General features: G+C 34.5%; 2 protein-coding genes and 1 long non-coding RNA gene across 3 annotated transcripts; 1 reads left to right on the top strand and 2 right to left on the bottom strand.

The window, feature by feature from the left end:
• The first annotated feature begins 6,400 nt into the window (after nucleotides 1-6,400).
• LOC147076731 (uncharacterized) lies at nucleotides 6,401-7,704 on the top strand. The gene is made up of 3 exons (XR_015069827.1): nucleotides 6,401-6,522; nucleotides 7,124-7,265; nucleotides 7,488-7,704. It is a non-coding gene; the product is annotated as an uncharacterized LOC147076731 (long non-coding RNA).
• A 6,819-nt stretch (nucleotides 7,705-14,523) lies between these two features.
• On the bottom strand, nucleotides 14,524-27,847 carry LOC147076730 (uncharacterized). The gene is made up of 4 exons (XM_085940458.1): nucleotides 27,627-27,847; nucleotides 20,958-21,110; nucleotides 19,713-19,805; nucleotides 14,524-16,562 (listed from the first exon to the last, which is right to left on the bottom strand). The coding sequence occupies exons 2-4, from the start codon at nucleotides 21,077-21,079 to the stop codon at nucleotides 16,454-16,456; spliced, it is 324 nt and encodes a 107-aa protein (XP_085796584.1). The 5' UTR covers nucleotides 21,080-21,110; nucleotides 27,627-27,847; the 3' UTR covers nucleotides 14,524-16,453.
• An 8,624-nt stretch (nucleotides 27,848-36,471) lies between these two features.
• LOC147076729 (uncharacterized) lies at nucleotides 36,472-47,834 on the bottom strand. The gene is made up of 3 exons (XM_085940917.1): nucleotides 47,695-47,834; nucleotides 37,520-37,668; nucleotides 36,472-36,574 (listed from the first exon to the last, which is right to left on the bottom strand). Exons 1-3 carry the CDS (start codon nucleotides 47,827-47,829, stop codon nucleotides 36,472-36,474), a joined length of 387 nt encoding a protein of 128 aa, XP_085797043.1. The 5' UTR covers nucleotides 47,830-47,834.
• Nucleotides 47,835-72,089: the final 24,255 nt, after the last annotated feature.

The raw sequence follows: 72,089 nt of genomic DNA, 5'->3' as shown, positions 1-72,089 counted from the left end.
TGTGTCATTTTCATAAATGAAACATGCCGCTGGCAGAAGGTGGGCTTTTCCATAAACAATCATGCTCCACCGTTCTAATAAAATCCACTGAAGAAACACAGAAAGAATGAAAACCCATTTCTTACACTGAACTTTGCGTCATTTGTTTGTTTCTGGGTTACCTACGTTAGATTGTGTTATGATTCTCAATTCGCAGTTGGCAATGGATAAATGTCGGCCCCCGCCATTGTCTCGCATGGTTCTATTAGTGATAGCTCGAATTGAATCGTGTTTATCATTTACATCACTATTATAATTATTCTAAAATATCTGGAGTACAGTTTTTACATTTTTTCAATGTAATGTGATCTTGCTACGCTTAATAAATAAAATGAATTGTTTTTACTGTACAATCTTAATAGAACATAATAAATAAAGCTCGCTTCCCGATAACGTCAAACTGAATAAAAATCCATCCCAATGAAAAAACCATGACTCCATCCAAACTAACAACTACATAAACTATGACATAAGACGCCAAGCGACCTGCAATGCTAGCGAGGCAGCTGGCTGTCACTATTTGGCTCTGCTACCTATAGATATTTGTTTATTTTCTTTAATAATTGTTTTAATTAATGGTAAGTTGTTAAAAATGATAATATTTATTTGCTTTTCATAGTTATTTTTCGCGATACGCAGTACAATTTACCTACCTAATAATTACCCTAGGTATAGGTAGGTAAATCGTTTTACAGTGGCACCATGGGTACGGCAAATGCGGCTTGCAATTCTAGCGGTATTGTTTGCTAGCATTGAAACAGGCATTGTCGCAAGCAATTCAATACACGCGCGAATCGCCTATGGTGCCACTGTAGAATGATTTACCTATACCTAATAATAATTACATGAATGACAGAAAATGCTAACCTCAAAAATGCAACTGCTACGGTCGCCATTGTCTTCCTTTGTGCAAGTATTAACGTCCTGGGTGTTTGTATTTTCATATTTTTCAATGGGTAGATCATACCAATGATCAGTGCTTATATCAGTTTCGCTTTCATCGAGCTCTTGTTTGACATCCATTTTGTGAAAAAATGTCCGAGATACCCGATCGAGATTTGCTTTGCCCACCAGTGTTGCTATCTTTTCAAAGTGTAATTATAGAATTATAGTACAGACACCAAAATTATAATATTTTTGGGGAAAATGGCACCTGGCACACCCCAAACATGAAAATTATCAGAATGATTTTGAACATTGAAATTGAAAGGCAATAATAATAATAATAAGGGCTTAGATAAATAAAAACACGGCAATAAAATGATTTGTTATTATTCTCCAGCAACCTTTTTAGAAAAATTTCATAGATTTTAATTTCTAATTTAAAAATTTCGAAACACTGTCGGGTTTTTTAGAAACCCAATTCCTAATGGAACTGTCAAACTGAACTGAAAAATTCTCGGTGTCCACCCGAATTCCGGAGTGGTGTAGGTCGTGGCTGGGGAGGGCTGACAGGGCTCTAGCTTGGGTGCCCGGGCTGTGGAGGGTGTGATAAAGACACATCATAAATAAGCTTAGGTCTATTATACTTCATGACATAAACATTTTAATTTATATAATTAATTGTCCAATATATTTTCTGATTATTATGTGTCGATACTCGACAGCTCCAGTAGATGCTTAAAGTAGATGTATTGAAAATGGCCAATACACCGAGTGCAATAGACAAAAGACCGATAAACGAGAAATTATGCTGTGCTGTGTTAAGTAGGTTTGTGTATAAGTTAAATGCAATAATACTTTTTATGTGCATTTTCAATTAATATTTTGGAACCTCAATAAAAAAAACAAAAATCGATGATAAACATTCGGCGAAAAGAACGACTTATTTATAAGAACGATATTATTTGAGTATTGTTTTAGCATACTAAGCGCACATGTCCAGCATGGTCGCTGTTAGTCACTTCCAATCTGCCAGTCGCTGATGACACGCTCAACAGTTACCGCCACCAACGCCTCCAATTTAATAAAAACTAGGAGAAACTGTAAAAATATACCGCCGTGTATTGTGAAAATAATAAAGTGTAAACATAATTATAATACGAAGAAGAAAAAGGGCCTATGGGACTAATTTATATTCTTCTCCTTGGGCCCTTCCCCAATATTAAATCCTGAGTGCGCCACTGACCAGCGTCGTACATAAAGTAAAAAAGATTGTATGGGCACGTATTATAAGTATTGTAAAGAAGACGAATTACAATTTGTATTTTTTAAACATATTTTGAGGAGGCCAATTACAAATCTTGCTGCACTGGACACCTGGGCGTGCGTGTTTATACATATCCGATTGAAAATACACAAGCAAAATATTAAGATTTGCAGGATCTCTTGCCATAAATATCCCCTTGCCAATCATTTTTGCATCGACTTGCCGCATCAAATTACTTTTACAAAAAGATGCGGTAGAAATAGCTGCAGAGGACTGGTAGGAATAATATACGCACTCTGCGACCCATCATTCCAAAATCAACAAAATGCTGAAATTAATTATCCAGACCTTCACGATGACATAGACGATAAAATGGAAATAACTGACACCCGTATAATTAATGATGGCACCAGTGAATGAAAAAAATTCATAAAACTTTATCTACCTACCTATTTATAGATATGTATGGTGTACATCATGGAAATACATAATAATAATGGAGTAAATAATATTGTAATAAGTATAAATAATAATGTGAAAGTAAAACAGTTTTATGTATTTATGAAAAGATAACAAATACAAATTCAATTAAAATAAAAAAATAACCTATTATGTTTACAATAAAATAATACAATATAAAATAATTAAAGTGCCTAGGTAGGTAGGTACCTAAGTAATTAAAGCATTATTCTGAATAATAATATACCCGAAGTAATACCTAAGCAACATGTTACTGATAGCTGATACTAATAAATAAAATTAATTTGTAAATGAGAACATATTATTATCAAACTCATTCGTATCAAACTCGTATATGTATTCATCTACACGCTGTTCTCCAAGTTCCCTGTGGTGATGAAACGGCATTTTTTATATTTAAATTTTACAATATCTTACATATTATAGGTACCTTACAAGAGGTTGCACCGTCAAATCTCTTTGGAATGATGCTTTGGCTGACATAGGTGCCAATAAGTGGTAGGTACTGTTTCGTCCTCGGACTTCAAGTAATATATCTGGAGTACCTTTTGAGGGTGTACGATGGCCTGAACACGCCCTTGGCCTCGTAGTCAAATAAAGGCAAGAAAAAGGCACCAAGTTACGCTCTTGGTCGTCCAACAGGGTGTTTTGTTTTTCAGATTAAGTCCCACGATCCATGTCTTTGAGACTGAGGACATGGTTCGTGGAAGATCAGGTACAAGTAAAGTGTGCGAGATGGTGAGTGATATTAGGCCTTTGCCATTTAACTCATATTACTACGTCAGTTGTTAAAATATCATGTATAAAACTATGTAGTAAAATGTCTAGTTGAAAACGTATGAAAATAGTAATACCATGTGTAAAGAATGAACGAGAAAGATAACAGGTTGTACCAGAGGAATGAAAGAGTTGTTAAAAAATAATTATAACTTACTTATAAATGCTAAAATAACATGTTATGAAATTGTCGATAGTATGAGAAGAACACTTGCGGTTCCCCCCGTACCGACTAATCTGTAAAATTCAAAATGTATTATAAATCTGTAAAAATAATCATGAATGCGTGTATTGCCTCGCGACAATGACATTATTAATGGACGACGCACTCAATACAGTAGCTAGCAAGTAAATTCGCGCATTCGCATGCATAGGTAGACGTCACGCAATTTCCATTATGCGATATCACGCATCGGGAATTTATAGCAATATGACCTTTATTGTAATGGCGTTAGAGCAGTGTTTCTAATGTCAATGTTCATTTGAGCGAAGCCGTTCGAACCGAACCATTCGGCAGATCCAACAAAAAGCATCAGGAATTTATAGCAATATCACCTTTATTGTAATGGCGTTAGAACAGATTATGCCATTCGGCAGACCCGACAATAAAGTGAGTGTCATTTTCTTTTCCAGATGATTCGTCCATATTAATGTCATTGCCTCGCGATAATTCAACCGCGAGATAATGAATGCATAAAATGAAAAAAATAACGTCAGTAAATTCCAATGTAAAAATCATAATGTACTGGGCATACATTCCAGCTCAGCTGTGCCCATAGACTAATATACTTTTATAGATTCGCCACTCAAGGATACCAACTGGTTAAAGTTGTCTCTCTCTAAAGTAATATTCTGTCTCTCTCTAACAACTTGGTGTGGATGGCGGGCTTTTTTTTTTTAAATAATCTGTTGCATTGTAATATGGTAATAAAAAGTCAAAAAATTGATATAAGTATTATTTTTATTGCAGAAATATAAATGTACAACAAAAAATAATATTACATAGCATGATAAATTAATAATATTCCAGACATGGTATTTACTATCACATATTACATTATCACAAAACCATGAAAAATATAAATTTTATCAAATACAATGAAATTGTGAATTACATTAGGATTTTACATATTTCAATTAATTCAAAAAACTGATTATTGTCCTCTGATCAACAGCATTTAATGATCATAATTCAATTAGGATTTAGTCGTCAGAATCCCAATTTTAACAGTTGAATAATGATTATACAGACATATAATAATTATACAGCTGGTTGGAAATTATACAATTAATTTGGTATGTACTTAAGTATTATTAATTGCATGTTATCGTCATGAAAAGATTATATTTTAAATTCTCAGAATTAATGATTTTGTATAAGCAGAGATAAATTACTATTTTTCATTAGTTTGTTTGATTAAAACCTCAATAACTGAAAAAAACCGATTATTGAAAATGCCATGTTTAATTTATATTGCATTTAAGGGTTTATTGGCTTAAAAAAATAGCTGTATTATTTTAAATAGAAATTATAAATTAAATCATCATTTAATTACAAGATTCGTTTGTCACTCACTACGTAAATTCGATATTTTGACATTAATATGCAATGATTCGAACTGAAAAAAGCTGTAATTATTTTAAACATTTTTATTGATTAATTTGTTAATTTAGATATCAGAAAATGAGAAATTAATCAATTTTATTAAAAATTTGCATGTATGAAATTCTTAAAGGGAAACGTAAAACTTGTGTTATTCTCACTGCTATATTATTTTATGCAAATCCACATATAAATAACAGAATTCTTTACGATTATCGATTACGATCGACATTACGATTTGTTTTAACTATCTCAACTGTAAAAGCTCGACCATTTTACTCGTCTGTTAGTCAGTAGCGAAGCATAGACAAATCGGATGATTTATTGTCCTCAGACTTTAGCATAAATTAAGAAAAAGACAATTCAAAATAAATTACTGTAAATTGGTTACATATCTTTTTAGATAAATATTAGTTCTTTGCTGTACAATGTTTGTAAATAAAATGTTTCATGTTTCAAATGTTTGTTGTAAAATAGGTAAAGTTGTTATCGAAAAATAGCTAGAAAAGTTTATTAATCGGTAAATATATATTCAAAAGTAATGAGAAAAATAAAATAAAAAATTAAGAAGTATCATGGAGTTCTATATACCAAAAATACGTGTCAAATTCGGTACATTTCTATCGGGTGGTAAGAATGAATGACATAAGATTTATTATCAAAATTACGATAAAAATGTACGTAAATCTATTACCCAGGGAAACGCTAAGCGAAAATTGGAATTTATTATATCCTTAAATCTTTTTTTTCAAATTTAAAAAACATCGATTTAGAGGTTAGAAAGCACGCAATTAAAATCGAAAAATCTCGGCTTAGACGCAATTTATCGCGAATAACGCTTTGCGTTTCTATTAAAAATATTATTTATTAATTTTTACGACAGTTATTTAAATTTAATCTTGTATTTTTGTATATTAACGAATCGATAGAAATCGAAACCATAATAATTGCTCAAATTGGCAACATGTTGACAACACTAAGCCGACGCTTGGCTGTATGGTGCTGCCGTTGTGGAATTATTTGGAAACAAAATATCTCCATACAAAACACACATACCATAACATGACGTTGAAAATGAAACTCACACATAGACAAGACAAAATAACATTTCTCTGCATTTTGACAAAAATCAATTTATCAGTTTGAAGCGAAATTGCCATATGAATAAAAATAACTTAATAATTGAAATTACAATATTAACTTAATTTACGTAGAAACCTGCCTATATTCAAAATTTGAAACTGCGAATTATTTGCAATTAGTATTTGCTTAAATTACAACTGTTTTTTATCATTATTTATGATAAAAATAATCAACAAAATAAGCAAATCTCGCATTTTAACAAATGGTAGCATTCGTGCTCTCGATCGAAGATCGAATATCGGGTTTATGACAATTCTTCTTTATTTGGCCATTATTAGGTATATTGTTTGAAAACAGGAAGGAATCGACTCATCAGTAACATTTTTGTCAAGTAAGTAAACTTTTCAGTGTATAATAAATAATATTATTATCGTACATCAAAATAACAAACTATGTCACGCAGTTTTGATTGTCAAACAAACATTCAAAAATTATTGAAAAGAGTTACATATACCTACTGTATTTTCAATCACCATCATGCATTTATCATCAATATATATTATTTTAGGCGTAGACTCATCGTTTTCGTAGAATTATAAATACTTTACGTTAGTTTGAGGTTATGTTTATGACAAATGTCATCGAGCCCATCTTGTACGTTTTGTAAATTATCTAATAGATAGTGAATTTCTTTCATTCGCATAATATGATTGTAGAACCGAATTTAATAAAATAAAATTTTAATTCCATTCAAAATTACTGAAACTTGTCTCGAAAATGTATCTCATAATCATCATTATAATTATTCACAATGCTTATACAATGTAACCAATGATTGATTATAATCAAATATTTTATGTGCTTTCAAATACGTGTCCGTGTTTTTAATACAACATAATCGTAAATTGAAAACGTTATCTACAGTGATAAACTGATAAGTTTGACACGAGTATATGAATGTAATTAGGTTATGTTTTTTTGTTTACATATAGATAAATCTTTTAATACTGATGAACTCGACGAAATATTGGACGACAGACTGCGAAGTCGGCGACGGTTACGAGTCCGACAACAGCGACGACATTTACAACCTTCGACATCACAATCCAGGGTTCTTCCCTGGCTCACAAAATGGTAGGTTTACCTACAATTTTCTTAATAATATATTTATTGGTTTTATATACCATCCGGTCATACACTAGATTCATTTTCATTACATGCTTTGGCATAAAAACAAGAATTCATTACATCTTGTACACATGATGTACCGATTGTCTCGAATGAGGAGTTGACATATTATTGCCCATCATGAGGAAATATGGATAATGTAATAATATTTTTTTCCTATTGTTTCAGTATGCCGAATGCTGGTCCGGAATTGGAGGAAGATTTGTTGGTGAGAGGGCATGTTGCTGACAATGTCCTCAGCTCCTTTTTCGAATACTTCAACCTCACTCTCTTCGAAAAAATAGCTGAGCAGACAAATTTATATTCAGCACAAAAAAGGGACTTGTGGTCGGTGAATACGAATTCGAAATTCGTATTCACCGGCATCAAAATTATGATGGGTACATTAAGGTTTCTGCAGACTCGAATGTACTGGTGTTATGATCTAAGCATTCCAATCATTAATCAAGCAATGCCCAGAGACGGGTACTTCGAACTGCGGAATCACTTTCATTTTGCAGATAACACTGCTGACCGCACGGGCTGCACAGATAAACTTTGGAAGATTAGTCCCTTTTTAAGTGAGGTTCTAAAAAAATGCCATACTTTGCCCAGACCTGCTCATAACTCCATCGATGAGCAAATGATGCCGTTCACTGGCCGCTGTAGACACAGGCAATTTGTGCTTAACAAGCCAAATCCTGTAGGCCTTAAAAATTTTGTTCTCGCGGCCAGAGATGGATTAGTGATAGATTTTCACATATATGTAGGGAAGGGAACGGTGTCAGATGGAGATATGAAGCAGTTCGGTCTGGGCGCAAGTGTGGTCAAGTTACTCTGCCGGACTCTCCCCAATCCTCCTGCATTGTCTATACTGATCGTTTTTTCACTAGTTTGAAGCTCGCCGATTCGTTACTTCACGACAAAATGTTCTTAACTGGAACTGTCAGAAGTAATAGAATTGGCGATGTGATTAAGAAATTAAAAAAACGATAAGGCAATGCAGAGGGGAGATTGGGATGAGAAGGTTCGGTAGGATGACAAAGTCTGTGTAGTCAAGTGGAAAGAAAATAAATCCGTGTTATTATTTTCCACTGCGGTCGGCAGTACTCCTGTTGGTACCTGCATGCAATGGTCGAAGGAAGTAAAGAGGAAGATCAGTGCCACTCAGCTGGCCATTGTAAAGCACTACAATATGTCGATGGGTGGCATTGATCTTTGCGATCGGATAATTGCTTATGACAGGACTGCGATGAAGACATGCAAATGGCCTGTGAGGGTTTTTAACCACTTTGTGGACTTGGCGGTGGTAAACTGTTGGCTAATGTATATGCGGAATTGTAAACTAGAAAATGTACCCCAAAAGGATATTATGGGACTGTTGTCGTACTGAATCAGATTAGCGAAAGCTATTATTCGGTATGAAGATCGGGTAGCCAACATTTTAACACTGCCAGCACGAGGTCGGCCAAGAAACATGTCGACATCGCAGGTAGACACAGAGCCACCAGCTCGCAGGAGAACGGTTGTCCCCCAACCGATCGCTGAGGTATGTTTGGACAGCGTTGGCCACCATTCAGCATCCGTGTGCAGATACCCTGGATGCAAGTCCCGCACCAGGTATATTTGCATAAAATGCAATATATACGTGTGCACAAAATTTTGCTTTGAGCTGTATCACACAGTATAGGATGCAGCTCAAAGCAATTTTAAAGTACATATTTAGGGTTTTATTTCATAATTTTAACTAATTTTAAGTGTAAATATATTTAATTATCCTATTTATAATGTTTTTGTATTATTTTTATTGTGTAATGTTCTATTAAAATTGACCACTCCTATGAACAAGTTGTTTTCTTTACCTTCCCTAAGTTTATAGAGTAGGTAATATTCATTTGCAGTGTGACCTGGTATGTGCATATAGTATATTTTACTTTATAAAATAAAAATAAAAAAATTGTCAATAGACTAATACTTCTCTTCCATATTTTCATTCCTTTGGCCCTATATTGGCCTTTTGTATTCTAAATTTCTATTCAAAATGAAAAAAGAAGTTGGCAAGTATAAATTGATTTCAAACTTTTCTTTTAAATCATAAAAATGTCAATACGATATAATAAAATATTGTACTTATTTAAAAAAAATTATAATTATTTGAATAGGTATATATTGATACCGAGAGGAATGGGTGAGAGGCACTCACATGTATGCTGGCAGCGTTCTTCACGAGTATCACCTTGATTGAGGGTTGTGTGGACATCAGGACATATAATTCAAGATAAAACACGTCTTTGATTTGACAATTTCCCTGCGCAGGGACGTTTAATTACATTAACTTTCCAGACATTGGTTGGGTTACATTATTAATTACACTTAAAGGAGTCTTAGATTTAGCTATGGCACAGTCACTATGTGGGAGCACTATGTGGGAGCACGTGTTTGAACACATTGGCCAAACGGGCGCGAAAACGTTTTGTCGGGGACGCGACGCGTGGTTTTGAGGTGGTTATAGGGATTATTAATAACACAATAACGGGGAAAGAGATTCACTAACTTATCATATTGAGACAAGCGTGGCCAGGCCACGCCGAGCACGTGGTCCTGGACACCTACCACTCTCCCGGGAGAATTTGTACTGCCCGCAATTATCTACGACGGATCTATCGGTGATGAGACAAGAGGGAGGGGCAAAGGGATGAAACGAAAATTACGGTAAATTTTTGTTTGTCTCTCGGCAAGTTACCATTTCCTAGTAGCTGGGCTTAGGTATTCGCCCTTTTTGCCCGTGGATACCCGAGATTCGCATCGTCGTTTTGAAAGATAATGTTTGTGAGGTAGGGCTGTGCAACCTTTTAGTTGGGGAGGTGTTTTGATATTAATGTTAAATGCCTGGTGCGGTATTCGAGACTGAGTATTTGGTAATAATATTTATAATAATATTATAGTAGAATATATTCTTATAATATGTAAATGAATTTTTGTCTAGCGATTTTTTTCATCTGGCAATTTAATAATACTTGCAACTTATTATGGTAACTTACTGCCATCTGGTTAGAATTGACCAAAGTTTTTAGTAACAGATTTTTAGAAATTCATGGTAGATGCCTTTAAATATAAAAAGATGGCGTAAAAGTCACATTATATGTGTTATTTAGGCCAAAGACATCGTCCAAAGTCAATCACTACGTAAACATCTAGAGCGGGTTTAGCAATTGATATATTATTATGTATATTTATTTATCCAATCTTCAGAGGTTATTTTATAACCCAACACAAACGTATTTGCTTTAAAATATCAGAGAAAGTATTCTGCCTTGGGGGTGAGTTGATCAACACAAGGGACACCAAGACGCGCTAAGATGCAGCCATATGTTTTATCTGAAACATCATAAAACAATGTATTATTTACTTATAATTATTACAGTATATGTTTTATTTTTCAGTTTTGTATAGTTAGTCATGGTAACGGCCCATTACTTATAATCAGATCAGTATAAAATGGCTGTAAAGCCTGAAGTCACATAAAAAATTGTTACCCATTTAATTAATTTAAAACAAGAGCTATGAGGTTTTTGAGAACACCAAATGTAATGTGTATAGGTACATATAATTTAATTCTTATTCTTGCAAGTCGGTTCCAGTCAATTTAGCACCTTGTGAACCTACCAATTGATGTAGGTAAGTATTGATATTTTTTAGTTGTGTAGTTGTGTGGATAGGATCGATTTGTGTCAATCAGCACTAGTAATTATGTACTTCAAGGCAACTAAAAACTTAAAAATTACTCACGCTTCTCTTTCTGAACAGCAGAAGTGCTAGACGTCTCCAACTGAAGCTCTTGCTGCATAGTTAGGGTTCCTGGCGATTCTGCACGTTCAGCTGAAATCGTGCAATATTCACCATCGTTAGTAATCGTTGAAGAACAGTTTACCATACCTAACAAATCGAGGAGAATTGAAATAAAGTTTGTGTCCACAGATTCATTATAACTTGTGTATACTTGTGTAATGGTTTCTGAATTAGTACAACCATCTTCTTCTTCTTCTTCATTATATCTTCTTTTATTCGTATGGTCCCTATATCATTCATCCGATTGCGATGAAACTTTCGTCAGTGGTTGTGCCAACACCCGCAAAGGTTTATGAATTTGTACAAACATCTTCTTCGTCTTCTTCATTATATCTTCTTTTATTCGTATGGTTCCTATACCATTCATCCGATTGCGATGAAACCTTCGTCAGTTGTTGTGGTAACACCCGCAAAGGTTTCTGAATTAGTACGACCATCTTCTTCTTCTATTAATTGTATGAGTTCCTATTCCATTCATCCGATTGCAATAAAACTTTCTTCAGTATTTGTGCCAACACCCGCGAAGGTTTCTGAATTAGTACAATCGTCTTCTTCTTCTTCTATTCGTGTGTGTTCCTATACCATTCATCCGATTGCAATGAAATTTTGATCAAGTGTTGTGCTCACGCCCGCAAAGGTTTCTAAATTGAGACAACCATTTCTTCTTCTTTTTCATCTATTCTATCTTCTTCTATTCATATGCGTTCTTATACCATTCATCTGATTGCGATGAAATTTTTGTAAGTTGTGCGCACACCTGCGAAGGTTTCTAAATTAGTATTATATAAAATACAAAGTTTGTTCCATCCAATTTTGGTTTGTTACTGCATATTAATAACATTAATAACGTTTGCATATTTTGGATTCGATTTTAATTTAGTGTTCTTTTGTTTGACCTTTACTCCTATTAGAATTATTTTCATATTGATATATTGTATTACACAGATATTTTAATATTAAAAAAATAATTACCTCTTACTATTTTTTAAATATCTAAGATAAATATAACCACGAAGCGACCCTGTGCGAAGCCGGGTACTTCAGCTAGTACAGAATAAAATAAAGTGGTACAATAAATTTTTTCCGAGTTTTATTTACTGTATGAAACTTCTCCAAAAACTAACATGAACATTAAACAAATAATATGACCAATTAATTACGACAAAACAATTAATGATACCCACCTTCAAAAAGAACACACCAACTGAGCTAGACCTGAAGTGTGGTGATTTATCAGTACCTACTTGCGTTTTGCTGTACCTAAACGAAAATAGTACCTAGTGCCAGATATTATTTATTATTCTGACGATTGCGTTCTTCAGAATCAGAATAAACCAACTGCCAGCATGTATGTACCTACTTATCTAATTACCTACTATTGGGAACTTGAACGTACCGACTATTACCCACGAATACTTGGTTGTAGTTCATACACAAAACGAGGTTGATTCTATGCATTCCACAATAAACTAAGCAATTGATAAAAAAGGTTTGAATAGGTAAAATCATACTTTTCATTGAGGTAAATATGGTTAGAGTACCTATACACTTTTCTGTGGTTGGTTGGTTTTAGTAACCTATCTAAACGTTATTTTGTCTTATTTGCTGCTGTTAAAATCTTTGCATTGGTAATGTTATCAGCCCAGGATATGTTCATGGTAGGTACCCCGTTACAGATTGCCTTCACTCTTCTTATTTAAAAACCAAAGCTTTGACTCCGCAGACTAGAACGTAGCGTACTGTTGAAACCCCGAATGGCCCCCACTTGGGGATGTCTCTGTGAATCTGGAGAGGCCCGAATCGATACCAAATCGACAAATAGTAAGGGTTGATTACGAAAATAAATAATAAAACTGACAATAGTATTGTAATATGTAATTTAACAAGAATGGCAACACACCATTTTTGCGCATTGCTTTCTGCGACGGATCTTGGCGCACATGCACAGAAGAGGGAAGAAGGATTTTGATAGTAAAATAAAAAACACGTTTATTCGAGATCCACATATAAAAGAAATTGTAACTGTGAAAAAATGTAACCATTAGATGATATTAAACGTAAATACATCTCGCCATTTCCAACACAATTCCGGTGTGTTATTTGTCCACCTCCAAGTCCCGAATCCAGACGAAAAACCACAAAGAATAAAAGTGACAGCGTGCTTTTTAATTTATAAAATGGAGGGAGATGACAGTACCAACCAATAATTTATTATGATGAATGTATTCATTTATTATTTTTGATCTTTTCAATGTTGGCATATACAATAATTCTAGATGATTAGGCAGGTCTCTGGAATATTGATAATAAATCCTCCTACATACTGCTATAACATTATTACCTACCCAATGTGCAGGGTGCATAAAATAGTGCAATATGTCACGATGAATATATTAGGTACAGCAGCCAATAATACAACACATCTTCATTATTACTGCACTCAAGTAAGCACATAATCACAAAGATAATAAAATACCGCCAATGTTGGGTATATAATAAAAAATGGTATGGAAACTGAGCGATCTTAATATTTGTGGTTAACCAACTTAACCACAATTCATGCGCTAGGAAAATAATTAAAAATGTTTGTTATAAAAGTTGAAATAGCTGCCATTCTTATGTGTAAATTAAGGAATCCAATCCCGAGCAAAAAATGAGATCTTTTGACTATCCCGGAATTGGCATCTTTTTCTATACCTTACTATCGACTGGAAAACTTGCCGGTATTGATAGGGTTAACCCTATTAGTCGATAGTAGTAGTATCTACTAACAAACGATGCAGAAGAGTGGTTTGAATCTTTGCTTACTTGACTGCATCAAAAGTTTTTCGAAAAAGTCAATAGGTAGCTGAAAATATTAGATTAATTATGGCCCGGAAAAAAACCGGAAATTTCCGGTAATAAAAGGAATAAACATTATACACGGCAATTTCCGGGTCCGGTATGATAATATTAAATTTGTATAAGTATGCTTATTTAATATATAAGTGGTTCACAAACCAAGTGAACCAAATCCATTCTGGATATTGTATCTGGTATTTCTAATTCTGTGAGAGTATGACTGTAATTTTGAAATATTATGTTGAGTACATTTAAGTTATTCTGTATGAGTAATCAACCATACCCTTTAGAATTAGAAATACTCAAATAATAATATGTTTCGACATCGTTTACTCAAAACTTACCAGAATGGACTTGGTTCACCTGGCTTGCGAACCTTTCATATAGTATTGATAAAATCGGTAAAAAAAATGTCTAGCGTAGTTTATACTATCAGATAATATAAGAAATTATTAATATTGTGTTCATTCAATCGTAGAAATACATAAACATAATGGAGAAAATGTTTGTGCGATATAAATAATAAAGTTAAAGTATGTACTTAAAACACTTTTATTTATTTATTTAAGAAAAGAAATCCATCAAAAATACAACTTTGATTAAAATTAAAATAACATAATATCATTATGTTGACGATAAATACAATACATCACTACTTATAATAAAATTCACAAACATTCCAATATTCTGACAAATGCTATTCATTTGTGGAAGTGTTTGTTTTTAAATTCAATGAGAAAATTAAAATATAGTTCATTCATAAATTTTGGCAATGAAACAAGTGCGTGCCCGCACATCCCGAGCCCTGGCGGTTAGACGCTGCTCGGATTCCAGGACGTCAGTGGCAGATTTTTTATTTTTCTAACGTTACGATTACGTATGGCAGCAAAAAATATTATTTATTATCCGTGAGCATCCGGCGATTCCACCTGTGAAATGTGCAGGTACATACACGTCATCAACATAATGATTTTGTAGACATACCGACTGATTGTGATTCATAAAAAAATCAATCCCGAAAGTTTCAGAATAATGTTAACTAATCCCGGAATTTATAGGTATCAAAAATTGTCCGGGATCCCGTGATTGGATTCCCTAGTGTCAATACGCTTAGACGCTATGGCACAAATACTAATTATTTGTCACATAAATACCAGTGGCCAATACTACCAACATAATGTTTGACAGACTGCATAAGTGGTACGTCTTCATAAACGACATAACATAAGTATAAAATAATGGATAATAAGTTAGCAAGCATCTATACGAACATACGTTATATTAAGAAGGTTATACACTAGTATGTGCTTTTTTATGTACTTTAAGACTACTTAGTTGCGAGAATACATGCGAACACACATTGCATTTATAAGGTTTTTCACCAGTATGTGTCATTTTATGTATTTTAATATAACTTGATGTCGAGCTTCTATATGAACATACATTGCATTTATAAGGTTTTTCACCAGAATGTGTCATTTTATGTGTTTTAAGATGACAACTTTGCGAGCAGCTATATGAACATACATTGCATTTATAAGGTTTTTTACCAGTATGAGTAATTTTATGTGTTTTAAGACTACTAGATGTCGAACATCTATATGAACATACATTGCATTGATAAAGTTTTTCACCAGAATGTGTCGTCTTATGTATTTTAAGACTACTAGATGTCGAGCATCTATATGAACAAACATTGCATTTATTAGGCTTTTCACCAGTATGTGTCATTTTATGTGTTTTAAGATTACTAGATGTCAAGCAACTATATGAACATACATTACATTTATAAGATCTTTCACTATTATGTGTCTTTTTATGTGTTTTAAGACCACTAGATGTCGAGCATCTATATGAACATACAATGCATTCATAAGGTTTTTCACCAGTATGTGTCATTTTATGTGTTTTAAGATAACCACTTTGCGAGCAGCTATATGAACATACGTTGCATTTATAAGGTTTTTCACCAGTATGTGTCATTTTATGTGATTTAAGATGACCACTTTGCGAGCAGCTATATGAACATACATTGCATTTATAAGGTTTTTTACCAGTATGTGTCATTTTATGTGTTTTAAGATACCCGCTTTGCGAGCAGCTATATGAACATACGTTGCATTTATAAGGTTTTTCACCAGTATGTGTCATTTTATGTTTTTTAAAACTATCAGATGTTGTACATCTATATGAACATACATTGCATTCGTAAGGTTTTTTACCAGTATTTGTATTTTTATGTGCATTGTTATTACTATGTTCTGATAATACATTGCTTTGATTTTGATCTGCAATCACGTTCATGTGAAAAATTGTGTGAGTTTTTAGAGCACTTCTGCATCCTAAAATTGCGTTACAAATGGAGCAAATAAAATTGCGTGAGAAATGGATTACTCTTCTCAGAATAATTCGAACTTCCTTTAGAGCATCTCGTTCTAAGATTTCTTTTTTAACGTTTTTCTCATCTATCGTGACTTTTGAATACTGTATCGTTTTATCCTGGATTCCATCATCTGAAGATTGTTGATTCTCACCTGTATCGTGATGCCTCGTGAAAAATCCCTTGGTAGACACCTAGAAAAATCATGATAATGGATATCTTTATTTTTTGCTTTTTAGCACTTTAAGACATTGCTAAATAACGAAATGACAGTAAAATGACGTTCAGAAATGATAATAATACCTATCTAGGTATTAAATACACAACAAATAAATATTCTTATAGAATGATCCACAAGTGGGTTAAAACAATACACTTAGCTATATGCAACATTCTAAAACAAATGCAAAAAGCAGCCAATTGACACGGCCACGAAATGCACGCCATCAGCCGACATTTCTTGCGACGATTTTGTGACGTCACAACTATTCAGTCCGATCGTAAATGTCGATTTTTGTATGAAATTACGCGGCCTACCTCTAGACGAAGCTATAATGAACATGTAATAAGTCCCGTGGTTCAATCTGAGCGATTTATAGCCACTCTATGGATGATTTCTTTCAGATAGACCAAACGCTCTTGTAAGTAAAATGTGAGTTAACTAAAATGTCTAGAATTAAGGTTAAAAATAAATATTAATATGTAAACAACTTATTCGATATCATTAGCTAAATGTTGTAAACTAAAGCTAATTTATAACTGTAATTTTATTCGCATTATGTCGCAAATGTTAAATTAGAATTTTTTTCACGTAATAAATACGCACGTATATAGTAAATACTTATATAGTAAATAGATAGAAAGATAATTAGAAGATTATCTACATTACATATTAATTTTTGCAAAAATAAATATACGCACAAGAATTCATGAGTAGGTGGGATTATAATATGTAATAAGCTCTGATTATTTCGTAAGAAAATAAAATCATTACGTGTTCGATCTATTTGGGCAATGCAATGACATTTGTATAGCATTCGATTGATTGAATGCGGACATTCCGAACCAATGGGCGACAGTATAAAATTAAACATAAATGTCATCATTTAACTGGACTATGATTCGCCAGAAATGTTGATATAAATTTTTTAATTAGTAGGAAAGTATAATCCGCAAAAGAAGGTCGTGTCGGTTCCTCTGCCGAGAAAAAGTTAAAATATTCACTCGGGAAGAAAGCCGAGATTTAACTGCGTAAATAGTGTGCAATTAATGCATTTATTCGTTTCTGTGAGAAAGCCTTTGTCACGAATTGAGTTCGAGAGGCATTTAAAGTATAAAGATATCGTAAAGGCCGATTATTCCGTGTTCGGTGCAAATAATTGCATCATCTTACAATGACATCATTCATCATCAGCCGCGTATGACAACCAGTTTACAGTACCCTTACGAGGATTTAAGTACTAAAATGAATAACCCTCAATCTAGAGGACGTTGACTCTCACCTCATGAAATTGTGTGACGTGTGTAATTAAAAAAATAAATATTACAATAAATACGAAAAGTTATATACAATAAAATTAAGTAACTAAAATAAGTTTATAAGTATAAATAAATATTGTTGATTTGTTAGTAAATAAAATACAGTGCTGAGATATTTGATAAAAATTAATTGAAATAAATTTATTTACGAAGAAATAATTTAATAAATAATTAAAACAATACTTGTGGAAATTTAATTCTTTTTTAATAATCCCACGATCTATTTCCCGGGAAAATAATTCAGTATAGAAACTGGGTGACAGCGGAACAGCTGTTCTTGACATTTCGTGCACGTGGGTGCGAAAAAAAAAATGAAATGAAGATTATTTAAGTAATTAAAGAATCCAGACGTCATCCTAGTACTAGGATGCGATTCTTTTGAATGATTAACTTAATATTATTGTTGTGAAGTGTTCAATAATGTCGAAAAGAACTTTAGCTGACTACCCCCTCCGACTTAAGGCTGAGCTAGCTTAAGCAAAGGTTCTCAACCTGTTCTGAGGGCAGGGCCGGTTGATGGTATGACGTTTTTGTGGTAATACCAGGACCGGGGTAACGTCTCTATGATACAATGTAATTGTGGTAAAATTCTTGGTACCTAAAACTTTGTAGTAAATTATTAAAGTTCTGAATGGAAGACTCCATATTAGGTAAAGTAATTGACTGATGTGATTATGAGAGGTTTACTTTGGTGCTTTGTTTATTTCGAATGTTTCTTGATAAAATTATTTATGATCACCAGTGAAGCAGTCTGCACCATTTTCGAAAACAATTATATCGTTATTTTCATATTGTTACTAACTATATTGTTTTAGTGTGTCATTGGAGAGTGTGCACAATGCCTGCCACGCTGAAAGGGAAACTAGAATTTATATTCAAATTACAACAAGCAACCCACCTAGTAGTGATGAGAGGAGCCGGAAAAAATACGATTCCAGAATAACTTTTTATTTTTCGCGGGAAAAATCGTTAGAAGATCGAAGTTAAATATTAAACAATATTTTTTGCCTATCTTTTTGTCGTCACATATTGAGAAATTGGTTAGACCACTGCACGGTATGTGACCCGTAGATGACAATCCCGCCAATAGTAATACAGCCAAATGTTATACATAGTTTAAAACTAGATGTAATAATTTTATTATAATTCTGAGTGCCTGGGCATTGAGAATGTACTTGGGGTGAACAATCAATCAGAAGCACCGTTTAAATTGTGGATTATGCGAGTTTCGTAGAGAGATCCATAATGCTATCGCATTTTAAAAATCGTGTGTAAGCATATTATACAAACAGTAGGTACGTACGTTAAATGCAGTTCGCATGATGTGGTAAGTAGTTAGTTATCATCCCAGAATGTTTTTATTAGGTAAATTTAAAATTTAATTAATATAATATAACCCCTTTCCCCCCAAAAAAAAATTGTATTTATTCCGAATTGGACCTTCCAACAATTAAAATCATGTTCAAATGCATAGTTTAATAAATGACTGATTATTTATGTAAGTTAGTTCCTTATTAACAATCAGAGATGTTCCAATACTGGTTATACCGTTATTTTTACTAAATTAACTCTAATTATTATGAGTACTGAGCAAAAAATAGACTCGTCATCAAATAAGTATGCATTATCTAAGGATCTGGAGATATCTCGAAACATTTAGTTTCCTACTGGTCATTGACGACTAAACTAAAGAATTTATCAAACAAGAGTGTATTCCACGATTCATTATTCCTTGAAAATGCCGCCCCAATGCCACGCATGATAATAATTATTATGCTAATACAATTAATCAACTGAGTACCGACCTGTGAATCATTATTACACACCGGCCCAGTCGAGCAAACGCCGAATTCTTCAAACGGATGACAACTTTCATCCAAGTCAGGTTTGATATCAACCTATAAACAAACCAATAATTAAGTAAACAGTTTCAATGGATATTTCGAACCAACCAATATTACCAACACTTGAACTATCATAGACAAAATTATAATGAATTTTCAATAATGATACTTATATATTCATATCGCACACTGAGATCCATAGGGTCATAACTGCAAAAAAAACCCAAAAGTGACAGTATAAAACAAATAATATATTCATCTTAAAGATTTCTACTCAACTTCGGATTACTGGGCGCCGCAAGAAGTGCGAGAGTCCCCTGCCGGTCTTGATTTTCGATAGAATTATGAAAGGGAGTAATCCCAACAAGGTCTAGAAATATGCATTCAAGGAAATCCATGATAAAATATTACCTACCCAAATCATAACAGAATTCAAGCATTTATAATTTTAGGATTTTATTTTATTTCGGTCACGGTTCCCGTGTTACAAATATGTCCGAGAATGTTATACATTTAAAATAGACATTGCCGTACCTTTTTTTGGGTCCCCCTTCAGCCAGAAACGAAAATAATACAGATTGTGCTCCTTTATAGCACTAAATTACAAATTCTATGCCAACAATTCATTTGACACACCAAGTTCACACAAACATCTTGAGCTAGCTTCGAACTTGAGGGTACGTCAAGTACCTATATGTATAACATTGTCTCACAGAGAAGAAATTAAGTATGTAGTAGTTTTTAAAATTTTCTCTGAAGCGCTTTCTAAATTTCGTTACTTTTTAGCTGTCAGCTTCGGTATTTTGAATCAAATTTTAAAGAATTAAGCACCTTGATTACGAAACGGTGTCAGAATCTCTCCAAATATTTAGTTATAACGTACTTGCACTTGCTATTAATATAATGAACTATTTTATTTTCAACGAATAATTCATTTACAAGATTTAAGAAAGAAGAACATTCTTCATTGAATCTAGGTACTCCTGGGATAGCCGCCCATGTGCTGTACCAATTAAGCTATATGCATCCCATATAATAAATATTGTATTCCGCAGTGCATCGTATTATTTTCAAAAGGATTTAATATCACCAAGAATCTAGACGTCCATTATAGGTTCATAATCGTCTCGCATTTCATGGATAAAAATTCTAGGATGAACAGAGGGTATTTAAAATTAACTTTATATAGATTCAGTAAGTGTCTACCTGATAAACTGGATTGTTTTCAGAATATGAGCAACCGGGTAGAGGGTTTTCATAATTGATTGAGCGTTCTGTGTCTTCCAAAAACTCGTCCTTAAAGTCCACAGGCTGAAAATCGTTCTCATATTTAATATTGGCAGGATCTGATATTGTGTTCTGAAAGAATAATAGTAGAATAGCTTTAGGCGTTCACACATATGGTTTAATATTGCTTAATGAATGTTGGTAGGTAGGTACCAACCGAACTAGATCATTAATAATTTTATTGTAAGAAAGTCTTGGTAGGAACAATGTCCTTGCGTTGTGTCATTACAGAAAGCCAGCATCCCGTAGCTTTTTGTAGGCCGTAGCTGACCGAAAACACCGTTGATAGTATGGGAATGAAACGACTGGACTCCGAACAATTGGACGCCGCACTGTCGTAGACACGTATACAGAACATAGACGAGGTATTTTAATCAGTTCCTATCTACTACTTAGTAGTTTTAATTCATTTTACTCTTAACATAATGTATTCTTTATTGCGGATTGAGAATTACCATGCCTAAGGCTTTATATAAAATAAAAAAACCCTATTTTCGTTGGAACTTAAACATATGCACGATTAAATCATTATTTACGTCTGCATATTTACATTCTCATCACCTATTAAATCATTATATTGGTACCTCAGAGGCTGACGGATGCAACAGCCAAATACCCAATTGTTCAGGAATGTCAAAAAACAATTTTTATTTTAAATGAATACTCATAACTTCCACGAAATATACATAGAATGATCATTATTTTTTGTATTCTAATTCAATCAAAGTACTTCTGGAATATATTGTAAGAAAGGAATAAATATAATACAATTTTATATCTAAAAAAAAAAAAAAAAAAACGTTGTATGGATTTGCATCCTTCTGCCTCTAAAGATATTTCGTTAATGTGGATTTGTATCTTATTTACCCAGCCAAAATAAAACAATTTAAAAGTTTAAAAAAATTAAAAATAAAGGTATAAATATAACAAAGCAAAACACAATTTTTTTAATTTTTATTATGTCTAATTTGGGGACGTTTTGTACTTCTTGAATACCACTGGATGACTAGATTTGTCAAACGATTGTCTCTTCTTTGAGCTATGTGTCTAGCCCATTTCCATTTAAAGCTTTTAATAAACTCTATTACGTCACAAACCCTTGTCTACTTCATTATCCACTCATTCCTCTTTTTGCCCTTGCTCGTTATACCCAGGATGCACCTCTCCATACCACGTTGTGCTACTGTAAGTTTCTGGATCTCTCTTTTACTTAGGGTCCATGTTTCACACGCATATGTGATCACGGGAAGCACATTCTGGCTGAAAACTTTGCGCTTTAGGCACAGTGGAAGGTCACTTTTGAAGACATTATTCAGGCGGCCAAAAGCACTCCAGCCTAGCTTTACTCTGCGAACAATTTCATCAAATATACATACATCTATAGACACTTGTTGTGCCAGATAGATGTAGTTTTTCACCTGTTAGAGCTGAATGACATTGATGAGGATCTCTTTTTGGCCCGCAAAGCAGTTGAACATGACTTTCTTCTTTGTTACATTTATTTTTAAGCCTACTTTGTTGCTTACTTCACTGAGTTCCTGCATTCTGCTTTGGAGGTCTTCTGAGTCTTGCAAACTACTATGTATTGTCATCGGCAAAGCGCAGATTACTCACGTATTCTCCATTTATGGGGACCCTTGTCATTCCAGTCAATTTGCCTGAATAAGTCTTCAAGGGTAACTGTAAATAGTTTAGGTGAGATCATATCACCGTGTCGGACTCCTTTGCTGATAGCAAATGCGCGATAGTTTATGGAAATGTTGTTGCGCTACTCTATATATTATTGAAAATATTTATAAATCGCCCAGGGACTCCTTGATTTCTGAGTGCATCCAGTATTGAAAATTTCTTTATGGAATCGAACGCTTTCTCATAGTCTATAAAACCCATGGATAGCGCAGCTTGTATTCCTGTTACCGCTCTGATTTCTCTGATGACTTGGATATGGTCCATAGTTCTGTATCTTTCTCTAAAGCCGGCTTCTTCTCTCGGCTGGTTCTCGTCTAGTACATATTGCTGATTATTGGATTTGCATCTTTCTGCTTCTAAGGTAGGTATGGCATTTGCATCTTTATGCTATGCTTTAGATCTATTTTATTATAGCAACTAGGACTTTCATCTCTCTGCCTCTAATAAATAAAGCCTTTAGCATGACGATTTTAGTTGAACTAATTTTCCCCAAAAATGGAGTTGCATCCGTCTGCCTCTGAGGCACAGATATAATCATTTAAATATGAATAATAATATTTTTTTATATAAGAACCTATAAGTACCTAACGTCTATATATTTTCGAATTCCGTGGCGTTCAGATGTCCCAAGATGAATGAAGTTGTACTCTTAACATAATGCATTCTTTATTGCGGATTAAGAATGACCATGCCTAAGGCTTTATATTATTAAATAAAAAAACTCTCTTGTCGTTGGAACTTAAACATATGCACGATTAAATCATTATTTACGTCTGCATATTTACATTCTCACTATTAAATAATAATTTAATCATTTAAATATGAATAACAATATTTTATTTTAATTATAATAATAGTACCTATAAGTACCTAACGTCTATTTATATTCGAATTCCGTGGCGTCCAGTTGCCTGGTGCCAAATCGTCCTACATCCGATAGTATTCATCTAAGCCAGGAAGGAATTTCGGCGTCCATGGCACGTGGTGAAGCCGGTCTCATATTATCATACCACCGACACCCAAATTATTATTCATGCCACATAGCCTATTACTAATTAGACACGATAAGTGAATGGGTATAAAGTTATTGCGAAAAATCTATCGAAATGGACAATTTTACGTTCTACCGAAGCGCTCGATAATTTTTCAGAAATATCAATATTCATATATATGTGATTTTTTGTTGTAATATTACTTACCTAGGTCAGTTAATCAAATTAATATTTCCATAAGATGGAGCAAAAATCAGAATTTTATGTACCGGAGCTGCGTTCCGTTGAGCTCTAAAAATTAATGGATATGAACCTGATCATTTTTTGATCAATACGACGTCATGATCAGAATTTGACTGGGCGACTCGCGGACCACCAGTTATGGAACACTGCTATACAGGATTTTGGAGGTACCTATCACTGAAGCATTTGAATTACTTTACAAACTGATAGAATTTATTTACGAGACCCTAAATTTGTTTTTGCCCGAAATAGATTAGATATTTTACAGATGCTGTTCAAGGCTGCGAAATCATTTTGATTCGAAATAAATAACATTTGTTAAAAATTAGTGATTGTCAGATTATATGCGTACGTGTTTTATCGTTTTCAGTGAGATTTAATTCTGTTTCCTATAAATACCTACAAAAACTATGTAAGACTGGTTGAATATCTCAAACCGGAGATTCCTTCAGAGCCAATATTCACAACGAAGTCCAATCATAAGAACCTATAGCACATTTTAAAGCAGCCGCAAAACGTGTTGCGTGAGCGTATGCGCCCAAAAGCACATGACGCAAAGCCCTAAAGCGCCCCCCCCCCCCCCGGCCAGGATTATTGACGGGCCCCTACCTATGGCTAAAGTTAAGGGCAGCATGGTGATCTACAGTGGTGTTCCCTAAATCATATACATGTTTTGCATGGTCAAATTAGGGGAATTCCATGTAGTTTTAGCATTTTTTTGTATTTTTTAATAAATCCACTTGATATAATATTATATGGAGTTGTCGACACTCGCCATCATATTATGAAACTGTTTTCAAACTTTTTGTGGTAGTCAAGAACCCAAGTATCTAACATGGGATCCATCGCCATATTTTATAAATAGATCGGAAACATAACTATGTACTAATAATAATTGAAATAAAATTCCAGACGTGAATATATCATACTTCCTTTACTAAGTATTGATTCAAATTTGGGGTTTTTATATCTCATGCCGTCGCCACCGCCCCCCCCCCCCCTGCAAAGCGCGAGCCCTCGGATTAGAGCCCTGTCAGCCCCTCTCCCTTGTGGACGCCATGACATGACTTATCAACCTACCGTTAAGAACTGCTTGTCATTTACAACAGTAGAAGACTTGTACACGCGACACTCCAAAGAGTGATTACACATTAGAGGATGAATGGAGTTTAGAGCCTTTATCTGACTCTAATATGCCCAGTACCTAGAGACAAATGACGTCTGCACATGAAAAGATGAGTAAGTACCTACATATTTTGTATCAGAACATTTCAAATGTATCGATGGCAATTTTTATACAATTTTCATCTTTACACATCTTCCTTGGTCTGATCTAGGCAATTGTAATATCGTATTGTGGGTGGTTGAAATTATACAAAAAGCACTAAACCTACTTTGCTTTTTTGATGTGTTGAATGAAAGAACTAATTGGTTTTTACTGAAAGGATATAGGTGTTAAGCCGAATGTGCGAAATTGAGTATTACAATAAATAGGAAAAATTTTGCCAAATTCATGAATTGGGTAATATATAAATGCCGAGTGCGTGAATTCGCCAGGGTATGGAATTTTTAAACTGTCAACATGACAGTAGAAAAAGTAGATTTAATACGGATGGTTTTATTAGTTATAATATTATTATTAGGTTAGGTTAGGTTTTGTAATTCTGATTCAACTGAATGTCCATTTTTAGGTTAGCTAACAAGTGTCAACAAACTATTATGGTACGTTTACATCTGACACTTATACCGTTATACTTATTTTATGTGTCGGACATAAAATTTCATTTACTGTTTACACCTGCATGGATCTGACATAAAATTCTGGTATACTTCTCGTTGAAATAAAGTCTCGACACTTTATTCAATGGCAACATTGGAATAAATATATGCGGTGTTTACATATGATATTGTAATTTATTCGGACACTTATTTTGTATACTTCTCAAAAACGTTATGTCAGTTGTCAATATGGGAATGTAATGGTACGTTTACATCTGACACTTATACCGTTATACTTATTTTATGTGTCGGACATAAAATTTCATTTACTGTTTACACCTGCATGGATCTGACATAAAATTCTGGTATACTTCTCGTTGAAATAAAGTCTCGACACTTTATTCAATGGCAACATTGGAATAAATATATGCGGTGTTTACATATGATATTGTAATTTATTCGGACACTTATTTTGTATACTTCTCAAAAACGTTATGTCAGTTGTCAATATGGGAATGTTAAAAAAGAAAGCAGCGAGTGTTATTATTTTAAGTCTTTTGGCAACAGAAAGGAGGAAAAAATGGTCTAGATGGGTGCGGGAATGGATTCAGCGACGAGAAGAACTAGGTGCCTTCCGTTTAATGTCAGAGTTTAAAATCGAAGATCCAACTCAATTTGTGAACTTTAGTTTGCAAGATTGGACCTTTTGCCAAAAAACATGACACACAATTCAGAAATGCGTAGAAGAACGATTAACAGTAACATTGCGATATCTAGCACTTGATCGTCATTGCATATTCAATATAATATTATCGTACCTAATACGAGTGCAGGTGTGGGCCAAAATGAATTAGGTAATACCATTTGAAGCGCATTTTTTCTTCACAGAGTGCATCAGAATTAATCGTATGTGCCGAGAACAAGCGATATTTTATTTTCGAACAAAATCCATAGAACACGGCACATCCGATTTATTTCTCATTGTCTATGATTTTTGACAGATCGCTACAGTACCTACATTTATTAACGTAAACGTTGGGCATACATTCATGGTGTACCTATGATTATTGATTGTCCGTTGTTTTAGAAATATACATATGCAATTCACTAGGTACCTGTCAAACTACGAATAATGTGTCAGGTACTTGACATAAAAGTAGACGGTGGTCCAACTTCGGTGATATATCGCTCCAAGTTCGAACTTGTCGAATACGCGGTGTTTACATTTGCGTATATAAGTAGATTGAATAAGTGGTAGGTGAGAGTCGACACACGCAAAATAAGTGGCAGATACAAATATACTTACTGTTTACACTTAAGTGAATATGGTGTCATACATAAATATGACGATATTAGTGTCAAATGTAAACGTACCATTAAATCATACTATCGCAAACAAACAATCGATCATTGCACGATTGATACCCAAGCACGAATCAAATCGTGAAAATACCTTTGAATAAAATTCTTCCGTTATCATATTATAGTTCTTAATTTTATGGACATGTAAAAGGATATGAACGTCATTGTAGTTATTGATTGGTAAATTTTTATATAGGTAATCAATGACATTTGACACATATGGTTAGTTTGCTTAGTTGCAAAAAACACCACCGTAGCGCTATCTAATTTGCCCAATGCATGAACTAGGCACAAAATTTCTCCCGAATTCATTAATAAGGCAACGGGCTTACATTTTTCATGTCTTATGCAAAAATTTGACCAGTTCATGTAATAGTCTATTTCGCACATTCGGCGTAACATGGGTACCAAAATAGAACCCCTCGAATGGATTTGGGCGATTGTCCCGGCAAAAGACGATACATTAATATGTGTATCTTGCAACGCCTTGAAATAGAGTGGGTTGACAAGTAGCATTGTTTTATATCAATCATTTTGGCAAAACAAACGGAAAAATATAAAAAATACGATTAGAAAATCTAACCTCAAAAGTGGAACCGTCGTCCTCTTGCTTAATTCCTTGGTTTACCGAACAGTTTGAATTTAATGTTTGCACGTCAGGCGAGTCTGCATCATGCGAGATTGTGTTGCACTCATCAGGTTCACGTTTAATGTCCATTTTTGTGTATTTGTTTAATTAATTTAACAACGTTAATTGACAGCCTCCACGTGCGTCGCATGGGCAGTAATTTCGTTGACAGTATTGCCATTTAAAATATTTTTTATTTTATTGGAGGTCCATTTACCTGGATCACCCATCTAAAAACTCCAATTTTTTTGTGCATGCACATTAAGGGGCTTCATCTAATTTCAATTTGGGTGACCCAGCTAAATGCTAGATAGGTAGGTACTTGTGTCACTAAACTTTGTACTTATTATTTTTTTTTAAATTTAAATTGTAAGCACTTGTGCGTCAGCAGCAGTAACTAAAAGTCCAGTATCTAGAAACTGGCCTGCAGGGGTACTTCGCACAAAGCGCTACTGGAACTCTAATATCATAACCACAAACTATCAAACTGGGCCATCAGGTGTTTTGTACACGTTGCCGGTGTTGCAAATCGTACCAAAAATCAGACACGCACGCTGACGTAAATACTAAAATACATCACTCTCTTTAGTTTATCATCCTGTCCATCGAATATTAGTTAATAAATAATGTCTTCGAGCGGGTCAAGTAATGACGAGGCTTTGATACTTTAGCAATATTAGAAATACAGCAGACAAAATAAAAGAAGATTTGGGATACATCCTTATAAAGACAAAAATGTAAACTGCAGACTATTCGTTGCTGCACGTGAACTACGAGAAACGGATTCCAAAATTCTCCCTTATTATAGAATGTACAAGGAAAGCTACCTTGAGCTTGTTAGAATCATCACTCCTGCCATTCAAAAAGAAAACACGAAAATGCGGGAATGTGTGAATGCTGAGGAGAGAATCTTAATAACTCTGAGATACCTAATTTTTGTATCACTTACCTTATAAACAATGCCTATATAATAATTCTTTTGCCACCTCATGGGTGGTTGCTTACTTCTACACTACTTTAAGTACCTACCTAAGTACAAAAATAATATATAGGTAGTCATTGTATGAAACTAATGTTTAATAAAAATAAATGCTTAATTTAACTTAGGTAAGTAGTCGTAATGTTTGATAACAATGTTTAATAAATAAAAAGGTAAGTACAAAAGTAAATGCTTAACTCTTTAGTGCCTGACCCAATAATTGCTCACGTTAATGTCACCCGTGTTCATATGGACACGCAATTATTGTAGTACAGTTTACTTTGCCTAATTGTTATTTTAAAATAACAATTTAGTTTATAAACGTTAGTCAGTTGAAATAAGTAAGTACACTGCTTAAATTGTTCGTCATTCGAATGATCTAGCTGACATAATAAAATAAATATCAAGTGTCAAAGTGGCCATTTATTTTATAATCACAAAAAATAGACTTATGTTAAAGGTAACCGTGGTTTTCTGATTATAATGTTTCAAAGAATAATATTTCTGTCATTGAATGCATTATAAACGTGTGCAGTTTCATTATATGTAATTATAAATGGAACTATTTTTGTTTATGTGGTGTTATTGCATAATCAATTAATGCGTGTCCATATGGACACGCGTGCCACTTAACACTACCTACAAATTTAAATTATGATTTGTTATCACTATATTTTTTATAAAATATATTATTCTCATTTTGTCAAATTATTTAGTTTCTGGGATATGTCCAATATTGAAGAAAGAGAAATGCTGATAAATAATGCATTGGATGCACTTTATGAAGCTAGTGATGATGATAATGTCGACGAATATAATATTATTATATATCTCACCACCGACCAAATCCTGTGGTTTTAACAGATGAGGATGGTGGTGGAACAATCGATAATTTATATCATAGACGATTAAAAGCAGATACACAAGTGAAATCTAGGAATGCAAGAACATAGATTGACCAATATTTATTTATTTTAGATATTTTATACTGCAACTGGAGATTCTACACGCAATTACACCTAGCTGCACAAAATATCAATTTTACGGGAAAAATGTGGAAAACAAGAACGCTGATAGATCTTGATAGGATGGATATTCAAAACTATGTACATCAAAATCAATGGTTCTAGCAGATATAAGATTTAATGGGTTAAATTATTTTATTCAAAAAAATATAAAAAATCGACGCTGTGACCGATTTTTTTAAAAGAAAAAGAAACATCTGAAATCAGAACGCAGTGAAGAAAATGCAATATTAGCTTGTGTGTAATGTGTATTGAAAACTATCATACTTTATAATAATTCTACTAATAAACCATAGAATCAAAAAAAAATATGATAACATAAGTGTCACGCGTGTCCATATGGACACGGCTGTTTTCTCAGAACTTGGCAATAATTTGCAAATTTTATTTTTAGTCTTAATATCCTGTTATATTACTGATACACAAAAAATGTAAAGAAATAATTTTTAAAACAAATAAAAATTCATGTCACACCGACTACAAAATTTCTGTGTCCATATGGACACCTGTGCCACTAATGAGTTAATTTAACATAGATAGGTAGTCATGTTTGAAAACAATTTTTAAAGCCGTGTTGACACGATCTAAGTAGGATCCAAGTACAATTGGACTGAGTGCCATCTTTATGCACTCGTATGAGACATCTTCATATTAATTATTCCTATCCAAGCTAGCTTGGAAGAAGATTTTTTGATACATCTTTATATTATAGACAAAAATATAAACTGCAGACTATTCGTTGATGCACATGAACTACGAGAAATGTATTCCAAAATTCCAACTTCATTCCAAGCCTTTTCCTTAATATCTCTACAGGAATAATCTAGTAGTCTGTAATTATACAGCTGGGGATGTTTTTCGACTTCTTCCACAAAATTTAAATTAAAAATGACGTGTTCGTCCATCTCTGCTAACGTTTGCCGTCTTGGTTTGTAATCTTGTTATGGGTTATGGCATGACATTGTTAGAAGTGCTATCAATTTTGGAAAGAAAATATGATTTTTTTAAACGTATTTACTGATATTGGTACCTACCACTGTTTAGACTGGCAACTGAGAGACATGTCGCGTTTCCTTAATTTCAGTTGCGGATACTTTGAAACTGAGAGACTCCAGTGTTACCGTCTGGGAGCCGCCATTGAAATACATTAGCTAGATACTGGAGTTTCAGTTACGGCGGATTTTAGTTCCTGCATGGGCGGAGGGCCTAAAGTCTCATAGCGAAGAGCGGAATGAGTGAATTGGTCGCGTCCTATCTTTCACGCGTGCCGTACCTACGAAAAGTCGTTGTTTTACACGTTTTAGAAGTTCAATCTTTCACGCGTGAAGTCAGTCAAATTGTTTTTTCATACCTACCATAGATAAGGATAATTTAATATAAAAGATTAAATATGACACGATTTAATACGTTGTACCACGATCCGTCATGGACGCTCGCAATTTCTTACAGATTTTATGGAGATGTACAATTCCCATGTTTGCGGAAAATCAAATCTGCGGCATACAAAAATAGAAATTTACGCGTTGTGGCGTATACAAAAATAATTTATTTATGAAAGGAGAGAGGATTTCCTGAGGCTAATAGAAACTTTGTGGTTACCTAGTAAAAAAAAATCAAAGCCTTAGGGGATCTTTTCGGAAAGAGTTATAAAAAATTAAAGGAAAGTCAACGTACTGGTAGCGGAAGAAATGAAATATATGTGCCATCATTGTGGTATTACATCTGCTGCTTTTCACGAAGGATCAAGGGCTTCCAACAGCAAGCATGTAAAATTAATATGGATGCGGTGATAGAAATTGATATTGACGGGAGTGCGGAGGTCAGGGGTATTGCGGATGAATCTGTAATCGAGGATTTTCCTATCGTGAACCAGGAAATAAACCCAGTAGAAGTTAGTTATAATTATTTTTTTTACTCGAATAGTGTTAATATGTAGTTATAATGAATATATTCATAATAATGTACAAGATCTTTTAGTTGTAATATTATGTTGCTCCAGAATGTGGTAGTAACACTATTCGAATATGTTTTTCATCCATCGCACCTCCACAGTTAATACATTGCCACTTATTTTGAACTCGTCCGCCTTCTTTGTCCATTCTGCTTTTGTACTTACCTACTTGTAACGTGTTATAATTATTCCAGGTTGATGACAATGAGACCACTCCTAATCCAACCACACATACTAGAAAAAGGAAGGCGACTAATTTCCAGATTGAATTCTTCAGTGCAAGAATATAGTGGTCACGCGGGGGCGGCGCGGCAGCGTCTTGTTAAACTCAAACGTATAACCGTGTGTAAAATGATCGTAGACAGTGTCTTTTATGGAGCCCGCCAAACCACTACGGCCGAGTACTTAATGTTTGCTTGGTAACATTAAAGGCAAACGCCAAAGAAATCGGCAAATATGATGCTACTGGAATATGTGAAGCTAAGAAACTATAAAAAACGAATTCTGTGCAAGCCATTTATGCGGCAGCACTTAATATTATAGTTTTAAAAATAGGTCTATCTTAAAAACTGAACGAAGAAAATGATATATCAAAATAAGAGAAAAAAGAGATCGCCTTGTTGGATCGATTCCTTCTCTGTCACAGGGCTTGACAGCGTACGACGTGTCCCGTCTCGGGGTCCGGGATGGCATCAGGACTTCACTCCAACATGGTAACACCGGTAACCTCGTATCCACTTGCATTACGTTGTTTTAACTTCATACTAGGTTAGATTTAATCGAGAAAATTTTTGTGTGAAATAAATAATAATGTTAAAGTTTGTAAAACACTTTTATTTATTTATTTAAGAAAAGAAAAGCATCAAAAATACAAGTTTGATTAAAATTAAAATAACAATATTATCGTGTTGACGATAAATACAATACATACTGTTACACTCTCGAATGGTCTCCATTTGGGTATATCTCTGTGGATCTAGAGAAAACCGAATCATTATCAAGCCGACAAATAGTGAAGGTTGATTGCGTAAATAAATATCTGACCGGCAACATTGTCTGAATGTCGTCAAAAAAAAAATACGAATGGCAAAAAGAATTTGTATAAAAATGTAACCATTGGTAGATATTAACGAAATAAATCTCGACGTTTCCCACACTTCCGTTGTGTTATTTGTTCTCAGTTCAGAACCCAGACGAAAAACCTTAAAAAATAAAAATGACAGCATCTTTTCACTTCTGGAGATGACAATACTTACTTACAATAAAATGTACAAACATTCCAAGATTCTGACAATTGCTATTCATTTGTGAATGCGTTTGTTTTTAAATTCAATAAGAAAATTAAAAGAAAGTTCATTCATAAAATTTAGCACTGAAACATGTGCGTGCCCGCACATCCGGAGCCCTGGCGGTTAGACGCTGCTCGGATTCTAGGACGTCAGTGGCAGCTAACTGGATACGGATTTATTATTTTTCTAACGTTGCTACCAGGGACGGCTCTAGTAAAGGAGCAAAGTGTGCAGTGCACTCCCATCATAGATTAAATAAAAATATATAATATAAAACCCCCATGTATTCAGAATAATGCGATATCAAAAACTTATGCGAAATCACCCATTTTAAATTCCGCGCGTATTCGAACAATGGTAACGCAAGCTTTTCAACGCATTGTCACCACCGTCACCAATACACACAACTCTATCAATGTCGATTAGACGCGACCAATACACACGTAATAACTCCATCGATGTGACGCGTCACACAAGGAGCATTATTCGAAGTGTTCCTTGAATTTACGCGCATTTTACACGAACACATTTATAGCGGACAACTACAACGACAAACAAAATGAAGCTAGTAGAATCAAAATCACCAAAGTTCTATAAGACTACATGAGTCTTCTTTGGAAACGATGTTTTTCAAATTTAAGTACACTGTACCGGTCGAAAGCACACACATATTAACTAGGCATTTGGACCTTTATACACTAACCTGACTAACCAATATGAATATTCCTACATATAACTCAGGCGATGCGTCGAGGTACAGTTGGAAGCCTAATTATTATAATGAAATGACGAACTTCATGTCGATGCATGTGTCAAAATAGAATCATATTCACGACGGTTAGTTTGGTTGATCGTTCAACAGTTGGGTTTATAATATAGATTTAATAATATTTACAATGAGTACCGTATATTCAGTTGTATATATATAGGACAATCGTCACGATTTTTCCAAACGAATTGATATTAAAGTGGCAGGCCGTCCTTTGCCAAGCATAAATTTAATTCAAAAGGTTACAGTGACAACGAAGATAGTTAATCGGAAATTTAATGTGCAAATGTACTCAAAAACATAATGGCTTTGCGGATGTAATATTCTTAATACCCTATTTTGTTTTCCGTGTCTGTTGTTCGGCGGAGATATCAATTGGACAAACCATGGAATTCAAGATTTGGTCCACCTGTCAGTAAAAATCAAAAAACACAGTGGTTCTGAAATGCAACTTGCAGTCTTGGGAGAAATAGATAGGTATACGTTCACAATTGGATGCAGGGAACCGTTTGTCTGTGAAACAATTTAATGAACGTGTCGACAAAAATCGTTATATTTTATCCAGATTGATTGACTGTGTGAAGTTCTGTGGTGCATTTGAATTAGCTCTTAGAGGACATGATGAATCTGCAGATTCAAATAATCCAGGTGTTTACCGAGGGCTTATTGACTTCTTCTCGGAAATTGACATAGCCATGAAACAGCATTTGGAGAGCAATAATGTTTTTAAGGGTACGTCAAAAACGATTCAAAATGACATTTTAGATTCGATTCTAGAGGTGTGCCGTAACGAAATTAAAAATGAAATATCACAAAGCAAGTTTGCAGCTATACAAGCAGATAAAACAACGGACTTATTAACGGATTATCATACAAATTTTCCAACTTCAGATTTTAATACGGTAACCTCATTATACGACATAATTGACAAATTTAAACTTAAAAATGAATACAGTAGAAAAGATTTCTACGTTACTGATGGAGCATTGTCGATACTTCAACTTTTCACTAATAATAATTTACTGGAAGTATTGAACGAAAGTGTTACCCTATTAACGATAATTTGTACAATTCCGATGACTTCAGAGGAAAGTGAGCGTTGTTTCTCAACTTTAAAGAGGGTTCAGTCATTTTTGAGAAATACCATGTCTCAAGGCAGGCTAAATGCTCTTAAGATGTTAAATATTGAAAAACAATTAATATCGTCAATACCAGACATTCATAATCGTGTAATCGACGTGTTTTTATAATCCGAGGATCGGAGGATGAACTTCTTGCATAAATAGGCGAGTCTTTTTGCATTCCCTCATATTCTTGTCACCGGCCGCAACTGGTTGCTTGGATTACGTATGGCAACAAACAATATTATTTATTATCCGTGAGCATTCGGCGATTCTACCTGTGATTGTTGAATTTTCAGGTACATACACGTCACTAACATTTTGTCACAATGATTTTGTACACATACCGATTGATTGTGATTGATAAAAAAATCAATCCCGAAAGTTTCAGAATAATGTTTACTAATCCCGGAATTCATAGGTATCGGAAATTGTCCAGGATCCCGTGATTGGATTCCCTAATGTCAATACGCTTAGACGCTATGGCCCAAATACTAATAATTTGTCACATAAATACCAGTGGCCAATACTACCAACATAATGTTTGACAGACTGCATAAATGGTAAGTCTTCATAAACGACATAACATAAGTATAAAATAAAGGATAATAAGTTAGCAAGCATCTATACGAACATACGTTATATTAAGAAGGTTATACACTAGTATGTGCTTTTTTATGTACTTTAAGACTACTAAGTTGCGAGAATACATGCGAACACACATTGCATTTATAAGGTTTTTCACCGGTATGTGTCATTTTATGTATTTTAATATAACTAGATGTCGAGCTTTTATATGAACATACATTACATTTATAAGGTTTTTCCCCAGTATGTGTCATTTTATGTGTTTTAAGACTACTCGATCTCGAGCATCTATATGAGCATACATTGCATTTATAAGGTTTTTCACCAGTATGTGTCATTTTATGTATTTTAAGACTACTATGTTGCGAGCATCTATATGAACATACATTGCATTTATAAGGTTTTTCCCCAGTATGTGTAATTTTATGTGTTTTAAGACTACTAGATGTCGAGCATCTAAATGAGCATACATTGCACATATGAGGTTTTTCACCAGTATGTATAATGTTAAGTGTTATAAGAATTCTAGATGTCGCGCAGCTGTATGAACATACGTTGCATTTATAAGGTTTTTCACAAGTATGTGTCGTTTTATGTATTTTAAGACTACTCGATCTCGAGCATCTATATGAACATACATTGCATTTATAAGGCTTTTCATCAGAATGTGTTAAATTGTGTCTTTTTAAAGTACATAGGTGCGTACATCTATATGAACAAACATTGCATTTATAAGGTTTTTCACCAGTATGTGTCATTTTATGTTGATTCAGATTTCCAGATGTCGAGCAACTATATGAACATACACTGCATTTATAAAGTTTTTCGCCAGTATCTGTATTTTTATGTGCTTTGTTATTACTATGTTGCGAGAATACATTGCTTTGATTTTGATCTGCAATCTCGTTCATGTGAACAATTTTGTGAGTTTTTAGAGCACTTCTGCATCCTAACATTGCGTTACAAATGGAGCAAATAAAATTGCGTGAAAAATGGATTACTCTTCTCAGAATAAGTCGAACTTCCTTCAGAACATCTCGTTCTAAGATTTCTTTTTTAAGGTTTTGCTCATCTATCGTCACTTCTGAATACTGTATCGTTTTATCCTGGATTCCATCATCTGAAGATTGTTGACTCTCATCTGTATCGTGATACCTTGTGAAAAATCCTTTGGTAGAAACCTAAAAAACCAAAATTATTGTAATTATAAATTATCTTTTGTACTATTCCTTTTAAGATATGTGTTTAACGTCTTTGCTTTTCAGCATCTTCAGACATTACGTTACCTTATTTTGGGTGCTAACTGACATTTTGGCCTAAGATGCCTTTTTGGTGTGAAAAGATTCCATTAGCCATATCCTACCATTTACGTTCATTTCAGTGTCATCTATTGTCAAATATGAGAATTAGCAGTGTGCCGGAGTTCTATCTACATGTCTTTTTATATTCAAAATATGACCATTCCAAATTAAAAACCCTCATAGACCAAAACATGGTTAAGTGCAATTAGAACCATTTCAAAGTAAGCTAACAATTAGGCAAAGAAATGGGAGTAAAAATGACGACAAGAAATTATAATAGTATGACACGACCGTGGGCGTCGGCCATACGCTGACGCCTCTATAAACTACTTGGCGACCTAACCATATACCCCGGTCTCCTAGTCAACGAGAACAACCGACTGTATGCGCCGATCTCTTGACTACCTGAGATTAGAATTACTACGTACTTGCACTTGTAATTAATATAATGAACTATTTTATTTTCAACGAATATTAAATTAATTCACAAGATTTAAGAAATAAGAACATTCTTTATTGAATCTAGGTACATAAATTGAAAACACCTAAAGGAAATATATGACTAGAAAATGTTTTCGTGATAAATACGATGCCCTGCGAGATTTGAACCCGCACTTCTGGGATGCCTGCTCATGTGCTGTACCAATTAAGCTATATACATCACATATCATTTTGTATTCAGCAGGGTATCGTATTTGTATCAAAAAGATTTATGACTGAAATTACGTCTATTATAGGTTCACAATTGTCTCGCAATTCATAGATACAGTTTCTAGGATGAACAGGGTATATAAAATTAACTTAATATAGATTCAGAGTGTCTACCTGATTAACTGGCTTGTATTCAGAATATGAGCAACCGGGTAGAGGATCTTCATAATTGATTGAGCGTTCTGTGTCTTCCAAAAACTCGTCTTTTCCACGGGCTGAAAATCGTCCTCAAATTTAATATTGGCAGGATCTGATACTGTATTCTAAAAGAATAATAGTAGAATTAATAGCTTTAGGCATCCACATATATGGTTTAATATTGCTTAATGAATGTTGGTCGGTAGGTACCAACCGTACTAGTAAAATAAGTTTATTGTAAGAGAGTCTTGGTAGGAACAATGTCGTTGCGTTGCGTCATTACAGAAAGCCAGCATCTCGTAGCAATTTGTAGGCTGTAGCTGACCGAAAACACCGTAGATAGTATGGGAATGAAACGACTGGACTTCGGACAATTGGACGCCTCACTGTCGTAGACACGTATACAGAACATAGACGAGGTATTTTAATCAGTTCCTATTAATACCGGGAAGAAGAAGAGGGCTCACATGTATGTCGGTGGTAGAACCTCCTCCAGTATCATATCGGTTCGAGGGATGTGTGTGACGTCATTACTGACGGGGTGAATTATAACACTGAAACTTTTTGATCCAATAGCCCTGCGCAGGCTCGGTTTATTTACACTAAATTATACAGGTTAGGAATACAAGGGTTTAGCATGACTGAGATAAAGTAACATTTAAATAACAGGGACCACGCGGAGTATGTCGGTAGCCAGCGGGCACGCGGCGTTCGAATAGACAACGCTTCACTTTGCATTATTTTTCACATGGACGCGTTTGCACATTATTTAATTTCGCGGGCACTTTGATATTCATCACAATGTCTATTGATAATTAAAAATTGGTTTAGTAATTGGCTAGAAGCACGGTTGATTACGCCATTGCACGGCTGATACCGCCGCCGGCGTGACGCTCGTTTTATGTCATCACTTCGTTGTAGGTAGATTCGAACTGTCCGCAAAAACTATTTTTTCAAGGGACGCTTCCCCCTCTCGGGGTAAGGGATGAAGTTGCTTAACAAAAACTCGCACGAATTACGGTATTTTTCAGTGCGGAGTGAGCGACCGTAAATGCCCTTGGTCGTAGGCAGGTACTTCCCTTTGTGACCGTGGATACCCGAGATTCGCATCGTCGTTTTGAAAGATAATGTTTGTGTGGTAGGGCTGTGCAACCTTTTAGTTGGGGAGGTGTTTTGATATTAATGTTAAATCGTTGATCTAGAATTTGAAACTGTCACGCCGGGGCCTTCTCTTTTTTTGTCTGGTAACACTATCTACTACTTAGTAGTTTTAATTTATTTTACTCTTAAAATAATGTATTCTTTATTGCAGATTGAGAATTAATATGCCTAAGGTTTTATATAAAATAAAAAACTCTTTTTAAACTATTAAATCATAATATAATCATTTAAATATTATGATAATATTTTTTTTAAAGTACCTATAAGTACTTAATGCCTATTTATTTTCGAATTCCGTGGCGTCCAGTTGTCCGGTGCCAAATCGTCATAGACCCGATAGTATTCATTGACCTTCTAGGACGCCGAAATCTAGTTGCATTGAACAAGAGTAAAGCCAAGTAGGAATATCGGCGTCCATGGCACGTGGTGGAGCCGGTCTCATATTACCATACTACCGACACCCAAATTATTATTCTTGCCATATTGCCTATTACTAATTAGACACGATAACATCGTTCCCAATTAAAAAAGTCGGATCTGCAAAATGCTACTTTTCAGTACGAGCAATAAAAGATGTTTTTATCCATAAAATCGTTAATTAATAAAATATTCTTACCAAATTTGGCAAAAACACTTATTTTTAGGTGTTTCAAATATATATATTACAATTTTTGAGAATTACTGATAAAAACTCGAGAAAAGTCACATGCGACATTTTTAACTGGAATAAATTAAGTAATTTTGTCAGAAGTGTCAGTTATGACAATTTTAATGGGACTATGTTAAAATTAATATGTCGAATGTGTCAGTTCCGACTATTTTAACTGGAATTTGATGAAAATTTTATGTCGGATCTGTCGAATAAAGCAATTCCAAGTACTTAATTTAAGAATGTATGTATAAAATCGAAATCACAGATAGATATAAAAGTAGCTACTTACAAAAAAAAAACATAGTCATAAAATTTACATTGTAAACATATCAAATATACCTTATAATCATAAAAACTGGACATTGTTGTAGCTTAATAAAATTCCTATATATTTAAGTATTTTTTTTAACTTAAAAATCCCCAAAAACTATAGTTAGTAATAGTTAACTTTGTTTTTTGTCACTATTACTATCAATGATATCATACTGCGCTTGTATTTTTTAGAATCTTTCAATATGGGCGAGCTCCAAAGTAAAAGTAAAAGTTGTGATATTTTTCTGGAATAAGATTACTCTTACACATATCTTGCAAATCTTTATACTTATAGTAACTGACAGGAAATGAGCCATCATTAGCTTCCTTCAGATCAAATTCTCTTGAAAATCTGAAAGTGTTTCGTGTTGCACATCTAAGCACAACTATAGCTTTTACAGGTTCACTTAAATCATATTTATACTCAATCGTGTCGCATTGTTGTGCATTTACCTTTAGTTCTGTTACACGAGTCAATTACAAAAATTCACGAAGTATTTTTGTTCAATTTTTGTTTGCTAATAATGATTTAAAATCCTATAGGTACATCATTGTAAAGACTTTCTTTACTATGTATGGTTCACCTTCAGCTTTTGCCCAACGGATTAAGCAATACCTACCACTTCTCAGGAACATACAAACATTTTGCGATCACTAGCTCTTTCAATGGTTGAGTGGACGCTGTCATTCTCATTCTGAGTTTGGTCTTTTTCCATAAATCTATGAGTAATGGTGACATTGAACTCCTTGGCTGCAAGCATATAATGGGTAAATACGATGCGGTTTCTATTCTGACCACCACAATTATTGTCGGACCAAAATCGAATTCTTTTACACCGATAAATAATGCGGTTCTTTTATAATTTTGTACATACAACTTACTAGAAACCTCATTTGCTCCCCGTTTTGCAATTCCTTCGTGCCACATATAAAAAGTTCCGATTTTCATTGCCATATTATACACAGTAACATTTAAAGTTGGTAATTTTCGTTTGTAATAAAAAATAGGTACGTCATACTTCCCCATGAAGAGTCGTTAGTACTTTTTGAAAGTCAAATATAACGATTACAATACTTTTACTCTGTAAAACCTCGTTTTTATCTTCATTTTTAAGTGTGCGATGTGCCTTCCTAAGGGCTGAATGTTTTGCCTGTCTTTTTTTGTCTTCGTCTGTTGGACTGGTCTTGACCGAAAATGCATGACAAAAGCAATCTTTTTTTGGCCGGTGAAATGCTATATTGAACTTTTCACTTACAATATATCTGTATTACCCTTTGGTTAGTGACTTGTAAGAATATTTATTCAGATCAAACTACTCGCGATATAAATTGAACATTCAAGAGTTACTTAGTTTACAGTTTTTTAGAATCTTGGCGAATATAGTGCGATTCTACCAGAGGAAAACAGTTTACGTGATCGCATATGCTTTTCACCATCTCGTTATCTATCAGGTTTTTTATGGTCGTATTTACCACGTTGATCAGGCTCAATATTATTATCTCCATCATATTTCTTCCAAGCAGTGCTTACAATAGTACGTTTTCCAGATAAAATAGTATTCAGAAACATAGTCTTACAAAATATTTCTTTTTCTTATCCTCAATAGGCAGATAATAAACAAATGTATTTCGACGATCATGCTTGGTGACTTCAGTTGTTTGACGACGCTTCAGAATTTTCTCGGTATATTTTACGTCTAGAGACCAAAATTTGTGAAAAATATGTAAACGTTGCTCTTCAAAAAAAAAAATCAAACCACTTCAGTCGGCATTTTGGCATGGATTCTTCAAACATTTTTCACTAGTTTTTTTACTATTTTTAGTAAATGTAAAAATAAGACAATTATAAAATATCCACTTATTTAATTTTATAAGAATGCCAGTTAAAAATAATATTTTAGTAATATTTTACTTAACCTACCTTTCCTGTCAGAATGACCGTTGAGGTTTGAATTTTCAGTGTTCATTTCTTTCTTTTTCTTTGGGAATTTGTCACTATACTTTGAGCCTAAAGCACTCTTTAATATCCTCTGTGACCTATTGCTTGCCATGATGGATAAAAATACGGATTATAGAAACTTTTCTAAACTTTTATAAAAATATCCGTCTGTCCATTGAACATAGCAGCAACTGTCAGATTCGACGCATCTTGCTCAACCGCGCCCAGCCAACAATGTCGGTTGGTAAGAAGCGACATTGTTATTCGGACACTGTCGGTAGATCCGTCATTTTTAACTTGAGTATTTCGGAATTTTTCAAACAAACAAAAAAAACTGTGATTGTGGTACCTATAAATGTTTAAAGTGTTTAAATAACTTTTACGTAATAATCCGAAAATGACAAAAATTCAGGTCCGACTTTTTTAATTGGGACCGACGATAAGTGACTAGGTATAAAGTTATAGAGAAAAATCTATCGAAATGGACAATTTTACGTTCAACCGAAGCGCTCGATAATTTTTCAGAAATATCAATATACTTTGCAATATGATTGATTTTTTGTTGTAATATTATTTACCTAGCTCAGACAGTCAAATTAATATTTCCATAAAATGGAGCAAAAATCAGGATTTTATGAACCGGAGCTGGTTGGTAGTATTAAAAATTAGTTGGATATAAACCTGATCATTTTTTGATCAATACGACGTCATGATCAGAATTTGACTGGGCGACTCGCGGACCACCAGTTATGGAACACTGCTATACAGGATTTTGGGCTACCTATCACCAAAGCATTTGAATTACTTTACAACCCGATAGAAATTATTTACGAGACCCTAAATTTGTTGTTTTCCGAATTTCTCAACGAAAACCTCACATGAGCATAGTCAAGAATGTTACTAACAATAATGCATATTATTACGAACGACGGGTTTGGAACTGCTGTTCCACGGTTCTGATCGACTGACTCGAGACAGCCAGCACCCATAGAAAACAAATCACTCGCCTATCTACACGTACCTACACGGAACACCCAACAAATGTTTTTAAAGACTTCGCGTCCCAACGGAATTAATTATTCAAAATTGAGTTAGAAAAATCTAGTTACCTACATCACAGCTCATCAATAAATTACTGTAAATTAATATGACTATTTTTTCGGTCCCACTAATATAATTATCTCTAATATAATTAATCCACTAATATAATTAATCTCATATCGATATCACTATCTCTTCACCAAACACAACACACAAAATTGCTAACTGGACAGTAGAAGACCAACACAACCCCATCTCAGACCACAACCCAATCACCTTTACTTGGAACAATACAATTAGCGTACTCTCACCCATGACCGACTCAACACGCATTTTTATAACAAATGAAAAAACCGACTGGAAAAAAATAAATGAATTGACAAGGGAAAACATGGCCGAGTTTAACATAGATAAACAGTTCCTTGAAAACATACATACAACTCCTGAACTCGACACTGCAGTGGAAACGGTCACCTCGGCAATCTCTATCGCATGCCATAAAATACTCCCACAAAAAACGCAACATAATATCAGGAAAAATCCAATCTGGTGGAACGCCGAATTAACAAAAATGAAAAGAATAACTCTCAGATCAAAACGGAAATTACAGAACTCAAGTGACATCATGCGACCACAAAAGCTCACTGACTATATCGACAAAAGAGAAGCATACAAAACAGCCATTGAGGAAGCAAAAATTAAAAGCGCTAAATTATTTTATGAATCTCAGACGCCAATGACAGCATGGTCTTCGCTATACAAAATAACAAAAAAAACTAATGCCAGCAATATTCAATCGACACTTACTACAGAGGGAGTAAAGCACTCATCCGCAAAAGACTCTGCAAAAGCCCTAATGGAAAAATTCTTTCCATACGATGATCCAACAACAGATACACCGATTCAACACTACATCAGACAACCATATTCCGGGCGGAGAGGATGATATCCAATTCACACTTACTGAGATCCTATCCGCCTTACAGAACATGACTCCAAAAAAGGCACCTGGACACGACAATCTCACATTAGATATCTGCCAAAATTTCGCAAAAAACTTCCCTGAAGAAATTCTACTACTATACAATAAATGTCTGACACTCGTTCACTTCCCGAAATCCTGGAAAATAGCGATCATTAAGGCCGTTCCTAAGCCTGGGAAAGATGCTATGGACACAAAATCGTACAGGCCTATCGGCCTCCTTCCCGTTTTCGGAAAAGTGCTAGAAAAACTAGCAATTCAGAGAGTGCACTGGCATCTTACAAAAAACAACAAATTGAGCACTAAACAGTTTGGCTTTACCCCTCAAACATCAACAGAACACGCACTAAACAAAGCCGTACACATAATCTCAACGCATCTCGAATTGAAAGAATCACGCATAGCAATTTCCCTAGACATTCAAGGTGCATTTGATAACGCATGGTGGCCACACATAAAAAACGCCCTTGCAATCAAGTCAACACCGCCTAACTTGTACAAACTGTTTTGCAGTTATCTACAAGATAGGGAAGTAAAACTAAAGTATGCAGACGAAGAAATAAAACAAGACCAAACCCAAGGTTGCATCCAAGGCTCAACTTGTGGCCCAACACTATGGAATATCGCCTTAGACAGTCTATTAACAATACTCTTACCCCACAATACACACATACAAGCCTTTGCTGACGATGTGTTAATATTGATAGCAGCAAAAGACACCGACGAACTGGAATTAAAAACCAATAGCGTGCTTCAAAAAGTAAACTCATGGGGTGAAGACGTAAAACTAACCTTCTCAGATAATAAGACAAATATAATGTTTATCAACAAAAGGAAAATACGAACACCAGAAATCCAGTGGAAAGGAAAACCGAAAGAGTTGGTCGATTCCTTTAAAATTCTTGGCATAATACTAGACAGGCACATCAATTGGGCGAAACACGTCGACTACATATGTAAGAAAGCAGCTCAAATGGGAAAATTCTTTTTAAAAACAGCAAGAGCCACTTGGGGGGCGTCTCCTGAAGTTTTAAAAATTATATATCATGGAGCTGTGGAGCCAACCTTAACTTACGCGGCATCGGTCTGGAATAAAGCAACTCACAGAAAGTCGATCCAAAAAAGACTGAATTCCGCGCAAAGACCTTTCGCAATATCAATTTGCAAGGGATATCGCACAATATCGCTAACGTCAGCACAAGCCCTGGCAGGAATAGCGCCAATAGATATAAAAATACAAGAACTTACAGGAATATACCAAGTTAAAACAAGCCACATACTTCCCCGACACTTACCTACAGACAGAACATACGAAAACAAAATACACTACACACAACTTCCACATCCTGGCAACAGACATCTAGAAAATATAGAATACATAGGAACAGTTGACGAAGACACTAAAACAAAATACCACATCACAGGATTGGAGATCTACACAGATGGCAGTCTAATCGATAACAAAGTAGGGGCAGCTTTTGTAGCCTACGAAAATGGAACATTAATAACACCCCGAAAATTTAAGCTCGAAAGCTACTGCACTGTTTTCCAAGCAGAAATATTTGCTATCAGAGAATCTCTCGAGTGGACACTCAAAAGATTAAAGTTACACAGACACGACTATGTAAACATATTCTCAGATAGCCAATCCAGTTTGGTAGCTCTTCAAAACCCATCATCGACACACCCACTTGTAAGAGACATTTTAACACTGTCAACACAGCTTCGAATGATAGGAACAAACCCCAGATTCTTCTGGATAAGAAGTCACACAGGGATAGCCGAAAACGAGGAAGCTGATAAATACGCTAAACAAGCCACAACAGACAAAAGACCTTTAACCTATACACACTTCCCTCTGAGTTACGCAAAACAAAAACTAAACGAAGATACCATAGAGCTATGGAACCACAGATACACAACATCCGCCACAGGATCAATAACGCAGAAATTTATTCCAAACATAAACTGTGCCATCACTCTTGCCGGGAACTTAAAAATATCACACGAACTCACACAGATACTAACAGGCCACGGATCGGTGCGAGCTTATCTAAAAAGATTTAAATTGAGGGATGACGACTGTTGTCCATGTGACGGCAACACATCTCAAACTGTGTGGCATGTCATCAACGACTGCCCTATACTAGAAAGGGAGCGATGGACTCTCAGGACTCGATGTAGACAACATAATCACGAAATTGACCTCCAAAAGCCTCACGAAGCACTAAGCAATAGAACAACACAAGAACACTACACAAAATATTTAATCCTGGCCATAAAGAAAATTAAAGATATAAATGGAGGCACCTAATTAGCCCCACATCAATGCAACTAACCCACCCAACCACCTTGTACGAAAAAGCAAGGGTATGGTTATTATTAAAAAAAAATAAAAATATAATTATGTTATTTAATTTTGTGGTGCACTGCCATAAATCTCTTTTAATTCCGAATACGAGAACCTAGATAGTTTCGTGTCTCTTTATCAAACTCATTCTTGATGTTACTGGCTGAAAATCATTCATAGAATAGATACCTATTTGACAGATACGTTTCAAGGCATTCGAAATAAATAACATTTGTTAAAAAATAGTGATTGTCAGATTATATCCGTAAGTGTTTTATCGTTTTCACGGAGATTTAATTCTGTTTCCGTTCTGAAAATACTTATAAAAACTATGTAAGATTGGTTGAATTTCTTGAACTGGAGATTCCTTCAGAGCCAATATACACAACGAAATCCAATCATAAGAACCTATAGCATATTTTAAAGCAGATGCAAACCGTGTTGCGATAGCGCATGCGCACAAAAACACATGACGCATATGCCTAAGGCCCCCCCCGGCCAGGATGATTGATGGACCCCCTACCTATCGCCAAAGTTAAGGGCAGTATGATGATCTACAGTGGTATTCCCTAAATCATATTCATGTTTTGCATGGTCAAATTAAGGGCATTTTAAGTAATTTTAGCGAATTTTTGTATATTTAAATAAATCCACTTGATATATTATATGGAGTTGTCGACAATCGCCATCATATTATGAAACTGTTCTTGATATTTTTGTGGTAGTCAAGAACCCAAGTATCTAACATGCGAACCGTCGCCATACTTAATAAATAGTCCGGAAACATACCATTAATAATTAAAATAAAATTCCACACGACGTGAAATATCGTACTTTTTTCCTATTGAATCAAATTTGTGGTTCGTATATCGTTCTTAACTAGTCGCCGCCGCCCCCCCCCCCAAGGCGCGGGCCCTCGGGCTAGAGCCCTGTCAGCCCCTCTCCCTTATGGAGGCCATGACATGACGTACCAATGTACCGTTAAGGGGGAACGTGCGCCGCGTAGGTCAAAATGGGGCTACTATGCTATTTTAAAAGCATGAACCTGGACATTCCTTAAACGTTGTAGATAATCTATTTATATAAATTTAAAGCCTTATTATCCTTTATATTTATTTTAAACATTAATGATGACTGCATAAAGAATTTTTATTGCATAAAATGGTATTATTTTAAACCTCTCGCTCTAATGATTAACAATATAGTTATATTTCAGTACATCCATGTGCAGTGGGGTTAAGATTTAATTTTTAAACGCATTTACAAAATCATTAATAAACTTAATGTTAACATTATATAGCGACATATTAACAATAAAAAAATATATTTTATAATCTTTGTGATCCCAAATTTGACAAGAATTAGGGATTTTATTATTCAAAAAATTGGCACGATTAATACATTTGAAGATAGTTCTAAAGATAATGATTGTAAGCGATGTCTTTGACCATTCAAATGTGATGAACAAATTCTATTTTTCAAAATTGTGGTATTTTAGACGTACTATACTTTTTCAATAGTACTGAATCAAAGTGTACTATAATTATAGTTCGGTTGGCAACACTGCGCTCACTGACAGATGACGCGACGGCAGTTGGTCACAGGACTCATACAACGCCTTGAAATAGAGTAGGTTGACAGACGCATCGTTTTATATCGATCATTTTGGCAAAACAAGCGGAAAATTATTAAATATCCGATTTGAAAATCTAACCTGAAAAGTGGATACGTCGTCCTCTTGCTTAATTCCTTGGTTTACCGAACAGTTTGAATATAATGTTCGTACGTCAGGCAAGTCTGCATCATGCGAGATTATGTTGAACTCATCAGGCTCACGTTTTATGTCCATTTTTGTGTATTTGTTTAATTAATTTAACAACGTTAATCGACAGTCTCCGCGTGTGTCGCATAGACAATAATTTGAAATTTCGTTGACAGTATTGCCATTTAAGATATTTTTATTTTATCGGAGGTCTATTTACCTGGATCACTCAAAGTGAAAACTCCAACTTTTTTGTGCACACACAAAGTCCATTTCCAGTATAAGTAAAAAATCTTAGGCGATACACGCTACGCTAGCAAATTTTGAATAATTAGAAATGCGAAATAAATTGTGTAAACTTACTTATTATGAAGTATAAGAGCGGAATGCAGAAACATTTGTCATAACTAAAATTTCCTTAGCAGAAAACACTATGCAGAAACACTGTCCTTAGTTAAGATCATTTCTATTGAAAATAATACCATATTTAAAAATTCTCGTTAGGTAAATTAGGTAAATTATTTTATAATTGTTAAACGATGACAAAAATATGACAACTGCATTTTATAAATGCAATAACCATAAATACATATTAATATTTAATTATAATACTCTTATGTTTCCGTTATAAGTCATTATACGTGATTCCACAGGCACCACAAGATTTTTTTTAACATGGTAACACTAGCGTCTAGTGTCATTCTTCATCTGGTATTTTGTATTTCTGCGGGCTGGCGTATAAAAATAAAATAATATTCTGCAAGTACATTCCAAACGAATTAACACTATCAATATCCATATTGAGATACATTGTTAAATGAATTTGTGTGTTATAGACATGCGAATTTATTTTGACAGCAGCTGTCAGTGGTAAATGGTAGTACAGAAGGGGGCGTGTTCATAACAAAAGTAGTCTATGGTTAAGGATTCCTTAACTCTATACTCAGGATTGTCTATAGTTAAGTCATGCTTTTCGGCGACTTATCCTTAGGAACGAAATCTTAGATTGTGCATTCCGCTCTAAGAGCATCCTTAATCCTAATCACACACATGCATACACATATACCACTTCACAGGCCCTATAAATGCATTTAAGTTTGTCGTGAATAGGGGTGTCACAAAAGTTTTACCACGATAGAATATTGATATTTTATTTACAACAAATTAAATAATATGCACAAATATCACTTTCGTAATGTACCAGATGTTCAGAAATAGATTATTAATTATACATAAACAGTTTTTATACAAATATTTAGAAATTGATTTTTGTGTGATATACTTCAAAACACGGCACTACACACAAAGGTACATTACATTGCTTACAAATAAATTTTGTATTTTGTCTTTTCTTTGAAGCAGAACACACAGCACATCGTCGTCTACTAATTTCGGGTGTACTATTTGGGTTGGTGGGTGTAGTGAGTGGCAATGTGTCGATAAAATGTGTATTTGCCCCTATCCGAGATGGTAACGCCACCGTATTTCGTTTACGGGATTTTAATTTCTTGTGCTTGTCAAGCAATTGCTTGACAACTTTACTTTCAAAGCAAAGTCTCCTAATGACATTCATCTTCCGGTCGTTACCATATACATAGCATGGGCATTAAACATGGAAAGGTCGATTAAATGCATAAATAATTTTTTGTACCATTTCATAGATTTTCTTGTCGATTTCACAAATGATATCATCATGTCGCTTCTATCAACCTTCCCCATGTGCTTACTATATTCCACCGCTGTGATTGGTTTCATTTTAGGCTGGCCTGTTCGGTAGTTTTTTTTTTCAGGTTTCGACAAACTCTGGAGTCTGGATTGTAGATAACATGGTCACATCTCTTTTATCCTTCCAAGTTTGTGCCATCATGGTTGTTGTATGAAAAGCAGTCGTTTCACCTTGCTTCAATTTTTTGTCAAACTTGGGCATCCCAATTCGATTTTTGCGAACAGTTCCAACTGCATTTGTACGCTTTTCGTGCAGAGCTTGGAATAACTTGGGACTGGTGTACCAGTTATCTACATACAGTGTGTGGCCAGCCTCTAAATATGGTGAAAGAAGTGACATGACAACATTTGCGCCGACTCCCATGTCTGTTAGGGTGCAATACTCTGTGGTGGCTCCAGTGTATACTATAAAATTTAAAACAAAGCCAGTTTTACAGTCACACATGACAAATAATTTATCCCAAAACGGCTCGCTTTGGAGGGAATGAATTGTCGGAAAATAAGACGTCCCTTGAATAATAAGAGGCTCTCATCTATACATATATTCTGATATGGATAAAAGCTAGTTGAGAATTTATTTTTGAACATATCTAAAACGGGTTTTATTTTGGCAAGGCGATCGACAGTGGTTCCATCATTATCAGAAAAATGTAGCATTACGTAATATTAATTGAAAGCGGTCTCGTGATATGGTGTCTGAGTAAATAGGCAAATGTAGAAGCGGGTTGGCTGACCAGTGAGAGTCTATACTCTTCCTCGAATTTAGGGGAAACAATAAAAAAACTGCCAAAAAAAACATACAACTCATCAACATTAGTATCAACCCAATGTTTTAACCGCTCTGATAAATTGGGTTGTTTCTCTACAATTACTAAGTATTGCATATTTGTTTTTGATACCACGTATGACATAATTTCTTCATCAACAAAAAATTTAAAATGGTCCGATTCATCATTTTCATCACTCAGGTCCAATTTCGATCCAGATGGGAAATCATCAAACGGATGTATTTTCGGGCTGAAGTCTCCATCTTCCCAAGTAAAAACGTCGCCAGTGGATTGTTCAAAAGTGGATTGTTCAATTTCAGTATCACTTTCTTCCGAACCAAACACATCGTCGTCTGAATCGAACATCAAAACATCTTCGTCCAAATATTCGACTTCTGAGTATTCACTGTCACTATCCATCTTAGTGTAAAAGAATAATAAAAATATAGAAACTTGATATTATAGATATCACAACAAATGTGTTAACTATGATTATATTACAAACAAAAATACGAAACTCGCGCGCAATAAATGTTGTCGTTTCACGAACAAAATCCAGGAGGGACTGAAATACTGAATATTATATAAAATAAAATCTGATTTCTTAACATCTGGTATACATAAAATTGGTAGAAATTTTATATTATCCAAAGATATCTACACGTAGGAAAGAGATGGGAATGAAATCGTAATAAAAAATATGTATAATAAATACCCTTGACAATATACAGCTCTGAAAACCCTACTCATATAACACCTATCTTTATAGTTCATACAAACAAAGTGCTATATGTATTGGGAGAAATACATGTGCAATCGAAATAAAAGGTCACACACACGCACGCAAATAAAACCATTAAACTCATTTGTCGCCATTTTGTCAATAAATTTGAATGTCACATATATTATGAAATTCTAAATAATACATGAACAGATGTTACTTTTTCGTTTTTGATGACCCTGTCACCATCTGTCGGGTTTTACTGAAAATACTCCGAAGTTGTACAGATTTTGTGAACTTTATGGTAGTATATCAATTCATAGAGAGATGTCGCAATATTATTATTATTCAGATTTAAATAAAACAGTGTTTTCTGTGGAGAAAACGTAGCGTCTCGGCGGCGAGTCTCTAGCTTTGCGGGTGCGTCACCTTGCGACCCGCCGGCGAGTCAGTAGCAAAGAAATGGTTTTAAGGGGCTTCTTCTATCTTCAATTTGGGTAACCCAGCTAAATGCTGGATACTTGTGTCACTAAATTTGGTTTTTTTTTTAAATTTTAATAATTGTAAACACTTGTGCGTCACTAGGTAGTGAACGTTAGTGCACGATTTTGTTTTGCTTTTTTAAATTTTAATAATTGTAAACACTTGTGCGTCACTAGGTAGTGAACGTTAGTGCACGATTTTGTTTTGCTTTTTCATTTTTATTCAGCACGCTATTTGATTTTTATGTTTGTATGCAAAACCTGACTGCGTTTGTTTATATTTTTCATATGAAATGTTTTGTCGCATAGCTAGAGTGCGCGTCTCGGCATACTTTTTAAGAAAATTTGAGATATTTGATATGAAATAATATTTGATGAACGTTAAGTAGTAGAACCATTCAACAAACTTTTAAAACTTTTTATTAGGTGATTAATTATTTGTCTATTATTGGCTTTCGTTTGTGGACGTGTTTTTTTAGGTCCATTTACCTGGATCACCCAATGTTAAAACTCCAACATTTTTTGGGTGCATTTGTTTGTGCATCGTTAGTGCACGTTTGTGCACGATTTTTTTTCGTTTGTGCACATATAATAACAGAAAAATTCCAATTTCAAATTGGGTGTTCCAGCTAAACGTTTGGTCTCTATTGACATGATACTTGAACCAATAAATTAGCTTAAAATTTTTTTTTGTAAAATGCATCTGATTAGGTATATTTACGTCAACTTTAAACACGATTTTTTTAATTTTTATCTCTTATGTTAAGCTAGTAATTTGATTTTGAGCGGAGGCCAAGTTTTAAAAACAAACATTTTTTTTCCACATTTTTTAATTATACACCTTTGAGTAATTTAATTACATGATTTTTCATGAAGTTTTTATTGTTTTTTCATTTAAATTACGCGAAAAATTCGCATTTTTCCATTTTCACTTAGTAACCCGTCAAAATGTCCCGAACAAAAACAACCGCATCCGTTTGGAACATCCAGTCAAAAGAGTCTCAGCAAAATAGCCAAAACGGTGTAAGCCTCACTAAATATGTCGGCTTATACTAGACTACCTCAAAATTGACAATTTGATTACACAAAAGTGTCGAAATTACAAAATCATTCAACTTTCTTAACATTTATCTATTTATTTATGATTTTGAATGGATCAATGTCAGTTTCATAAGGAAAAATGCATTAAATTATATAATTATACTTACCTACTGTTTTTTAAAATGATCTGTAATAAAAATAAATACCGTTAAGTTATTAGAATACAATTAGGTATGCATACTTTTGAAAAATGCAATAGGTATGTTTTTATGCAACGATATTTTCTTCAAAAGATAATATTGGAATGACATTTATATTTTTTTTATATAAAGGGGTTAACTTGCAGGCACTTAACTCTTTCTAATAATATTTGCATCTTCTTTTTCTCTGTTTCTCCAGGTGGTGCAACGTATGCTTGTAGTTCTGGTAGGTGTTATGTTAGGAGAGAAGTGTTAGTCACTTCATATTATGCTATTCAGAATCGATATCAAATAAAGTTTTGTAGGTTCTTTAAAAAGTTATTGCCTCTGACGGCTTCGACAATTGTTTCACGCAAATCGTTTTCTTTTGAATGTGTGTGTTTATTAGTTCTTAAACAACGTACCTACTTACATGTATGTTTACATTTATATTTAAACTCATCACGAGTATGAGTTTTTAAATGACATATTTGTTTAGGTACTACTTTCAAAATAAAATTCATCACACGCAAATGGTTTTTCTCCTGTTTCGTTTTATGAGCGTTAAGATAATTTTGTGCCGAGCCTCCGTATAAGTAGTCAATTTATTTAAAAGGTTATTCACCATTTTGTATCTTTACATATGTTTGAAGATTACTCCGTCGCGAGCATCCAAATGAACATACATTGCATTTATAAAATTTTCACGAGTATGTTCTATATAATATGTACATATTAATTTCATGTATTCTTAGACAACAAAGTCGTACGCATTTATATGAATATACATCGAATTTTAAAGGTTTGTCACCAGAATTTGTCATTTGTTAGTTTTTAAGATGACTAAGTTGCGAGCATCTATATGAACATACATTGCATTTATAAGGTTTTTACCATCCACCAAAAATGGCCGCGCGGCTTAAGCGTTGGTATATTGCGTCAAGTGTCCCTAGTTCCAATCCTCGGTCCGGCAAGAACGCATATTATTCGCGAAAATCTATATGATTATACATTGCATTTGTTAGATTTTTCATCGGAATGTGTCATTTTGTGTCTTTTAAAACTTTAATTTGCGAGCATCTATATGAACATAAATCGCATTCGTTAGTGTGTTCAGTATTGTCATTCCACATGTTTTAAGACTACTAGGTTTTTTAAATGACATATTTGATTACATTTCAAAGTCATCACTCATTACACACAACTGGTTTTTCTCCTGAACGTGTAAGTTTATGAGTTCTTAAACAACGTATTCGATACGATGCTGCCAAAAGTTGGTAAGTTGATAGTTTAGGTATTTTGAGTTTACCACGGATAAGATGTGTATAATTATATACGTTTGCCATATAAAAATATCAAGTTCATCCGATTTTTAAAACATAGTTTCTTTAGCAGCTATTCATTATGTTAAAAATACGTAACTCTTGATCGTTGAATTTACCAACATCAGAAGACTGTAAAGATGTTTACAGTTTTAATTTAGATAAGAATCTAATTAATGAAACGCAGTGGTAAAATCTTTGTAATACTATAACCTAACAGTTTTATTATTTTTCAATAGTTGAGCTAAAATAAATAATATAGGACTTCCGAAATAAGTTTGTAAATATTATGGTAAAATGGCATAGACATTACATTATTTTCAACAGAAGGTATATGGAAGAATTATCAGAAACATATTCAAATAACATGAACTTATTCAATGAAAGAACTTATGAACTTACACATTCAGGAGAAAAACCATTTGCGTGTGATGAATGTGATTTCCAATATAATCAAATATGTAATTTAAAAATACCCGGTAAAGTTAAAACATATGGAATAGCAATACTGATAAAAACCTTATAAATGCGATGAAAGTTCATATAGATGCTCGCAAATTAGTTGTCTTCGATTCCCTTCTTGGTTGTATACTCATGGCTGAGGATCTTGACCACTGTTAAATTTTGTTATCCTTTGAGCGACTAAGACTTTCAAGCCTTCTCGATCTTCAGTTTCTCGCAGAGCAGAATGAATGGTGCCATCAATACTCGTAAAAAACATGAAATAACACATTGTGACGAAGAACCCAAATGTGATCAGTGTACATATAGATGCTCGCTAGTTTAAAAATACATAAGATGACAAAAAAAGTGTTCAAAAACCTTATAAATGCAAGATATGGTTATAAAGATGCTCGCAACCAAGAAACCTTAAAATTTATAAAATAAAACATAACGGGGCACACCCTCATAAATGATCCCATAAGGGATTTGGGATTATAATATCTTATAAGTAATGGACATGTTCGAAAACAATATGTGTCATAATATGTAGGTATTTAAAGACTACCACGTCGCGAGAATCTATTAGAACATACATTGAATTTCTAAAATTTTTAATCAGAATGTGACATTGTATGACTTTTACAACATTAATTCGCGAGCATCTATATAAACACAAATCGCATTTATGAGGGTGTGCCCCGTTATGTTTTATTTTATAGATTTAAGGTTTCTAGGTTGCGAGCATCTTTATGAACATATATTGCATTTATAAGGTTTTTGAACACATTTTTTTGTCATCTAATTTATTTTTAAACTAGCGAGCATCTATATGTCCACTGATCACATTTAGGTTTTTCGTCACAATGTGTTATTTCATGTTTTTTACGAGTATTGCAGGCATCATTCATTGCGCTCTGCGAGAAGCGGAAGGTCGAGACGGCTTAAAAGTGTTCGTCGCTCAAAGGATGACAAAATTTAAAATTGGTCAAGATCCTCAGCCATGAGTATACAACCAAGAAGAGAGGAGAAAACAACTAATTTGCGAGCATCTATATGAACATTCATCACATTTATAAAGTTTTTCATTAGAATATGGCTTTTGTTTGTCTTCTAAAATATTAATTCGCGAGCATCTATATGTCCACAAATCGCATTAATGAGGGTGTCCCCCGTTATGTTTCATTTTAGAGATTTTAATGTTTCTAAGTTGCGAGCATCTTTATAAACAATAATTGCATTTTTAAGGTTTTTCAATACTATTTATTATCACTTTTGTCTTTTTAAATTACTATGTTGCGAGCAGCTATATGTGCACTGATTAAATTTAGGTTCTTCGAAAGAATTTGTCATATCATGTTTTTTACGATTACTGCGGCCACCATTTATTCTGCTTTGCGAGAAACTGAAGATCGAGAAGGCTTGTAAGTCTTAGTCGCTCAAAGGATATCAAAATTTAACAGTGGTCAAGATCCTCAGCCATGAGTATACAACCAAGGAGAGAGGAGAAGACAACTAATTTGCGAGCATCTATATGAACTTTCATCGCATTTATAAAGTTTTTATCAGTATTTCCATTTCATATGTTTTAAGCTCACTAGGTATTTTTAAATTACATATTTGATTATATTGGAAATCACATTCATCACACGCAAATGGTTTTTCTCCTGAATGTGTAAGTTCATAAGTTCTTTCATTGAATAAGTTCATGTTATTTGAATATGTTTCTGATAATTCTTCCATATACCTTCTGTTGAAAATAATGTAATTTCTATGCCATTTTACCATAATATTTACAAAATTATTTCGGAAGTCCTTTATTATTTTAGCTCAACTATTGAAAAATAATAAAAATGTTAGGTTATAGTATTACAAAGATTTTACCACTGCGTTTCATTAATTAGATTCTTATCTAAATTAAAACTGTAAACATCTTTACAGTCTTCTGATGTTGGTAAATTGAACGATCAAGGGTTACGTAGGTATTTTTAACATAATGAATAGCTGCTAAAGAAACTATGTTTTAAAAATCGGATGAACTTGATATTTTTATATGGCAAACGTATATAAATATAGACATTGACACGGCCCCAAAATGTAGGCCCTCAGCCGGCATTTTTCCTTAATAAATTAGTGACGTCACAACTTTTCGATCCGATCGTGAATGTCGATTTTACTTGAAAAATACGTGCCCAATCTCTAAACAAAGCTATAGTTATTGTGTATTGAGTCCCGTAGTACAGTCTGAGAGACATATAGCCCCTCAGAATGAACTACGGATGAATTTTTTTTTCAAGGAGACCAAAAATGGTCTTATAAGGTGGAATGTAAGTAATTGAAATGTATAGGATTAAGGTTAAAAATAGATAATAAATTGTAAACGACTTATGAGATATCATTTGCTAAACATTGTAAATAAATGTCCATTTCTATTTAATCTGATTTTGAATTATATAAAAATAAATTTTATTTTTCTAAATTATGTCGCGATGTTTTCGCCGCGGCCAAAGTCAAATGCCTTAAATAAATAAATTATGATATCAAATATTGTCGTAATTAAAATCTAATGATTACGTTTTGTAAGTACTGATTACGCACACTCAATTTAAATAATAAATTAATATTTCGAATCGTATTAAAAAGGGTACCAATTTAAGTACCTACTTTTGTAAAAGTTAAATGAAGGAATTTCGAAAATGGAAATTCTGATAATGTAAGTCTAAGAGCTCGGTTGCTCTCTTAATTTACGAATAAAAATTATTCTTTAGATCTGTCAATTAACCTCGACAGGTCAATATTAAATTACCCAAAATAGGTAATTTTCAAACTCAATAAATGAAGACTTGTCATAGAAATTTTGATTGAAACTAATGTTATACCTTTAAGTTGAAGTGTTCTATAAATATAATTGAATAAATTTTAATCGCAACCCTTTCCGGCTATCCGTAATTAGCCCGCAAAAGTTCTGCATAAAAGAAACGGACAACTGCGATTTCCGTCAGTCTTATTATATCTGCGCTCTTGGACGGTGATTTGACTCCCGCCTCTGTTGCGTATTATTTTTAGCGAAAATATTTTCATTTTTCCTTTCCGTTAGCTCGATAAACGAACTGACAGATATTTGGACAATTTGTGTCAAAAGCCCTATAAGGACTTTCACGATTGTTATTAAACTTGTACCGCCTATAGGTATTAATTAATTATATATTTTTATTCTATTGAATGATCATAATTTTCCGGAAAAGCCGGGAAATAAACAGCTTTTCTATGATTGGTCCGAAACTTTGGCCATTAGCTCTGTGGAGGAGGTAGAACGATCTCCTATTGGTCCATATTTCGAATGACGTCAAAATCTCGGGTTTTTCCCGCTGTGAGTCTATATAACGGTCTGCATTTTATGTACCGTCAGTCGTCGGTTTTTCAGTATTCCCGGAAGGTTGTGCCCGGAGGCGATCCGAATTCACTTAGTTTTGGATATTTCTCCGATATTCATTCGGGAGATATTTCGGTCGCGTCGTAGTCTGACGTCACGGCGGATGACGTGTGTGATTCGAGTTGTCAATCGATAACGTAATAATACTGCGTCGTATTATCGTTAGCGAGGTTATCTCCGCGATATATTTTTTTTTGAAAGAGCATAGCTCCTTAAAGTTTACGATCGGCGACTCTTAGTTATAAGTGTGTAATCGTACATTAATTAAACATAAAATAATTATAATTGATTAACTTTATTTAATAATTAATTTAAATAAGAGTATAAAATAATTATGTAATTATTCGAAATTAAACTAAAGTGTATAATTCGCGATTATAATTAATTAAGAAAAGAAATTAAATTTGTTATCGAGAATAATTTAATAAATAATTTGAATTGAATTACCAAAAGGAGTTTTCCTTTTTATTTTGAAAAACAACCAACGAAACATTTCGTGAAAAACATCTAATACTAAGGGAAGTGACAGATAGTCAGCTGTCTTTGACGCTTACGTAAATATTTACGAAAATAAGTTCGATCTGAAAGACAATCGGATAATTAATGATCTAGGTGCTAACCTATCACTAGGTAGTGGTCCTAAATAATATAAAGTTAAATAATAATGATCAAGTGTATTCCAAAAGTGTCAATCGAGAACTTTAGTTGATCAACCTCTCCCCGAATAGTATCGAGCTAGCCAAACAAAGGTTCTTAATCGGTCCGAGGGCAGGACTGGTTGTAGATAAAGTACCTTTGAGACTATTCCCGGACCGGGGTGAACGTCAACATCTTATCCGTAGTAAACTCAAAATACCTAAACTATCAACTTACCAACTTTTGGCAGCATCGTATCGAATACGTTGTTTAAGAACTCATAAACTTACACGTTCAGGAGAAAAACCAGTTGCGTGTAATGTTTGATGACTTTGAAATGTAATCAAATATGTCATTTAAAAAACCTAGTAGTCTTAAAACATGTGGAATGACAATACTGGTGAACACACTAACGAATGCGATTTATGTTCATATAGATGCTCGCAAATTAAAGTTTTAAAAGACACAAAATGACACATTCCGATGAAAAATCTAATAATGCAATGTATGTTCATATAGATTTTCGCGAATAATATGCGCACTTGCCGGACCGTGGATTGGAACTAGGGACACTTGACGTAATATGCCAACGCTTAAGCCGCGCGGCCATTTTTGGTGGATGGTGAAAAACCTTATAAATGCAATGTTTGTTCATTTAGATGCTCGCAACTAAGTCATCTTAAAAACTAACAAAGACAAATTCTGGTGAAAAACCTTTAAAATTCGATGTATATTCATATAAATGCGTACGACTTTGTTGTCTTAAAAGACATGAAATGAATATGTACATATTATATAGAACATACTCGTGAAAAATCTTATAAATGCAATGTATGTTCATTTGGATGCTCGCGACGGAGTAATCTTCAAACATATGTAAAGATACAAAATGGTGAATAACCTTTTAAATAAATTGACTACTTATACGGAGGCTCGGCACAAAATTATCTTAACGCTCATAAAACGAAACAGGAGAAAAACCATTTGCGTGTGATGAATTTTATTTTGAAAGTAGTACCTAAACAAATATGTCATTTAAAAACTCATAATCGTGATGAGTTTAAATATAAATGTAAACATACATGTAAGTAGGTACGTTGTTTAAGAACTAATAAACACACACATTCAAAAGAAAACGATTTGCGTAAAACAATTGTCGAAGCCGTCAGAGGCAATAACTTTTTAAAGAACCTACAAAACTTTATTTGATATCGATTCTGAATAGCATAATATGAAGTGACTAACACTTCTCTCCTAACATAACACCTACCAGAACTACAAGCATACGTTGCACCACCTGGAGAAACAGAGAAAAAGAAGATGCAAATATTATTAGAAAGAGTTAAGTGCCTGCAAGTTAACCCCTTTATATAAAAAAAATATAAATGTCATTCCAATATTATCTTTTGAAGAAAATATCGTTGCATAAAAACATACCTATTGCATTTTTCAAAAGTATGCATACCTAATTGTATTCTAATAACTTAACGGTATTTATTTTTATTACAGATCAATTTAAAAAACAGTAGGTAAGTATAATTATATAATTTAATGCATTTTTTCTTATGAAACTGACATTGATCCATTCAAAATCATAAATAAATAGATTAATGTTAAGAAAGTTGAATGATTTTGTAATTTTGACACTTTTGTGTAATCAAATTGTCAATTTTGAAGTAGTCTATTATAAACCGACATATTTAGTGAGCCTTACACCGTTTTATAATCTTACCGTCATAACGCAATTTACCGTCATAACGCAAGAACATTGTCCAGCGATGCCAAACTTGTAGAGTTTCAAGAAGAGCTCCGGAATATCCACTGGGATGTTGTCGGACTCAGCGAAGTAAGGCGTAAAGGTGAGAGTATTATTACTTTACAAAGCGGACATGTGCTGTACTCCAAAGGAACCGATGAAGGACGCACGAGCGGTGTTGGATTTGTTGTCAACAAAGCCTGGAGGGACCGCATAGTCGAGTTCAACTGCATTTCTGACAGGGTCGCAAGCGTGATACTTAAAATCAATGCTAGGTACCGCATTCAGATTTTGCAAGTATATGCTCCGACACAGAGCTATCCTGATGAAAAAGTGGAAGAGTTTTACGAGGAAATAACATCCTTGAAAAATAAAAGTAAATGCCACTTCAACATCATAATGGGAGATTTCAATGCACGTATTGGATCATACCAAAGAGATGACGTAGCGGTCGGACATTTCGGACATGGCTCAAGGGATGGTAGAGGGGACATGCTTGTGGAGTTTGCTGAAACCAACAATCTTCACATCATGAATTCCTTTTTTCAACATAAACCTACACGTAAATGGACGTGGAGAAGCCCGACAGGAAGGACCAGCGAAATCGATTACATCCTCACTGACAGAAAATATACATTTTTAAACTGTAAGGTGATCAATCAGTTTAACACCGGCAGTGATCACCGGATGGTGAGATGTAAGATAAGATTGAACGTCAAATCAGAAAGATCCAAACTGCAGAAGAAGTCAAATGCTCGCGTATACCTGCAGAACAATACTGAATTCCAAAATGAACTCAAAAATGCACTATCGGCTTTCTTAGATGAGAACGAAACCGTTTCCCTATCCAACGCGGAGGATATAACGAATATTATTCTACAATGTGCAGAAAAAACAGGCGTAAAAAGCTCAGAAGTTACACCTTCCACCAAGCTTTCGAAGGCAACATTGAATCTTATGGAGCAGAGAAGGAAAACCAAGAGCGATAGACAGGCGCAAAACGATATGGGGTTTTCATCACTTTGCAAAACCCTCCGAAGGAAGATTAGAGAAGACCTTCGTAAATTCAATGTAAACCTCATACAAGCAATTGTGAAAGCAGGCAGAAGTTTAAACAAAAACAAGCAATGCTTGTCGATAGGAAAACGTCAAATCACAGCACTAAAAGCAAAAGATGGTTCTATCGTCAGAAATTGGGAACACTTGTTAAGCCGAGTTGAAGAGTTCTACAGCGATCTCTACAGTGATGACACTGACAATACGACTATAGACTTAGATCTTCAGAGAAATGGAAATTCGGAAGACCATACTCCCGAAATTACATCCTGGGAAGTAACCCATGCTTTAAATTACATGAAAAGTGGGAAAGCCCCCGGGGAAGACGGCTTAACGATAGATATCCTCAAAAAAGCAGGAAAGGATGCAAATGAAGTACTTGCACAATTGTTCACAGCCTGCATATGCAAAGAGGATGTCCCAGAGGTATGGAAAAATGCCAGCATTGTCATTCTTCACAAAAAAGGTGACAGAGAAGACCTAGCAAATTATCGTCCAATAAGTCTACTCCCTATTCTCTACAAGACGTTCACAAAAATTCTCTCAAACCGTCTGCAAAATGTACTAGACGAGAACCAACCGAGAGAACAAGCCGGATTTAGAGGAGGATACAGCACTATGGACCATATCCAAGTCGTCAGAGAAATCATAGAGCGGTACCAGGAATACAAACTGCCACTATGCATGGGTTTTATAGACTATGAGAAGGCGTTTGATTCGATAAAGAAATGTTCAATACTCGACGCACTCAGAAAACAAGGAATCCCTGGACGCTATATAAATATTTTCAATAATATATACAGTAGCGCAACAGCATCTGTAAATCTCCATAAACCATCGCGCAGATTTCCTATCAGCAAAGGAGTCCGACAAGGTGATACAATCTCACCTAAACTATTTACAGCTACCCTTGAAGACTTATTCAGGCAACTTGACTGGAATGACAAAGGGATCCCCATAAATGGAGAATACCTGAGTCATCTGCGCTTTGCCGATGACATAGTAATTTTCTCGCAAGACTCAGAAGACCTCCAAAGCAGAATGCAGGAACTCGAAAAGTAGGTTTGAAAATAAATGTAACAAAGACGAAAGTCATGTTCAACTGCTTTGCAGGCCAAAAAGAGATCCTCATCAATGGCACTCAGCTCGAACAGGTGAAAAGCTACATCTATCTGGGACAACAAGTATCTATAGATGGATGTATATTTGATGAAATTGTTCGCAGAGTAAAGCTAGGCTGGAGTGCTTTTGGCCGCCTGAATAATGTCTTCAAAAGTGACCTTCCACTGTGCCTAAAGCGCAAAGTGTTCAACCAGTGTGTGCTTCCCGTGATGACATATGCGTGTGAAACATGGACCCTAAGTAAAAGAGAGATCCAGAAACTTAGAGTAGCACAACGTGGTATGGAGAGGTGCATGCTGGGCATAACGCGAAAGGACAAAAAGAGGAATGAGTGGATAAGGAAGCAGACAAGGGTTTGCGATGTAATAGAGTTTATTAAAAGCCTTAAATGGAGATGGGCTGGACACATAGCTCGAAGAAGAGACAATCGTTGGACAAATCTAGTCATCCAGTGGTATCCAAGAAGTACAAAACGTCCACAAGGTAGACCTAGAGGCCGCTGGATCGATGAAATGATAAAGTTCTGCGGAAGTACGTGGCAACGCAATGCACAGGACCGAGAGAAGTGGAAGCAACTTGAAGAGGCCTTCATCCAGCAGTGGATAGATTCAGGCTGATGATGATGATGATGATGACACCGTTTTGGCTATTTTGAGGAGACTCTTTTGACTGAATGTTCAGAACGAATGCGGTCGTTTTTGTTCAGGACATTTTGACGGGGTACTTAGTGAAAATGGAAAAATGCGAATTTTTCGCGTAATTTAAATGGAAAGACAATAAAAATTTCATGAAAAATCATGTAATTAAATTACTCAAAGGAGTGCATTTAAAAAATGTGGAAAAAAAATGTTTGGATTTAAAACTTGACGGCCACTCAAAATCTAATTACTAGTTTAATATAAGAGATAAATTTTTTTTAAATCATGCGTAAAGTTGACATAAATTACTTAATCGGATGCACTAAACAAAAAAATTTTAAGGCAATTTTAATGGTTCAAGTATCAAATCACTAAATTTTAAAAAATAATATCTCACGATATAATCGATAAAACAAAAAAAGCACGTGCACAAACGTAAGCCAATAATAGACGAATTGATGACTTAATAAAAAGTTAAAAAAGTTTGTTGGGTGGTTCTACTTAACGTTAATTAAATATTTCATATAGAATAACTCACGCACTATATGAGAAAAAAAATAAAAAAGTATAAAGAATTGCGCACTAGCTATGCAACAAGAGATTTAACTACAAAATATTTTTTTTAACCCACCCAGTCAGATTTTGCATACAAACTTTAAAATTAAATAGCGCGCTAAATATAGGTGAAAAAGCAAAACAAAATCATGCACTAACGTACACTACCAACGCACAAGTGTTTACAATTTAAATTTAAGGAAAAACACATGTTTAGTGACACAAGTATCCAGCATTTAGCTGGGTCACCCAAATTGAAATGCGAATAACCCCCTTAATGTGCGTGCACAAACGAAAAAAACGCGTGCACAAACGTGCACAAACGTGCACTAACGATGCACAAACGAATGCACTCGAAAAAAGTTGAAATTTCAACATTGGGTGACCCAACGTTTAGCTGGAACACCCAATTTGAAATTGGAATTTTTCGGTTATTATGGGTGCACAAACGAAAAAAAATCGTGCACAAACGTGCACTAACGATGCACAAACAAATGCACGCAAAAAAAGTTGGAGTTTTAACATTGGGTGTTCCAGGTAAATGGACCTTGTTTTTTTTGTTTTCGATATCGTATGTGATAATATTATTATTTTAAAAATTTAGTGACTTAATACTTGAACCATTAAATTTGCTTAATTTTTTTTTGTTAATTGCATAGGTATGTACGAGATTTTGTATACTAATTTAAACTTTTTAAAATAGCTTTTTTGTCAATGGCAAACTTACAGTAAACCATACATTAGCGGCCTGCACACACACAATCTTGTCTGCGAGAAAGGCTCGTGTGCACGATGTCGCACGGGGATGATCTTGTGTCTAAAGTCGTGTAGCGAACAGCGGTATGAGTGAGTTGGTCGCGTTTGATCTTTCACGTGTGCCGTACTTCAAATTGTTTTTCATACCAAAGATAAGGATAATTTAATATAAACGTATATTATTAGTCCATGATTTAATACGTTTTGCCACGTTCCGTCATGAACGTTCGCAATTTCTGTCGCCAATTTATTACAGATTTTATGAAGATGTACAATGCATTCCCATGTTTGTGGAAAAACAAATCTACGGCATACAAAAATAGAAATCTACGCGTTGTGCCGTATGCAAAATAATTAATTTATCCAAGGAAAGAGGATTTCCTGAGGCTAATAGAGACTTTATAGGTAGTAAAAAAAATTCAAAGCCTTAGGCATAAAGTCCACTATAGCAGGCTTACGGAGCGCTCGCGCATTTTCTATGTGAATCATTGAAAATACAACGTAATCAAATTCGCCAGCGCACACTGGATTTGACGACGCCTTGTGATCGCCTGCCCCATGAGTCACTGTTTTTTGCTTCTCAACGATACGAATTAACGAAAATACAACGTAGTCCATTCATTGAACACGGCAAGCAAAATCACGCTCCTCGAAGTGTCGTCGATAGACGGGCGAGAAGCAATTATTTAAGAACAGTGAACTCTTTGTTTAGTTATTGCGTGTCCGATAATAATTACAAGCCCCGAGAAATTTAATAATATTTTTATTGCTTTGTTATAAGAGACGTTGATAATAATAATTATTTTGTGCTCCTTGAGCCCCTTATTACATTGGTGAAGGTTAATGCGAAGGTGGGAGGGGGCCTACTCATTAGTGAACGCACCGAACGATTTTTTGGTGGGCTTTATGCCTTAGGGGTTCTTTTCGGAAAGAGTTAAAAAAATTAGAGGAAAGTAGACGTACCGGTAGCGGAAGAGATGAAATATATGAGACATCATTGTGGTATTACATCTGTTGCTTTTCACGAAGGGTCAATAGCTTCCAACGGCAAGCATGTCAAATTAATATATGGAGGTACGCGTTGGCTAAGGTCTATTTTTATTAGTTCTTTTTGCAAGAAGGCTGGAACCTTGTAATGGTGAAATAGGTTGATTGGCTTTGGTTGTAGGAACGCATTCAAACGCTTTAGGGCGCAGGACTCCGCCTTGTTGCCTGAAACAGAAACAGGGTTGAGAGAAAACTGGGATTGGGTCTGCTTTCTCTAGAACCCCTGAGTTTTTTTTAACTCCATTCTAAAAAATGTCTATCATAGTTTATACTATTTTAAGACATATTAATTATTGTATATAACAATAATTAACATTGAAATCGTTCAATCGGGGAAATTGGAACAATATTTATACTTCATACCATAAAGTATCATCGTTTCTAACGTTTGGCAAAACTTAATTACGCACCGCGGCCGTATTTGGAACTATTTTCGGACTTGTTATGTTGGCCGGCCTGCCACGGCGCAAAAGAGATCGTCTCGGACCTCGGTGGAAGATTCCCTATCTCAGTCACAGGGCTTCGTAGTGAACGGACGTTTCCCGACTCGGGGTCGGGGACGGTGCATCAGGACTTCACTCCAACATGGCCCGGTAACCTCGTATCCACTTGCATAACGTTGTTTTAACTTCTTTAAGGTTTAAATTTAATGGAGAAAATATTTGTGTGAAATAGTGAAATAATAGTGTTAAGAGTATATAAAATACTTTTATTTGTTTATTTAGTCAAGAAAACCATCAAAACTAAAAGTTTGGTTAAAATAAAAATAACTATTTTTGAGTTAACGACATACAATATATACCTACTTATAATAAAATTTACAAACATTCCAAGATTCTGACAATTGCTTTTCATTAAATTAAAACATAGTTCATTTAAAAAATTCAACATCAATTAATGAAACAAGTGCGTGCCCGCACATCAGGGGACCTGGCGGTTAGACGCTGCTTGGATTGCAGGACGTCAGTTTCATCTAACTGTTAAATAAACGGATTTATTATTTTTCTACGGTTGCTACAATTACGTATGGCAGCAAAGAATATTATTTATTATCCGTGAGCATCCGGCGATTCCACCTGTAAAATGTGCAGGTACATACATGGCACTGACATAATGATTTTGTACACATCCGATTGATTGTGATTGATAAAAAAATCAATCCCGAAATTTTCAAAATAATGATAACTAATCCCGGAATATATATGTATCGAAAATTGTCCGGGATTCCATGATTCCCTAGTGTCAATACGCTAAGACGCTATGGCACAAATTCTAATTATTTGTCACATAAATACCAGTGGCCAATACAATCAACATGATGTTTGACAGAGTGGCACGACTTCATAAACGACATAACATAAGTATAAAATATTGGATAAGTTAGCAAGCATCTATACGAGGGTTATACACTAGTATGTGTCATTTTATGTTTATTAGGATTATTAAGTTCCGAGCATCTACATGAACATACATTGCATTTATACGAATTTTCACCAGTATGTGTCATTTCATGTGTTTTAAGACTACAAAGTTGCGAGCATATATGCGAACAGACATTGCATTTATAAGGTTTTTTTACCAGTATGTGTCATTTTATGTGTTTTAAGACTACTAGATGTCGAGCATCTATATGAACATACATTGCATTTATAAGGTTTTTCACCAGAATGTTTCATCTTATGTATTTTAAGACTACTAGATGTCTAGCATCTATATGAACATACATTGCATTTATAAGGTTTTTCACCAGTATGTGTTATTTTATGTGTTTTAAGACTGCTAGATGACGTGCAGCTATATGAACATATATAGCATTTATAAGGTTTTTCACCAGTATGTGTCATTTTATGTGTTTTAAGTGCACTAGATGTCGAGCATCTATATGAACATACATTGCATTTATGAGGTTTTTCACCAGTATGTGTCATTTTATGTGTTTTAAGACTACTCGATCTCGAGCATCTATATGAGCATAGATTGCATTTATAAGGTTTTTCACCAGTATGTGTCATTTTATGTGTTTTAAGACTACTCGATCTCGAGCATCTATATGAGCACACATTGCATTTATAAGGTTTTTCACCAGAATGTGTCATTTTATGTGTTTTAAGACTACTAGTTGTCGAGCATCTAAATGAACATACATTGCACATATGAGGTTTTTCACCAGTATGTATCATGTTATGTGTTATAAGACTACTCGATCTCGAGCATCTATATGAACATACATTACATTTATAAGATCTTTCACCCGTATGTGTCATTTCATGTGTTATAAGACAACTATATCTCGAGCATCTATATGAACATACACTGCATTTATGAGGTTTTTCGCCTGTATGTGTCAGTTTATGTATTTTAAGATAACCACTTTGCGAGCAGCTATATGAACATACATTGCATTTATAAGGTTTTTCACCAGTATGTGTCATTTTATGTTTTTTAAGACTATTAGATGACGTGCATCTATATGAACATACAGTGCAATTATAAGGTTTTTCACCAGTATGTGTCATTTTATGTATTTTAAGTTTACTAGGTGCCAAGCAACTATATGAACATATATAGCATTTATAAGGTTTTTGACCAGTATCTGTATTTTTATGTGATTTGTTATTAGTATGTTGCAAGAATACATTGCTTTGATTTTGATCTGCAATCACTTTTATGTGAACAATTTTGTGACTTTTTAGAGCACTTCTGCATCCAAAAATTGCGTTACAAATGGAGCAAAGAAAATTACGTGAGAAATGGATTACTCTTCTCAGAATTAGTCGAACTTCCTTCAGAGCATCTCGTTCTAAGATTTCTTTCTTTAAGTATTGCTCATCTATCGTCACTTCTGAATACTGTATCGTTTTATCCTGGATTACATCATCTGAAGATTGTTGACTCTCATCTGTATCGTGATACCTCGTGAAACATCCTTTGGTAGAAACCTAAAAAACCAAAATTATTGTAATTATAAATTATCTTTTATACTATTCCTTTTAAGATATCTTTTCAACGTATTTGCTTTTCAGCATCTTCAGACATTTGGTAAGGAAATGAGGGTAAAAATGACGACAAGACATTATAATAGTATGACACGACCGTGGGCATCGGCCATACGCCGACGCCTCTATATACTACTTGGCGATCTATCCATATACCCCGGTCTCTTAGTAAACGAGGACAACCGACTGTATGCGCCGATCTCTTGACTAGCTGAGATTAGAATTTCAAGGTCAAAGTCCCGCGGTTTACTCTGGCGAGTCTGTCAGGTAAACCGTGGAAGAAATGAAAGTCGGCCATAGGGGCTATGAAAAGTATATGTTACAATACTAAATACTGAATATTTTGAATCAAATTTTAAACAAGTAGGTACCTTATTACGAAACGGTGTCAGACTCTCTACAAATTTTTAGTTATAAAGCACTTGCTATTAATATAATGAACTATTTCATTTTCAACGAATAATTAATTCAAAAGATTTAAGAAATAAGAACATCTTTCATTGAATCTAGGTACGTAAATTGAAACCACCTTAAAGAAATATATAAACTAGAAATTGTTTTCGACAAAAATACGATGCCCTGCAGTATCTGAACCCGTACTCCTGGGATACCCACCCATGTACTGTACCAAATAAGCTATATGCATCCCGTATCATTTTGTATTCAGCAGCGTATCGTAGTTTTATCAAAATGATTTAATATCACCTAGAATCTAGATGACGTCCATTATAGGTTCACGATTGTCTCGCAATTCATAGATAAAGTTTCTAGGATGAACAGAGTATATAAAATTGACTTAATATAGATTCAGAGTGTCTACCTGATCAACTTGCTTGTTTTCAGAATATGAGCAACCAGGTGGAGGATCTTCATAATTGATTAAGCGTTCTGCGTCTTTCAACAATTCGTCCTTGTCGTCCACGAGCTGAAAATCGTCCTCATATTTAATATTGGCAGGGTCTGATATTGTGTTCTGAAAGAATAATAGTAGAATAGCTTTAGCCGTCCACATATATGCTTTAATATTGCATAATGAATATTGGTAGGTATGTACCAACCGAACTAGTTCATTAATAATTTTATTGTGAGAGAGTCTTGGTAGGAACAATGTCGTCGCGTTGCGTTATTACAGAAAGTCAGCATCCCGTAGCTCTTTGCAGGCCGTATCTGACCGAAAACACCGTTGATAGTATGGGAATGAAACGACTGGACTCCGGACAATTGGACGCCGCACTGTCGTAGACACGTATACAGAACATAGACGAGGTATTTTATTCAGTTCCTATCTACTACTAAGTAGTTTTAATTCATTTTACTCTTAACATAATGTATTCTTTATTGCGGATTGAGAATTACCATGCCTAAGGCGTAAAAGCGAGTGGGGCGCTCGCGAAAAATTTCACGTAAATCATCGAAAATACAACGTAATCAAATACGCCAGCGAACACTGGATTCGACGACGCATTGTGGCCGCGTGCCCCATGTATCACCGTTGTGTGGCTTCTCAGCTGTACGAATTAACGAAAATACAACATAGTCCATTCATTGAACACGGCAAGCAAAATTACGCTCGCATAGGTAGCTCGCTAGGCATTATTTAATAACAGTGAATCCATTGTTTAGTTTTCTGCGTGTCCAATAGTTCGCTGGTAGAATGATGTCATCGTGAATATTAATTACAAGCCAAGAGAAATAATATAATATTTTATTGCTTTGTTATGAGAGACGCTGATAATAATAATTATTTTGTGCTTCTTGGGCCCCTTATTACATAGGTGAAGGGTAATGCACGGGTGGGAGGGGGCCTACTCAGTAGTGAGCTCACCGAGCGCTTTTTTGGTGGGCTTTATGCCCAAGGCTTTAAATAAAATAAGAAAACTCTTTTTTCGTTGGAACTTATGCACGATTAAATTATTATTTACGTCTGCATATTTACAAACTCACCAACTATTAAATCATATTATAATCATTTAAATATTATTGATAATATTAGATATTTAGTACCTATAAGTACCTAGCGCCTATTTATTTTCGAATTCCATGGCGTCTAGTTGTCCCGGTGCCAAATCGTCCTAGACCAGATAGTATTCATCGACTAGGTAGGAATATCGGCGTCCATGGCACGTGGTGAAGCCGGTCTCATATAATCATACCACCGACACCCAAATTATTATTCTTGTCACATATCTTATTACTAATTAGACACGATAAGTAAATAGGTATAAAGTTATTGAGAAAAATCTATCGAAATGGACAATTTTACATTTTACCGAAGCGCTCAATAATTTTTCAGAAATATCAAAAAAATTTGCAACATGATTGATTTTTTGTTGTAATCTTACGTACCTAGGTCAGACAGTCAAATGATTATTTCTATAAGATGGAGCAAAAATCAGGATTTTATGAACCGGAGCTGCGTTACGTTGAGCTCTGATTTATTTTGATCACCAGGTTGGTAGTATTAAAAATTAGTTGTATATAAACCTGATCATTTTTGATCAACACGACGTCATGATCAGAATTTTACTGGGCGACTCGCGGACCACCAGTTATGGAACAATGCTATACAGGATTTTGGAGGTACATATCATTGAAGCATTTGAATTACTTTACAACCCGATAGAAATTATTTACGAGACCCTAAATTTGTTTTTGCCCGAATTTCTCAACGAAAACCTCACATGAGCATAGTCAAGAATGTTACTAGCAATAATGCATATTATTACGAACGACGGGTTTGGAACTACCGTTCCACGGTGCTTGGATTCTTGAATTTTTTGAACCGGAGATTCCTTCAGAGCCAATATACACAACGAAGTCCAATCATAAGAACCTATAGCACATTTAAAAGCAGTTGCAAACCGTGTTGCGCTTGCGTATGCGCACAAAAGCATAGCCCTAAAGCGCCCCCCCCCCCCTCCCGGCTAGGATGATTGACGGCCCCCCCTACCTATAGCTAAAGTTAAGGGCACTATGATGATCTACAGCGGTGTTTCCTAAATCATATTCCAGGAATCCCTAGTGTTTTACATAATCAAATTAAGGGCAATCCATGTAATTTTAGCGAATTTTTGTATTTTTAAATAAATCCACTTGATATATTATATGGAGTTGTCGACAATCACCATCATATTATGAAACTGTTCTTGATATTTTTGTGGTAGTCAAGAACCCAAGTATCTAACATGCGATCCGTCGCCATATTTAATAAATAGTCCGGAAACATACTATTAATAATTGAAATAAAATTCCACACGTGAATTATCGTATTTTTTCCCTATTGAATCAAATTTGTGGATTGTATATCTTTCTTAACCTGGTCGCCGCCGGCCCCCCTCCCCCAAAAGCGCGGGCCCTCGGGCTAGAGCTCTGTCAGCCCCTCTCCCTTATGGAGGCCATGACATGACGTATCAACGTACCGTTAAGGGGGAACGTGCGCCGCGTAGGTCAAAATGGGGCTTCTATGCTATTTTAAAAGCATGATCATGGACATTCCTTAAACGTTGTAGATAATCTATTTATATTAATTTAAAGCCTTACTATCCTTTATATTTATTTAAAACATTATTGATGACTGCATAAAGTATTTTTATTACATAAAATAGTATTCTTTTAAACCTCTCGCTCTAATGATTAAGAATATAGTCATATTTCAGTACATCCATGTGCAGTGG

Source organism: Rhyacophila brunnea, unplaced genomic scaffold (genome assembly GCF_057557595.1).
Source record: "Rhyacophila brunnea isolate RB1 unplaced genomic scaffold, BYU_Rbru_1.0 scaffold_13, whole genome shotgun sequence".
Classification (NCBI taxonomy): Eukaryota; Metazoa; Arthropoda; class Insecta; order Trichoptera; family Rhyacophilidae; genus Rhyacophila; species Rhyacophila brunnea.
This window is presented reverse-complemented; position numbering and strand designations above follow the sequence as displayed.

Bases quoted from the DNA above. Each gene is read 5' to 3' on its own strand.
- LOC147076730 (XM_085940458.1), bottom strand. From the start codon at position 21,079: ATGAGAACGATTTTCAGCCTGTGGACTTTAAGGACGAGTTTTTGGAAG. The intron at 19,806-20,957 runs GTAGACACTTAC...GTTTGTTTATAG, and splicing joins AAAACAATCCAGTTTATCAG to GTTGATATCAAACCTGACTT. The intron at 16,563-19,712 runs GTCGGTACTCAG...TGATTTTTCTAG, and splicing joins TGTGTAATAATGATTCACAG to GTGTCTACCAAGGGATTTTT.
- LOC147076729 (XM_085940917.1), bottom strand. From the start codon at position 47,829: ATGGACATAAAACGTGAGCCTGATGAGTTCAACATAATCTCGCATGAT. The intron at 37,669-47,694 runs GTTAGATTTTCA...TTATTCTTTTAG, and splicing joins ACGACGTATCCACTTTTCAG to AATACAGTATCAGATCCTGC. The intron at 36,575-37,519 runs GTAGACACTCTG...TTGGTTTTTTAG, and splicing joins AATACAAGCCAGTTAATCAG to GTTTCTACCAAAGGATTTTT.